Genomic DNA, 72,089 nt, shown 5'->3' on the forward strand with positions numbered 1-72,089 from the left:
GATGGTTTGGAAATTCTATTTATAATTTTTTTTAGAACCTTCATACTGTTTTTCATAGTAGCGGCACCAATTTATATTTCTATCAACAATGCACAAGAATTTCTTTTCTCCACATCTTCATTTCTTGTTGTCATTTGTTATTTCTTTTCTTTTTGATACCAGCCCTTCTGACTGGTGTGAGGTGAGATGTCATTGTGGTTTTGATTTACATTCCCCTGATGGGTAACGATGTTGAGCATCTTTTCATGTGACTGTTGGCCATCTGTATGTCTTCTTTAGAAAAATGTCCATTTAGGTCCTCTGACCATTTTTTAATCATATTGTTCGCTTTTTATAGTGTTGAATTTTATGAGTTCTTTATATATTTTTGATGTTAACCCCTTATTGGATATATCATTTATAAACATCTCCCATTCTGTAGATTGCCCTTTCATTTTCATTCAAAGGCAGTCATTGCCCTTGATGGTTTCCTTCACTTTGTGAAAGCTTTTTAGTTTGATGTAGTCCCAATAGTTTATTCTTGTTTTCATTTCCCTTGCCTGAGGAGACATATCTGGAAAAATATTGCTAAGACCAACATCCAAGAGTTTACTGCCTATGTATTCTTCAGGGGTTTTATGGTTTCAGGTCTTATATTTAAACATTTAATCCCTTTTGAGTTTATTTTTGTATGTGGTGCAAGAAAGTGTCCAGCCTCATTCTTTTCCATGTAGTTGTGAATCTAGGTTTTCTTGACAGTGGGTTTTCTCCAGTTTGGGGCTCTCTTCCCAAGGACTCATGCACTCCCTGTCTCCTGAGCGGAGCTGAAGCAGAGTGGGGTCTGGCTCTCCCCCATCTCCTGCTCTTGGGGTAGAAAAATCTTTCCTAAATCTGTGGCTATGATAGGGTCTGTGGACACTTTTGAGTTTTTAAAATGGGAGACCCAGGAAAAACGTGGCTCCGAACAGGTATTATTTCTCAAATTCTAAAGAAAGCATACTCCTTACATGACAGCCAGCTGAAACCATGGCTATAGAAGGAACCCCAGCCCCACTCAAGCATCTGTCCCTGGCTAAAACCAAATTTAAAAAGAAATTTGAGAGGATAAGTTTGGGGCCTGAGAAATGTTTAACTTCAGACTTTCAGCTCAAAAGAACAAGAAATTTTGATTTGGGATTTTAATTCCTTTGTACCTAATTATCTCTGGTTCATAAAATTTGCAAAAAGATTTTATCTTTAGACTTTAGTTTTTTTCTGGGAATTTGATAATGAGAGAAGATTTACATTCACATTTGATGAAATTCCATATTTTCAGTTTTTATTATTTAATTATTATATATTAATATATTCATTCAGTCTCATGTGGAACCTCTGATACACTCTGTTGGGCATGGTGACTGTACATAGTTTAGAATGGGAAGTGGGGGATTAGTTTTCAGCCTTTGAAATGCAGTATCTTTAGTATTAACTAATAAGTGAACTTTCTCACCCATTTTCTAGCCTTCTTGGGTCAAAATCTAAACTCCCACCAACAGTCCCAGAATGATGCCCAGAAGAGAAGTGGATGTTTTGGGAGGAGCAGTTTTATGAGGGGTACTAAACAGAACAGCCAGTGGTTGACCACAGGCTTAGTAGCTAAATAAATGGGTTAAAAGAACAAAGACCTGGGCAATGTAGGAATGGAACTCCTTTCTTCTTCTCCTGGCTTCCTTGAGGAAGGCTTTTTCCTAAGCACCCTCTCCCCTTTTTCCCCACTCCATCTCAAGAGGGTTGGGTGATTTATCTGTTTGGTAAATCTCTGAAGAATAACCACTAATGCAAATTCTTGCTCTGCTGTTCTTCCTCTTAGAAGCCAGCTGCCCTCTAGAAGCTCATATCCCCTGCTACTCCCCCAGTTCCTTTACCCCTCCTGGGTTAAATCTGTTTAATTGTGGGATGAGTATTAGTAAGAACACATGGCTACAGACCTAGGGCCATATTCTTCAACCTCATCTCTACCAATAATAAGATGTAATCATAATGCAGATTTCTATTTTTACTCTTTGTTTTATTTTCTCAGTTTGTCCGTAACTCAAGCAAGGAAGAGAGGTACTATTTATTGGGGGTCCTCTTGGGGACTCCAACAGAGGGTAATTAATATTTTTCCAAAGAGAAATGCTATTCATTGCAATTCCAGAAGAGTAAATAGCAAAACCTCTTTTTTATTTTATTTTAATTCCAGTATAGTTAAAATACACTGATATACTACTTACAAGTATACAGTTAAGTTATTCAACATTCTATACATTACTCAGTAGCTCATCATGATTAAGTGTACTCTTAAACAAAACCTTTTACAGACTCCTAAACACAGCAAATAGCTGAATCTTGAAGACATGTGATATCTCAATATTAAGAAGAATTATATCCTCCTTTTAGTAAACATGAGCATTCTGACAGCCATCTTTCCCTGAATCACTTATAGCCACATTCAATGGAATATAAATAGTAGAAACAGAAAAATACATACTATATGCTGAATTTACCAATTATTTCCATCAGAAAGAGAGTTCATTCCTTTGTTTTCTGCCTAACAGTAGTTAAAAGCAAACAAATAATTGAATGAGACATTTCCTGAACTCAGAAAGGGAAATCAGTTCAACTCCTTTTATTATAGCAGATAAAGAAAAAAAAAATCAGAGCATTAACAAAAATCCAGAGAAAGACCTCTTGAAATAGAACCTAATTAATTTTCTTTAATAACTGTAAAATGCTTTACTGAAGGACAAAATGTAGTCTTAGCAAAGTTTAATGCTCTCCTGAACCCATCCTGTGCTATGTGGCCAAATAGAAGTATCTAATGTGATGTGACAAAAATAAAATTTAAAAAGGATAAAACTATTGCTCTCAAGAGTAAGATTCTTATCATTCTTCTAGCTAGTGATCACCTTTGGGCTCTATTATTTTCAGGAACTGTTGATGCTATTCACAGCAGGACAGATACATCAAAAAAGAGGAAATAAGAGAAAGAATAGTGACAAAATAAATTTTGTAATATGCCATCAAAAATACTGGAAGAAAGGTGCCTGGCTGTCTTGGTCAGTGGAGCAAGTGACTCTTGATCTTGAAGTTGTAAGTTTGAGCCCCATGTTGCATATAGAGATGACTTAAAAATAAATATCTTTAAAAAAAAAATACTAGGAGGAATTGTGAATCATTTAGCAATTATTCCTGTTTTATTTTCTTTAAGATTTTTTAAATTGATTTCATTTTAGGGAGAGAGAGAAAGCCGGGGGAGGGGTAGAGGGAGAGGTAGAGAATCTCAAGCAAACTCCCCGCTCCATCCCACTCCTTCCCCACTGAGCACAGAGACTGACGCAAGACTCGATCTCACGACCCTGAGATCATGACCTGAGCCAAAACCAAGAGTCAGATGCTTAACTGACTACCCAGCTACACCCAAATCATTCCTGTTTTAAAGTGGCACATTCAGAGCAAGAATGAAGATAAAGGAGGAGAGTATTATAGACCTCAATTGCCATTACAGTGGTTCCAAAGTACTTCTGATCATTAGAAATCATTTATTTTTATTGAAGAATAAGAATTCTAACTGGCTTCTTTGCAGAAAATGACAAGCTAATTCAAAAATTCATGCGGACATATGGATCAAAAAAGAAATCTCAAGAAAATTTTTTAAATATTTTGAACTAAGTGAAAATATAAAATTTGTGGGATACAGCTAAAACAATGCTTAGAGGGAAATTTATAGCATTGAATGTATGTATTAGAAGAGAAAGATCTAAAATCATTAATTTAAGCTTCCACCTAAAACTGGAAAAAGAAGAGCAAATTAAATTCAAAGTAAGCAGAAGTAAAGAAATAAAAATTAGAGAAGAAATTAATAAATTGAAAACTTCTCCATTGAAAACTGAAAATCAATGAAATGAAAAGCTGATTCCCTGAAAAGATCACTAAAACCAAAAAAGCTTCTAGCCAAGCTATCCAAAAAAAGAGAGAAAACACAAGTTACAAATATCAGAAATGAAAGAGGGAACATCACTACAGACCCCATAAATATCAAAAGGATTATAAAGGAATACTATCTCTGAACAACTCTCTGCTCAAGAATTTGATAACCTAGATAGAATGGACCAATTTTTTCAAAGAGACGATCTGCCAAAACTCATACTAGAAGAAATAGACAATCTGAATAGGCCTACATATATTAAAGAAATGTAATTAATAAATAGCAACCTTCCAAAAGAAAAAGCACCAGGCTCAGATGGGTTTGCTGGTGAATTCTAAACATTTAAGGAAGAAATTTTTTCATACTCTGCAATCTCTTTCAGAAGACAGAAGCAGAGGGGATTCTTCCTAACTCATTCTGTGCCTCTCCTGCTGCTCATGCTCTCTCGTGCGCACACTCTCTCTCTCAAATAAATAAAATTAAAAAAAAAAAAGCTACAGTAATGAAGACAGTCTGGTATTGGCATAAGGATAAATATATAGATCAGTGGAATAGAACTGAGAGCCCAGAAACAAGTCATCACATTTATAGTTAGTTGATTTTTTAATGAGGGTGCCAAGACCATTAAATGGGAAAGCAAATGGTAGTGGGACAACTGAAGAGCCATAGTCAAAACAATGAAGTTGTCTAATCTCTTATGAGGAAGTTAGAAAGTGTTCATTTTGCCTGGCAGTTTCTCTTTATACAGTTCTCAGAATGGTCCCAAATGTACCATTTAGGGTCTCTTGGGATCTTCCGATATAATTTCAGAGAAAGAAATGCAAGAGGTGCTTGGAAGATTAGGCATGAGAGCTTTCCTTTTCTTTTTAAAGAGTGAGGCATAGGAATAGCTGCAGTATATAAGAGAAATAATTGAGAAGATTCTTTAAGCAACCAAAATGTTTTATACAAGAGGAGAGTCTGCTTCAGCTGACAAGAAAGGCTCAGTAGATTGGGAATTTGGGATGCTCTGAGTCGGCCAAATTGTCCAATATAGCTCATTCCAAGTATTCAGATACCATTCTTTGCTTATCGATATTCTAACTTCCTCATAAGAGATTAGACAAAGCTATGAATTAAAGTAATAAATTTTCGCAATCTTAAGAATCAAATGTTGTTTGGCTTACAACTGTTTCACTTCTTCAGCTGAAAGAGCTTACATCTTGAAAAAAAATCTCTCATAAATTTTTATAGCATAGTCGTAGACAACCCTTGGGTTTCAATTGATAACTTGAACTAATAATTTAGAAATCAGCTCAGGGTGCCTGGGTGGCTCAGTAGGTTGAGTGTCTGACTCTTGGTTTCAGTTTGGGTCATGATGTCGGGGTCATGGGATCAAGCCCCACTTCAGGCTCCCTGCTCAGTGGGGAGTCTGCTTGGAATTCTCTCTCTCTCTCTCTCTCTCTCTCTCTCTCCCTCTGCCCTTCCTCCCACCCCCACATGTGTGCTTTCTCTATAAAACTTTAAAAATAAAAAGAAAGAAATCTTAGCTTGTCAAAAAAAGGAGAAAAAGAAGAAATCTGACCTTGTCATTTTTTAAGTTGTTCAGCAATTAGAAGTAATCACAACACCTCCATGATCCTTGAGTTCTGCCTATCTTTCATACTGTCCTATGGCTGTAGCAGTGGGAAACCCAAAGCCTTTCCTTCAACTGGCATATCAGTACAAGTGAGCCATGGAATGACTTAATTAGCTACTTTGCTACTATTTACCATGGGCTATGAAAATACAGCTTCTTAATAGTCACTGGATTCTCAAACCAGGCCAAATAACTATCTCAGCTCCCCACCACTCCACCCCCCCTTCCCCTGAGAATCTATTGTCTATAACCATTCCTCGTAAAAATTTCTCCAGGTGTACATTTCTTGAAACAGTATTTAGTGGCTAGTCACAGATTAACTGGGAAAATAGGCAGGAATAAAGCAAAGCTATGCAGATAACACCACGCTCAAAAACAGACTGAGAGAGCTAGTCCAGCAGGGCACTGCTACCCGTCACTGAACACAGGAACCACAGCCAGCACCGTTAGCACCCCTGGCATTCGATACTGGATCCAACAACGGGCAACACAGGCACTCTTGTGCCTGCCAACTGGATGCTGCTGCCACTGACACCAGAAAAAAAGTCTCCACTGTCCTTGTTTCTTTGTGTCATTAGTTTCAAATTCAAAATCCCAGATGAGTGTATCTGATTGGCAGAGCCTAAATCAAGGGCCCACATCCCAGCTAGCAGAGGAGCTAGGATACTAGATGTCTGTTCATTTCAGTTTCTCTTTGGGGACGCAAGGAATCCCTCAAACGTGAAGAGCATTCAAATGCTGGACACCAATAATTACAAGTGTCCATTACACATATAATACTCTGAGCAAATGCTACTTAATAACCCTGCAGTGGCCTCCAAGTGTTGAAGTGAAAGGAAGAGTCACATGTCTCTTGCTTTAAATCAGAAGACAGAAATGATTGTTTGGTGAGGGAGGCATGTCAAAAGCCAAGACAGATTGACAGGTAGGCCTCTTGCACCAGTCAGCCAAGTTGTAAATGCAAAGGAAAAGTTCTTAAAGGAAATTGAAAGTGCTACTCTAGTGAATACACAAATGATAAAAAAAAAAAAGCAAAGAGCATTACCACTGATATGGGTAAGTTTTAATGGTCTGGAGAGATCAAACCAGCCACACGAATCCCGAAAGCCAAAGCTTAATCCAGAGCAAGGACCTAATTCTCTTCAATTCTATGAAGGCTGAGAGAAGTAAGGAGGGTCCAGAAGTTTAGAGCTAGCAGAGGTTGGTTCATGAGATTAAAGAAGGCTTCTCCATAACATAAAATTGCAAGGGGAAGAAGCAAGTGCTAATGTAGAAGCTGAAGCCAATTTTGCAGAAGGTCTAAGTGAAGATAATGAAGATGGCTACACCAAACAACAGATTTTCAACATAGACAAAGAGTCTTCTATTGGAAAAAGATGGTAAGACTTTCATAGCTAGAGAGGTCACTGCCTGGCTTCAAAGCCTCAAAAGATGGGCTGACTCTTATTAGGGGCTAATGCAGCTGGAAACTTGAATTTGAAGTCAATGCTCATTAACCATTTTGAAATGCCTAGGACCCTTAAGAATTATGCTAAATCTACTCTGCCTTTGCTTTATAAATGGGACAAAGCCTGAATGACAGCACATCTGTTTACAACATGTTTACAACAGTATTTACTGAATATTTTAAGCCTACTATTTAGATCTGCTTAGGGGGGAAAAAGGTCCTTTAAAAATATTACTGCTCATTGACAATGTACCTGGTCACCCAAGAGCTCTGAAGGAGATGTACAATGAGATTAATGTTGTTTTCATGCCTGCTAAGACAAGATCTATTCTGCAGTCCATGGATCAAGGAGTCATTCTGACTTTCATGTCTTACTCTTTAAGAAATACATTTCCTGGGGCACCTGGGTGGCTCAGCCAGTTAAGTGTCCAACTCTTGATTGCAGCTCAGGTCATGATCTCAGGGTCGTGAGATGGGGCCCCAAGTCAGGTTCCGTGCTGGGTGTGAAGCCTGCTTAGGATTCTCTCTCCCTCTCCCTCTGCACCCCCCCAGTGTGTGCACCCACTTTCTCTCTTTTTAAAATAAATCTCTGAAAAGACAAGACAAGGCAGAAAGACAGAAAGCCATTTCCTGAGGCTATAGCTGCCATAGAGAGGGTTCCTCTGATGGATCTGGGCAACATAAATTGGAAACTTTCTAGAAAGGATTCATCATTCCAGATACCCTAAGAACCTTCATGATTCATGGAAGAGGTCAAAATATCAACATCAACAGAAGTTTGGAAGAAGTTGAGGCACTTGGGTGGCTCAGTCGGTTAAACGTCTGAATTTGGCTCAGGTCAGGATCTCAGGGTCCTGAGATGCAGACTCATATCAAGCTCCCTGCTCAGTGGGGAGTCTCCTTGTCCCTCTGCCCCTCCTTCCCCCAGCTCGTGATCTCTTTCTAGTAAGTCAGTAAAATCGTAAAAAAAAAAAAGTTTGGAAGTTGACTCCAGCTTTCATGGATGACTACAAGGGGTTAAAGAGTTCAGTGGAATAAATAACTGCAGATGTGGTGGAAATAGCAAGAGAATTAGAATTAGAACTGGAGCCTGAGATGTGACCAAACTGCTGCAATCTCATAAAATTTTAATGGATAAGGAGTTGCTTCTTAAGGGTGAGCAAAGTGCTTTCTTGTGATAGAATCTGCTCCTGGTGAAGATGCTGTGAAGATTGTTGAAATGACAACAAAAGATTTAGAATATTACTTAGTCGATCAAACAGTGGCAGGGTTTGAGAAAATTGAATCCAATTTTGTTTTTTTGTTTTTTAAGATTTTATTTATTTGACAGAGAGACAATGAGAGAGGGAACACAAGCAGGGGGAGTGGGAGAGGGAGAAGCAGGCTCCCCACTGAGCAGGGATCCCCGATGCGGGGGATCTCAGAACCCTGGGATCATGACCTGAGCCAAAGGCAGACACTTAACCGACTGAGCCACCCAGGCACCCTTTGAATCCAATTTTGAACGAAGTTCTGCTGTGGGTCAAGTGCTGTCAGTGTTGTATGCCCCAGAGAAATCATTCATGAAATGATGAGTCCGTCAGTGAAACAAATTTCATTGCTGTCTTAAAGAAATTGCTACAGCAACCCCAACCTTATCAGTCAGCAGCCATCAACATCAAGGCAAGACCCTCTGTCAGCAAAGATCGTCTCCCTGGAAGCTCAGGAGATAGCATTTTTTTAGAAATAAGGTATTTTTAGGAGCGCCTGGGTGGCTCAGATGGTTAAGCGTCTGCCTTTGGCTCAGGTCGTGATCCCAGGGTCCTGGGATCGAGCCCCGCATTGGGCTCCCTGCTTGGCGGGGAACCTGCTTCTCCCTCTCCCTCTACTGTTCCCCCTGCTTGTGCTCTCTCGCTCTATCAAATAAATAAATAAAATCTTTAATAAAAAAATAGAAATAAAGTATTTTTTAAAGTACGTACATTGTTTTTTTATACATGATGTTATTGCATACTTAACAGACTATAGTATAAATATAATTTTTATATGCACTGGGCACCAAAAAATTCATCTGACTTAACTTTTTTGATATTCACTTTATTGTAGTGGTCTAGAAGAGAACCTGCAATGTCCCTAAGGTATGCCAGTATAGGCAAAAATCTCTTTACTAAATGATCCTGTATATCACAGAAAGCAATTCAAGAAGCAATTACTATGATCTGCTGGTGTTCTCAAATAGTTTGCTTTCCAGACTAATAAAAGGACTGATATACAAAGTTTGAATCAACTTTTGGCATACTTGCAGTACGTATTTGAGAACAGCTTAATCACTATTCTATTTAAGTAAAACCCATGCTATAAGAAAAGGGCTTTTTAAAATTTAATTACTTATTTTGTATGTCATAATGTGAATAGAAAAAAAAAAATTATCAGTACAATAAAGCACCATGAGTGCAGCAAGGAAGGAGCTTTAACTTGGAATAAAAGTTGCACCCACTGTTATTCACAGAAAGGAGTTGGTGGGCAACAACTGCCACAAGTTTGTTTAAGGCAGAAAGGTCAGAGACAAAACCAACAAGACAACTTAGCAGTTGTCTACCTGATTTATTAGCACTGGTTTGATGAAATCAATGGGAAAGATAATGTGCCTAAAGAAAGCAGACGCTACCCTCTTGTATGTAATACAAATGCTTCTCTCATTACAACATTCTCTATAGTGGCACAAGTCCTTCCCAAATTCCTCCCCAGACCTACCCCCATTGAAAAAAAAAAGGGTGCCTGGCTGGCTCAGTCAATGGAACATGTGACTCTTGATCTCAGGGTCATGAATTCAAGCCCCACCTTGGGCCTAGAGCTTACTTAAAAAAGTCACAGAAGTACATAAAACCATTAAGGGGAAAAAAATAATGATTTTTTTAAGTCCTCCTGGAGTGGGAAAGTCTTTTTAAAATATGAAATAAATTAAGAACTCGATAGATCAACTACAGAAATATTTTAAACACTATTAAAAAGTTAAAAAATGACAATTGGTGGGGGGGCGCCTGGGTGGCTCAGTTGGTTAAGCCTTCGGCTCAGGTCATGATCTCAGAGTCCTGGGATCCAGCCCCACATTGGGCTCCCTGCTCAGTGGGGAGCCTGCTTCTCCCTCTCCCTCTGCCTCCGACTCCTGCTGGCTCTCTCTCTCTCAAATAAATAAATAAAATCTTTTTAAAAAATGACAATTAGGAAAAAATTATTTTTAAGATCTAAATGGCCAATTTTCCTAATCCCCCCAAACAGGTATTTAAAAATCAATAACGTAATTTAAAATGTAGAAAAAAAAAGTTTTCAGTGTCAAACCTTACTCAAATGGTCTTTATAGAGATTAATAATGGAAGGAATCCATAAGCACAAAGAGAATCAAAGAGGAAGGTAAGGTAGACAAGAAGTATCAAGTTAGGTTTTGGAAAACAGTGCCTATGTGAAGGAAAGCCAAAAGGCAAAACTACTTGCCCTACAGTATCTCAGAAAGACTACGGTGCATGGCAAGACTAAAAAAGTTTGGTCAGTCTACGTAAGAACTCACACCATGTTATTCCCTCCCCAACTCCACATAGCCAGATTCAAGTACAACTTAAATATTTTTGCTAGTGTGCACATGCACATTTAAACAGTAAGTTTTCAATTTGGAAAGTTAATTCTAAGTAATATGATTATAATAAATATTCAGACAGAGTTTAGATGACAAAAGAAATACCAATGTGTGGCTTCATATGGTCATCAAAGATTCTGTGACAAATTGACTTTCATCCCTTGCAAATTACCCCAACAGTCCAGGGGAAGTAGAGGCTAGACAAAAACCATTCCTTCTAGACCAAAAAATTCATCTGACTTAACTTTTGTGATATTCCTTCTAAACCCAAAACTGTCACTTTCTGGATCAATCACATCACATACTCCTTTGTTCTTAAGAAATCAGAGAATTAGATTAGAAAATCTTCTCCTGGACTAATATTTTACCCTAAAAGGGTATTTCAAAGCTAAATTTGTGAAATCTTGTAATTTGTATTCAGAAACCAGTCACACCATTATAACAATGTACATGTATTTAGTCCTCCTTGGGGAGAAAAACCAAAAAACCTCCCAAATTATGAACTCTACCTTTATACGTTCCAACAAATATATATATATATTTTTTTTAATAAATCAAATACAGCAGTCAAAAAGACTGTAAACCATGCAACATTGTCTTTTATTATGTATGGGTTTTAAAAATTATTTCCTCAATCTCTCCATACACAGACAAAAGTAAGTATACTGTTTAACATACTGGAACTGGGAAATATTGACCATTGCCCAGAGAAGGTAAAATTATCCCTAAAATATGCTTAACCAGGAGGCCAATTCATCTGCCGACCTCCAAGAACATGGAGATGAACATGATAGACAGACTGTCCCCCATCTGAACCTTCATTCACCACCATTCGATAACCCTTCTTCAGGCCCAGATCAGCAGCACATTTCTTGCCAACAATCATTAAATGTCCAAGAAGCTGGAAAAGAAAAAAAAAAATTTCTTAAGCAACAGGCAATTTACAAATTCTTGTCATTAAATAACATACTACCAAGTTGAAATATTAAAAGACCACCAAGTTGAAACATATCCCTCTGGGCAAATATTTGGAAACTCTTAATACTAATACAACACAATTTACAATAAAAAGCCATTAAGGTTAGGTATTTACTCATGACTAATTCCAATAAACAAATTAGACATAAATCTGCTCAATTAAAACAATTTTAAAATCATTTTCCAAGTGGGAAATGTTCTTAATAGGACGCCTGGGTGGCTCAGTTGGTTAAGTGCCTGCCTTCAGTTCAGGTCATGATCCTGGAGTTGAGAACTGAGTCCCACATTGGGATCCCTGCTTAGCAGGGAGTCTGCTTCTCCCTCTAACCTTCCCCTCTCTCGTGCTCTCTCTCTCTCATTCTCTCTCTCTCAAATAAATAAATAAAATCTTAAAAAAAAAAGATTTACATGTTCTTAATAAAGCAAGATATATCTTGCTTTCTTATAACAGAAGAGTTCATCAATCAGGATAGCTTTGGTTAAGCTGTGGTAACAAGCCACCCCACATACTGGTTTACAACAAAGATAACACTTTTTGTGCTCACTATAGGCTCATCACAAGTTGACTAGGCTCTAAATTCTTCATCGTTTTCACTTTGAAACCCAGGCTGATGGAGAAGTTTCTGTTATGACCACAGTGGCAGAGGGAAGAGAGAACTTGACAAACCAGGTGCTAGTCTCTTATAGTTTCTATGCAAGACATACCACTTCTGCTTGCATTTCCTGGCCAAATCAAGTCACATGACCAGGACTGCCATCAATAAGGCAGGAAGTATTAAAGCACCCCTGAAGAAGAGCCAGTATTTATAAACAATTATACAATCTACCATAAGGAGCATTAGGAAAATATTTAACTGAGGCCTATACATCTGACAAAACCAAATAATGATTTTTCTTTCCTTTAACAGCATTAATAGAAAAAATTAATAGAAAAAATCGGGGTGCCTGGGTGGCTCAGTTGGTTAAGTGACTGCCTTTGGTTCAGGTCATGATCCAGGGTCCTGGGATCGAGCCCCACATTGGGCTCCCTGCTAAGCGGGAGTCTGTTTCTCCCTCTGCCTCTGCCCCTCTCCCCTGCTTGTGCTCTCTCCTTCTTTGTCAAATAAATTTAGAAAGAGAGAGAGAGAGAGAAAGAAAGGAAGGAAGGAAGAAGAAAAAGAAACATCATCCCCTGTATGATGTACTGTTTCTTTATTGAGAAAAAATGAGTCTCACCAACTATTCCTTGTTAGGAACCATTTTGTTTAAGAATTGGTGATGATGGATGTTAACTTGACTGACTGTGGTGATCAACTCGTAATATACATATGTCAAACCATTATGTTGTACACCTAAAACTAACATAATGTTATGTGTCAACTATATCTCAATTTTAAAAAATCAAACTATTTCTACATTGCACTCCCAAAGGATTGTTTGGTTTTTTTCCCTCAATAATACCCTCAGGAAAATGAAAATATGACATCACTTTCAGGTCAAAATTTAGTCTCCCAAATTAAAAAAAAAAAGGCGAGAAAATGAATTGTGTTGGTCAATTTACTTACACGTTCATCATCATCTTCTGCTACAGAAATCTGAGATATAGGTTTCTTGGGTACCACCAGAAAATGAGTTGGTGCTTGAGGGGAAATGTCATGGAAAGCAAGACACTAGAGAAAAGGGGGGGAAAAATCAGTTTTAGTATCATCTTATAGCCTAAATTTATTCTTTCACAACTAGCCCCATGGGAGGCATGTAGCAGATGCTAGGAAATCAGAAGTGTACACAATACCTGTGATCCCATGATTACTTTCATAGAACTTAGTCTAATGGGAAGGCTGACCCTAAACAAATAAAGGTATAAAAGAGTTAAGATCCTACCTACATGTTACAAAGGAAAAGTAAAGAGTGAAATAAATGATTATCACAGAAAAACCCAATTTTGACAGGGGGATCACAGACAAACCACTCTGAGGTAGGGACATTTAAAGTGAAATCCAAAAGTGAAGTAGAAATTAGGCAAGCTAATCCTTGTCTACCTTTTGAGTTTGATCTCATTCAACTCTTCCTGCTCAAATCACAGTGTCTTTCATCTCTCTCCACACTCCCAGGCTTTTTTCAAAGGCCCTTCCCTCTACTGCAATGGTCCTCTCTCCCCTCAACCCCAGCTTTTGTCTAACTTAACCTGATATTCATTCCTCAGCTCCCAGCATATATAAAATTTCTGAAAGAAATCAGATTTCTCTCCCCACCTTCCCTAGGTTAGGAGTCCTGATTGTGCAATTTCCTGTTTTTTTCCTTTACCCCAGTGATGAGCTTTGTAATTACGAATTTCTCTGATATTTTGACTAATACCTATTTCTTCCCACCTTACTCAACTATTTAAGTAATATACCTTTTGTCTTTTGTGGAAATGAAGATAAGCAGCATTTAGGCAAATTACATACCACATGAATATTTTTTTTATCTCTTGTTCTCTACTGAAGGTGGAAGCTGCTTATTAATAGAACCTTCCCTGCTCAACGGTCTTAGGACTAATTCTATTTAGTACTCCACACAAAATGCTGTATCATTTAGATTGCTTCATGCAGTTATACTGTTGGGTCTTACGTGGTTCAAAAATCAATTATTTCAATCATTTATAAAAAGCAAGTGAAAATATTTAAAAAGAAATATGCATTTTCTAGAACAAAAGCACTTCCCTACCAGTAACAAATAAAGGTATCTAAATAAAATTCACCTAGAAGAATCTAATCTAGGTAACATTTTGAATCTAAGAACGCTACTATGTGTAAAAAGAATGTTTCCCTTCTATTCCATATTTCCTGAAGTTAATTTGACAAAGTTAATTTCTATCTAAATCAGCCAACCTCCTGCCCAGCTTTATCTGAGATCCAAGCCCATAAATACAACTCGCCCAGTATTTTACACAAGATGTCACATCTACTTGGCCCTCCTAAAACAGAATTTCACCTACGATGAAGTCAACAAAAACTACGTGCTTAGTCCCCTGGCATAAAACTGCTTCCTGTAAAATAGGAAAGGAAACTTTGCTACCGCGCGGGGCCAAAGAAAAGCAAATCCCAAAAACCGACCCACTCCCGAGCGGGATGGGGGTGGGGTGGGGTTGACTAGCAGGCCCTGGGCGAGGCGGACCTTTGGCCCCCAGCGTCCGCACGCCCCCCGCCACCCCGAGGCCGCGGGCCCCCGGCCGTCTCACGCAACGTGGCGCGGACTGGCGCCCGGGAAAGCCCAGGCGGGCAGGCTGTGCGCGGGAGATCGCGGAGATTGGGCCCTAGGCAGGGCGCGATCGGATTTCTACCTGTCGGGCAGAGCGCTGGCGAGATTGTGAGATTCCTGACACGGGCGAGGTTCGAGGCAGTCGCGGAGCCGGCCGGCGCCCACACCGAGGAGCCAGCGCGTCCCCCACACGCGCCCAGACCCCGCGGTGCTGGCCCGGCGGGCGCCCGGCAGCCTGGCCCGCGCCCCGGGCTGATAACGCGTAACCGGAGCGTCGGCACGCGCCGGCAGGCGGCCTGCGAGCGGCCGCGGCCCTGCCCGCTGGCTGGGGGCCCGCGGCAGAGGCCCCGCGGGGCGGCCGAGTCCCTTCCCTTCGCGACGCTGCCCGACCCTTTCCCTTCCGTCCGCGGGAAACCCGCGTGTTCACCGGAGACTGCCCCGCCTCAGCCCTCCAGGGAGGCGACGCCCGGTGTCTACCTGGTCGTCCTCAAAAATGATTTTGGCTGGGATTTCCTTGCGAATGATCTTCCCGAAGATCGTGTCGCCACCAGGCCGTGCGGCCTGTGCTTTGGCGATCTCATCTGCCATCTCGGCCTCCCTCCCGCGCGGCCGCCCCGGAGAGAAGCTCGAGAGGAGGGAGGAGCCGGGGCAGCGGGCAGAGGGCGGGGGTGCACGGCCAAGCCTGCGCGGGGACCGCTGCTCGGGCGTCCGGGCTGGTCCTGCGCGTGCGCATTGGCGACCTGCACTGCGGGTGCAGAGAGCGCGCGGGAGCTTCCAAGAACCGCCCGACGAGACCCGGCGGAAGGGAGGTTCCTGATTCGAGACTCTAGGGAGCCACACCGAGGTCTTTTTTTTTTTTTTTTCCTTTCTTTAGTGTGTCTTGGGGAGTGGAGTTACTGTATACGCCCTTCTTCACTTGCTTAATGGACACTTGTAGGAAAAAATAGATACTGTACTGAAAAGATTTGATAATCCAAGCAATGCTGGTCGTGTTTGTTGTCTGAGACACCCTAACAATTATCAGCTGCAGAAGGTCTTGGTTCCAGTAAGTAAGCCTTCCTTGCACCAGTGTTTTTCTCCCTCTAGCAGTGGTTCTCACCGCACGTTAAAATCACTTCGGGAACTTTTGAAAAATCCTCTTGAACCTGGCCAAAATCTAGATCAATTAAATCAGACTCCGAGGTTGGGACCCAGGCATCAGGAGTTTGTAATCCTCCCTCCACTGTGCAACTAAGACTTCTTCCCAGAAGTAATCAGCGTAATGTAACATGCCCCACCTTAAAGGAAGAACACCTTCCTTAACTTGACATACCCCTTCATATCTTTGCTGCTTCTTAAAACTTTTCTTTATTGTGTCCCCTTTCTCATCTCTTTTTAACCCATTTCCCTCTTGCCAATGTTGTTAAGGACCTCCACTTACAAAATTCTATGAACATTTCCATTTCTTATCATACTAGACCTCCTGGCATTATTTCCTAATGTTGATCATTTCCTCTTTTCAGGAATAGTCTTCGCTCTCCTAGTCTTGTCTCCTATACCCCTCTGGATGCTGTTTCTCCTTCACAGTAAGCCTCCAGTTCCAGACTTCTCAATGGGTTCCATTCTTGGCTGTCTTCTCTAGCTAACATTTAATTTCCACATGCCCTTATTAAGAAAAACTAACTCTAGCTCCAAGACTACTCTATATAATAATATTTTACCAGTTTGTCTTGTCTTGTCCTCTGCCAATAAAAATTACTGATAGTGGATCCCTTGAATCTCCAAAGTGACTCATTTGCTACTATTGCTATCAAAGACATTACTAGGACAATTAGCAAAATCTAAATAATGCCTATAAATTAAATAGTAGCTTTGGAAAGTTGTGTTAATTTCCTCACATAACCATAGCAAAATTATCAAAATTAGTTGATTTGGGGTAGGGTCTTATAATGTGGGTTTCTAACATGTTTCCAAGTGATGCATTTGCTGCTTGCCCTGGAATCATACTTTGAGGCCCAGTGATGTAAGAGACTGTCTTTTTTTTTTTTTCGTAGGAATAAAAAATACTGAAGTATTTAGGAGTATAGGAGTATCATGTCTGCAGCTCACTTTCAAACAGTTAAAGAAATACCCCCCCCAAAAATGTTCATATATAGAGAGATAGAAAAGGATAAAGTGATTGTGGTCAAATGTTAACATTTGGGGAATCCGAGTGAGGGGTGTATGCAAATTCTGTTATTCTTGCAACTTTCCTGTAAGACTGAAACTGTCAAAATAGGAAGTTAAAAAGAAGAGATATATCATGAATCCAACCACTTTTCGCCTCTTCTACTACACCACCCTAATCCAAGCCACTGTCAGATTTTGCATGCAGTACTTTGAGAGCCTCCTAGCTAGGTTCTGCTTCCATTGTAGTCAATTTGCCATTCAGCACACAAAGTGATTTTTATAAAATATAAATCATGATCTCACTCTCCCGCTGGTAAGGCATTTCGTCACAAAATTAAATCCAAAATCCTACCTTGGATTATAGGGTTCTTACCTGATCAGGCCCATGGCTGCTTCTCCTGCTTCATTTCCTTCAATTTCAACCTTATTGCCCAGCTTTAACTAAACCGGGTATGGTAGGCAGAAGATGTCCATGTCCTAATCTCTGGAGCCTATGAATATGTTTCTTTACATGGTAAAGGGGATTTCCAGATGTCATTAAAGTAAGGATCTTGTGGTGGGTGAGATTCCTGGATTGTCCCGGTAGGCCCAATATAATCATGGGGGCTTTCATAAGTGAAAGAGGGGCAAAGGAGAGGGAGGAGATATGATGGAAGGAGAGGGGACAGTCAAAGATTGAAGATGCCCTCCTGTTGGCTTTCAAGATGGAAGGGGCCACAAACAGGTAACATTCTGGAAGTCAGAAGTCTGAGTTTCACTGGGCTAAAATCATTGTTAACAGGGCTGCATTCCTTCTAGAGGTTCTAGGGGAGAACATGTACCTTACTTTACCTTCTAGAAGCTACCTGCATTTCTTGGCTTGAAGCCCCTTCCTCTGTCTTCAGAACCAGCAGCAGGGCACCTTCAAACCTCTCCCTGACTCTGCTTCCTTTGCCCACTTATAAGGATCCTTGTGGTTACAGTGGGCCCACCAGACAATCCAGGAAAATTTTCCCATCTCAAAAGCCTTAATCACATCTGCAAAGTCCCTTTTGTCATATAAGGTAACATATTCAAAAGTTCCTAGGATTTAAACAGGGACATCTTTTGGAGGCCTTTATTCTGCCTACTTAGAGCTCCATGAACTTATGTGAGGAACAAATTGGAATTCTTGTTTAGTTCTGGTCTCACACTTTGAGATGTAAACCAGGACATAGTCCTAGAATAACAAAAATAGTTACCTCATTTGTGGAACAGCTGAAGGAACCATACAGAGTTATCTAAGAGAGGCTTCAGTAATGAACTGATTTTGACCCTATGAGATTTTTATTTTCAAGTATTGGCAGATATGGGGTTTTGGTCAGGACCCTAGTTAGCCAGAAATTGTAACAGTAAATTATGAATTTTCAGGAAATTGGGCAGTGATTCTAAACTGCAAATGAAAATAAGCATGTTTCAGTCATTCTTTAAAAATTTGAAGGCACCGTCATGCAATGTCACAAGATCATCTATTGTTTCCTATATAAAAGACAGTACTTGAGTATATTTGGTTAATTGCTTGGTTATGTTAAACACTCATCTGCAAATCTAATGAATTATAATTTAAAAGTCAACTGTTATCTTGCTATTTTAATGACTTCCAATATTCTTTAAAATGACATAAATCACAGAGAAAGAAAAAGGTCTTTAAGCTCTTTTGCTTCAAATCGTTCATTCCTACTAAAAAGTAGTTTTACCTGAAAGTCTGTGAGTAGGGAAGGCAAAAAACGATTATGCGATGAGGGAAAGCTTGAGATTTTTCTTGCGGTTTGCAAGGTCCTAAGTTAAAATGTACTTAAATAACATTTCTGACTGACCAGCATAACCAAAGAGTAGGGTAAGGTGAGTAAGCAGGATGTGTAGAGGGTAAGACTAGTCAGGCATAGGGATTTGTGTCCCGGACCTCCATTTACTAGCCCTATGGTTTTTGTTTTGTTTTAAGAAACTATTTCAGAGAGAGAGAGTATGCATGGGACCACCTGAGCAGGGGGAGGGGCAAAGGGAAAGGGAGAAAAGAAGCTACTCCCCGCTGAGGGTGGAGCCCAAGGGCGGGGCTCGATCGCACTACCCAGAGATCATGACCTAAGCTGAAATCAAGAGTTGTCAGCTTAACCGACTGAGTCACCCGGGCACGCCTCTAGCCTGTGGTCTTGAGCAAGTAACTCTACCTCACCTTTTCCGGGAATTGAGAAAATGTACAAATAGCGCTTTGGGAAGTCAGAATTCCAACTAACGGCAGCCATACTTGTTAGGGCTTGGCTCTTATGCACCTTCACAAGAAGACTGTCGCAACTGGTAAACATTAACGGAAAGGTTCTTTATTAGATAACCGCAACCCCCAAACAAGGGGTAATAACGTAGAGACGTCGAAGACATCCAATAACTATCAAGCCACGCCCGCCACCTGACTGCCTCGGAAAAGACCGGAAATGACTCTGCCCCTAACTAACATGGCGTCAGGTAATTTCCGTTCTCCTCTCTCCAGTATTTGGGCTCGGCAGCTTCTCGCGGTCTTACCAGACTGCAGCCGTTTAGCAAACTCGTCTCCGGTGTCTCTCTGTGGAAGGCGGGGCTACAAAAGGGAATCTGCGCGATGATTGGTTTCGGCACGTTAGGAACGTGACTTCGGGGAGTTGGATAGTCCACGCCGGGCAGTGATTGGTTGCCGAGAGGCGGGGCGGCTCGATCGCCGAAGTAGCCGCCGCGGTGAGGGGAGCCATGGGTCAGGCGGCCAAGGTGACAGGGCCCGGGGAGGGTTTGGGTTCTTTGCCGACGGGGAGGGAAAACGGGCGGCCTGGCGCAGGTTGTCTGGAATCTCAGTAGGTGTGGGTTCAGGGCCCTCCACGGAGCTTGTGAACGTTGCCGCTAAGGAGCCCGGTGACCACCTGCGAAGGGCGGGAGAAGGTTTGTGCTGGTGCGATGAGGGAGGGTGGCACCAGAGCTTCCCCACTCGTCGCCTGGGTACCGAAGTGTTTGTTTCTGCGTCATGCAAGTTCTGCCCCCGTTTCATCCCCACACCGAGTGTTTGAGGGACGTTTTTCCCGTCGTTGAGAGGTAGACGAGACGCCAAAGGCAGCCCTGCGCTGCAACCATCTACTGAGTGAAAGGTCGGATGAGGTGAAAAGTTTAGTCAGATAACCAGATAACCGGAAGGCACACCGAAGTGTGGCACCGAGGAAAGTGAATCCGGGCGGAATCACTTGCGAAACATCGACACCCACGGAGACAGAGCAGAGACCCGTGAGACCTGAGTGCTCGAAATGAGCTTGGGCAGTGATGTCCCCGCCAGGTGCTTCCCTGAGTACCTGGTGTCAGATTCATTTCTTGTCAAACTGATGCACGTTCCTGGCCGGCGCACACTTCTCAGGGACCAGCCATCCCTAACCTTGCGTATCAGCATGCCCAGTTTGGTCCTGTCTCTGTCACTGGCTGCAGTATAAGCATGGAAAGGGGGAAAAGGCCTGTTACCGTATAGTGAGGAAAAGCAGTGTTTATGGTTGGTCAATAATAAGCCACCACCGAGCGGTGCCTCCTGTACTACTGGCTTTGGTGTTCTCAGTATGTTTTAGTATATGTCACAGCACCAGTAGAAACAATTGTAAAGAGTTACTCAGATAATTTGAGTGTCCATAGTAGCTATCACTAATACCTTACAGCCAACATTTAGTCTACACCGTCTAGGCACAGTGGATGCAACGATAGACAGACCACCTTTGCCTTCATAAAGAAATTTAGCAGGGGGGCTCCTGGGTGGCTCGGTTGGTTGGGCGTCTGCTTTCGGCTCAGGTCATGGTCCCAGAGTCCTGGGATCGAGCCCTGCGTGGGGCTCCCTGCTCAGAGGAGAGCCTGCTTCTCCCTCCTTCTCTGCCTACTTGTGTTCTCTGTCTCTCTGTCAGATAAATAAATAAAATCTTTTTAAAAAATTTAGCGGGGAGGGAGATTTTGAATTGAAAATACAGTGTATTTTGTGAGCTTATAGTTGGGATTCAACCTCTCTAGAGGGATGAAAAAAAAAAAGGAATCTTTTGGGACGCCTGGGTCGCTGAGTCAGTTAAGCGTCCTACTCTTGATCTCAGCCTAGGTCTTGATCTCAGGATCTTGAGATGGAGCCTATTAAAAAAAAAAAAAAAAAGTCTTTCATAGAATAAAAGTTAAGACCTGAAGTTTGATTAGAAATTAGCTAGAAGAAGAGAGGAAAGAGTATTCCAGAAAGAGGAAGTAGTATATGGAAAGTCCTTGATGTGGGAAGTTGCTTGGAAAACTTGAATTCAAAAGACATTAAATAAGATTCATTCCAAAAACACTTTTGGGGAGGCCTACCATATATAGACGATACTTAGGGTAAGTGTAAAGGATACATAGCCTTTGAAGAAGTATGGGACCACAGCAAGTAAGCATTTGATTTCACATACTATGTAGTAAGTGCCCAGTGCTGTGGATGTACTCAGGAAGAGCATATAACCCAGAATTGGAAGAGATAGATAAGTAATAACTATCCAAAGTGAAACCTAGTTCAGAAATTTTCCCATATACCCCTAATATTAACCCATTATGTAAGAAAATTGAGACAAAAAGGCTGAGTAACTTGTCCAAGGTTACAATAAGTGGCAATGTCCTGTTCCAACTGATCTGTCTGTAGAGAATCCGCCTTCTGTATACATTACCTAAATTATCCAATTAGTATAAGTAAATGAGGAAGAGAAGATAATCTGTGACCTAGCTTTCTGCATTTAATAAAAATTTATTAACTCCAAGGTGATATTAGCTCTTAGAGTTCCAAGACAGTATTGATAACATTTTCTTATATTTGTTCTATTATTTTAAGTTTTTATTTAAATGCCAGTGAACCTACAGTGTAATGTTAGTTTCAGGTGTACACTACAGTGATTCAACACTTTCATACAACAAACACCTGGTTCCCAGCACAGCACATGCACTCCTTAATCCCCATCACCTATTTAATCCGCTCCCCCCCCATAACCATCAGTTTGTTCCCTATAGGTAAGAGTTTCTTTCTTGGTTTGCCTCTCCCTTTTTTTTTCCCCCTTTACTCATTTGTTTTGCTTCTTAAATCCCACATATGAGTGAAATCATGGTATTTGTCTTTCTCTGACTTACTTTGCTTAGCATAACACTTTCTAGCTCCATCCACATCATAGCAAATAGCAAGGTTTCATTCTTTTTTATGGCTGAGTAATATTCCATTGTATATTTATATGCCACTTCTTTATCCATTCATTAGTCGATGGACACTTGGGCTGTTTCCATAATTTTGCTATTGTAAGTAATGCTGCTATAAACATCAGGGTGCATATAACCCTTTGAATTAATATTTTTGTATTCCGTGGAACCTAGTATTGCAGTTGCTGGATCATAGGTTAGTTCTATCTTTAACTTTTTTTAGGAACCTCCACACTGTTTTCCAGAGTGGCTGTTCCACTTTGCATTCCCACCAGCAGTGCAGGAGGGTTCCTCTTCCTCCACATCCTCACCAATATCTGTTATTTCTTGTATTTTGAGTTTGGCCATTCTGACAGGTGTGAGGTGGTATCTCTTGTAGTTTTGATTTGCATTTCTCTGATGATGAGTGATGCTAAGCATCTTTTCATGTGTCTGTTGGCCATCTGTATGTCTTCTTTGGAAAGATGTCTATTCTTCTACCCCTTTTTTAACTAGATTATTCATTTTTTGGATGTTGGGTTTTATAAGTTCTTTGTATGTTTTGGGTACTAACCCTTTATCAGATATGTCATTTGCAAATATCTTCTCCCATTCCATAGGATGCCTTTTAGTTTTATTGGTTGTTTCCTTCACTGTGCAAAAAGCTTTTTATTGTGATGTACTCCCAGTTGTTTATTTTTGCTTTTGTTTCCCTTGCGTCAGGAGACATATCTAGAAAGAAGTTGCTACAGCTGATGTCAAAGAAGTTAATGCCTGTGTTCTCCTCTAGGATTTTCATGGTTTCATGTTAATCCATTTTGAATTTATTCTTGTGTGTACTAGTTCTTAAATTAGGGATGCTGGCTGTTCTATTAATGAAATTTCTTTTTTCCCTAAAAAACAAGTAAAATGATTAGATTTTTTAAATTTTTATTTATTTGACAGAGAGAGACACAGCGAGAGGGGAACACAAGCAGGGGGAGTGGGGGAGGGAGAAGCAGGCTTTCCACTGAGCAGGGAGCCTGACATGGGACTCGATCCCAGGACCCTGGGATCATGACCTGAGCCGAAGGCAGACACTTAACGACTGAGCCACCCAGGTACCCTAAAATGATTAGATTTACTTAACTTTCCACTTTAGTCTTAATCCTGTGCAACTTATCTTCTACCACTCTTGTAATATTAAACTGCCTGGGTTTCTATGATATTCTATTACCTTTAAAGTCTGTATTTCTAGGGGCGCCTGGGTGGCTCAGTTGGTTAAGCGACTGCCTTCGGCTCAGGTCATGATCCTGGAGTCCCGTGATCGAGTCCCACATTGGGCTCACTGATCAGCAGGGAGTCTGCTTTTCCCTCTGACCCTCTCATGCTCTCTATCTCATTCTCTCTCTCAAATAAATAAATAAAATCTTAAAATAGTCTGTATTTCTACAAACAATCTTTTCATGGCAGTCTCAGCTTTTACTGTCAAACACCTCAAAATTCTTTCAGTCTCTACATATCTCAGTTCCAAAGCCACTTCCATTTTTTAGGTACTCATTATAGCAGTACCCCACTTCCCAATACTAACATCTGTATTAGTTTCCTATGGCTGTTCTAACAAAGTACCACAAACTGGGTGGCTTAAAGCAATAGAATGGTATTGTCTCCACAGTCCTGGAGGCCAGAAGTCTGAAATGAAGGTGCCAGCAGAGCCATGCTTCCTCTGAAACTGGGTAGAATCTTTACTTCTTCCTAGCTTCTGATGGTGGCCATCAATCCCTGATGTTCATTGGCTTGTTGGCTTGCTGGCTCACTCTTGCTCCACTCTAATCTCTGCCTCCGTCTTTACATGGCAGTCTGTGTGTGTGTCTCTGTGTTCACATGGCATTCATTTGCTGCTTCTTTTAAGGATACCAGTTATATTGTATTAGAGCCCACTTTAATGACCTCATCTTAACTTAATTCATCTGCAAAGACCCTATTTCCAAGTAAATTCACATTTTACAGGTACCAGGAATTAGGACTTCAGTATGTCCTTTGGGGAAACACAATTTAAGCTATAACAGTTTGGAAATACCACATTTTATTTACCTGTTCATGAATTGATAGAAATTTGAGTTTCTACTTTTTGTCGTGAATAATGCTGCTATGATTGTTCAAGTCCAAGTTTTTGTGTAAACATATGTTTTCATTTCTCTTGGGTATATAAGTGTCGAATTGCTAGATCAGGTGATAACATTATGTTTAATTTTTTGAGCAACTGCCAAACTGTTTTCCAAACAGCTGCAACATTTTACATTCCCACCAACAATGTATAAGAGTTCCAATTTCCTACATTCTTGCCAATACTCGTTACTGATTTTCTTTTTCATTACAGCCATTCTGCTGGGCTTAAGTGTACTTCACTGAGAATTAGATTTGTATTTCCCAGATGCCAGATCATATTGAGTGTCTTTTCATGGCCTTGATGACCATTTGTCTATCTTTAGAGAAATGTCTATTGAAATCCTTTGTCTTTGTTTTTATTGTTGAGTTGTAAAAGTTCTTTAAATGTTCCAGATAATAGCCCCTTACCAGATATATGGTTTGCAGATATTTTCTTCTTGTCAGGGCTTGTCTTATCTCTTTTTTGATAATGTTCTTTCCCTTTCTCTTTCTAAAATACTTTTTTTTTAGTTTTTATAAAGTTGATAAATGTGTAAGGTTTAAGATATCAAAGTGTTACACAGAAACCAATAGGTGTATGCTTCCTTCTACATACTCTCAATTCCTGCTCCCCAGAGGTAAGTGCTTTTAATCATTTTAGCTATTCTCACATTTACCTCCATGTTTCTAAAGAACATAAACTGCTATTCATTGTGTTTTTTTTTTTCTTTTGGGAGATACTATTTATTGACTTTTAACAATAGAATTTGATGACTGAGCTCCCCTCTTAAACCTTAGTCCTCTCATTTACAAATTTTGGTGAATTAGTTTTCATTTTTTTAAGTTACTATGATTGTATAAAATTGTCCACAGCTGAGTCCTCTTACATTGCCTTTCTTTTCTAATTCTGTTTCTCTTGAAAATAATAACCTGGTTTTTATTATCATTGGTTAGTTTCCTACTTATCTCTTCCCAAAATCAGTATCAGTTTGATTTTTTCCTGGGAACATCTTTTCTGGAGCAGTTCAACCTTTCGCTATAGTCTGGACTTTGCTTTGTAGGCTGGCTGCGCAAATGGTGACCTGTATTTGTCCTTCACCATCTTCTCTGTGTTGGATCACCTGCCTCACTGGTTCCCATGTTTTTTCTTTTGTAGTTCATCCCCTTGTTGTGGGGTACATCTTCTACAGCTTTACAAGAAAGGATGTATGGCAGATAAGAGACTTCGTATTTTCAAAAATGTCTCTTTGCCTTTGCAGTTAAATGGTAATTTGGCTATGTATGGTATTCTAAGCTGGAAATCTTTTTTTTTCTTTTTTTTTTTTTTTGGTGGGCAGCAACGCAAAGTTTATTGAGTGTTAGTAAAGTGATAGTACAAAGCTCCCAAAGAGGGAGGGAGCCCGAGAAGGTTGCCCTGGGCATTTTTTTTTTTTTTTTAACTTGAAGATCTTACACCATTGTCTTCTCACAGTGATGCTATTTAGAAGTCGAGTGTCATTCTGATTTTCTATCCTTTCTATGTGAACAGTTTTTTATCTTCGAGATGTTTCTTTTTATTAGCATCGTACTGAACCTGTATCATGATGTACTATGGTATGGGTTTTGTGTTGGGCACTTGGAGCTTTTTCAATCAAGTAACTGATGCACCTTACTCGGTAACATTTTCTTAATTTTTCCCTTTTTAATTTCTTTTGTCTATTTTCTCTGTCCTTTTTTTTTAAGATTTGTTTATTTATTTGAGAGAGAGAGAGAATCTTAAGCAGACTCCACGCTGAGTGCAGAGCCTGACGCAGGGCTCCATCCCAGGACCCTGAGATCATGACCTAAGCCAAAATCAATAGTCGGACACTTAACTGACTAACCCACCCAGGCACCCCTCTGTTCTTTCTTGTTGGAAATCCTATTAATGTAATTGTTGGTCCATCTGGACTACTCCCTTAATTTTGTTTTCTCACCTCGATTTCTGAGTTTTTATTCTACTTCTCGGCTGTTTTCTACCCTTAATATTTGCTGTCATTCATTTGATATCTGAGAGCTTTGGGGCATTTTCTGAATGCTCCTTTTTCAGTTTACTATGGCTTCTTTTTGTTGTTATTCCATCTCTGCAGTCACTTATGTTTCTGAGGAAGTTCATTTTGGTTGTTTGGTTTTTGTTTGTTGTGTTTTTATGTTTTTTGCTTCATGTTTCCTGTTTCTCTTTTGGTGTCTGCCTTTGATGTTATAGGTTTTCTAATATATGTAAATACCTAAAACAATGCCTAGCACAGGGTATACTTAGTAAATAAATATTAGATATTTTATCTAGTGAATGGATTGGAGGGAAGAAGGGAATAGTGGCAGAGTGACAAATCTGTGTTAAGTAGTCTATGCAAGAGATGGGAGGGTCTGAACTTAAATAATTTTCAGGAATGGAGAATATTGAAAACATTAGAGAGACATTCCTAAAATTTCCACATGAAGAGTAATAGAGATTTAAAGAATTGTGTAGAAATTTCCAGCTTGAGAAACTCAGTGTCTTCTATTCTCTGAAATTGAAAAGACAGGAGAAAAAACAATATTGGGGGAACAATATTGAGTACGTTTTTAAACTTGAGAAGTGTGAGGTAGGCTTGGCCTAACACTAAAGCCTCTACACAATCTGTCTTCTACCAAAATGTCAGGCTCTTCTATTTTTTTAACAAAGTGTTAGAATATTCATAAGTCTCAGCATTCCACTTCTCTTTGGGAAATCACAATTACACTTTCCTAAATTATCTGAAACATCTTCCTTCTGGGCTCTTTTAAGATGTAATAAGTTCATGAGTTTGTGTATATGTGTGTAAAACTTTAAGAGCAGATGAAGGCCTCCATATGTTAAGAAAAGTGAGAACAAATACGTACCAGACTGACAAAGTTACTTTAGCAGACTGGTTTTGGCAGGGGGATTATTAACTTTTTAACCACCCTTGTTTTTTTTTCCAAAGAACTTGGTATTATTTTTGTAAATCTAATTTTTTTTTAATTTAAAGATAAATAACGAAGGGAAAATTGTTTTGGCAAACCCTGGTTTTACCAGCTATTTTGAAAAATAGTCCAAGTAACTAAAGAGAAAAATACTTTCTAATCCTTGTAATTATATAAAATGTAAAATTTTTTTCTTTTGAGGTCTGAATTCTAATTTTTTTTCATAGGTTTTACAGCTCTTTAAAACATTACACAGGACCAGACAACGGGTTTTTAAAAATGATACCAGAGCATTAGAAGGTAGGTTTATTTTTCATCACGTTGGAGTAAGTCACTTCTTCACATGGCTGCTAATATATCCAAGAGAACTTGTATGGTCAAGACCCATCTTAGAGAGTGATCTTCATATCTCTCCCCTAATTTTCTTATGTTTTATGAAGATTAGTTTACATTACACTACTTTGAGGAGTATCTACTTAAAGAAAATTTTTAAAGATCTAGTTTTTATAAAGAATCAGAAAAGATCAGAATTTTAGCATGCTCCATTGCTTGTCAAGCCGTTAAACTTATTTCTCTCTATTATATAATCACATTTTCACACTCTCTAGGACCAGATACTTCCATATTATTAATTCCTTGTGTCATTCCAGAAATGAAAGCAGCTGTGAAAAAGAATCTATCCCAAATATTTACAAATTTAGTATTTCACTGTTTTAAGTGGCTTTTATCATATCTAAAAGTCAGAGTTCTAAAGCTTAGGTTATGTGTTGGTCATGTGCAGTATCTATCTTCGTGTATTTCGTTTTCTTTTTTTTTTTTTTTAAGATTTTATTTATTTGAAAGAGAGAGAGCACAAGCTAGGAGGACAGGCAGAGGGGGAGGGAGAAACAGGCTCCCTGCTGAGCAGGGAGCTCAATGCGGGGTTCGATCCAGGAACCCTGTGATCGTGACCTGAGCTGAAGGTAGACGCTTAACCAACCAAGCCACCCAGGCGCCCCATCTATCTTCATATATTTCTAAAACTCTTTAAGTGGGTACCTAGGTAGTATCCCCACTGTCCCTAGGAATTCAAGTTTTTGTAATTCACCAAGACCAATTTCTTGAATATTAAAGTATATGCTTCATATTGTATATGCTTTACCAAATTCATTTAGTTCTTCATATATCCCTGTGGGGTAGTTACTACTATAATTTGTTTTTTTCCAATGAGAAAACTGACAAAATGTGAAAGGATTTGTCCCACATCATACTTGTGAGAGGTAGAGCTAGGATTTAGCCTAAGCAGTTTGGCTCCAAATCCCAAATTTTCAGCACCTAATATTGAAATATATAAAGCATAGAAGGAGGGTTTCTGGCTATTCTCCATCAACAGCACTTCAAGTGTTATTAAGTGACATAAGAAAAGCTAACATTGCATAGTTACTAAGCACTTTACATGGGTTGTTCCATTAAATGCTCACAGCAACAATAAGGCACTTGTCAGATTAGACTAAATTATGCTGTAATGATGCCAAAGTATCAGTGGTTTACATGAACAAAGGTTTATTTATCACTCACTTTACATGCCAGTCAAACCACTTTTATATATATTTTGGTGCTATGTCTTTATTTTATTTGTGTGTGTGTGTGTGTGTGTGTGTGTGTGTGGTTTAACATGTTTGTATGTATTGAGTTTTGCCATCTTAAAGCATTTTAATTTTTTAGATTCATGGAAAGAAATTATTAAATGGGATTCATTAGAATCTGATAGCTAGAGGTATATAAATGAAATTGGAAGTAAAAAGCAGGAAACGAAAGTATTTGTATATTAGGTTTAATTAAAAATTTACCAGCCTGTCAAAAGCTTTCTAGGACAGTTTTTTTTAAAAAAAAAAGTCTTATTTTTATAATTAGTTTCACATGGGGCAAAACTTTAGACTACTAGAGAAGTAGTTATAATGAATAAGGTATAAATTCTTGGGACAGGAATTATAAATTAGAAGAGAAATAATTATATTTTTTTCTTTCTCTAGCAGCCAGAATAAAGATAAATGAAGAATTCAAAAATAATAAAAGTGAAACTTCTCCCAAGAAAATAGAAGAGGTATAGTAATTGAGTCTTTCAATTATGATAAAGCCCTTATAAATTTTCTTAGAAAATGATGAAAATAGAGGGGTTATATGAAATAAAGATTATTACTTGGTAGTTATATCACAACTATAGATAACCTCCACTTGTTTGGTATGGCTCACCTCTTTAGGGCCATCTGCTACACCCTTAAGACAGCAAGTTGCCAGTGTACAAAACATGGATGTAGCTATGGTCAAATCAAGAGCAGCTCAACCAACCCAGAAACCCACAGAAATTCTATCTTTACCTAAGGCAAGTGACTAAAACTAAGGAGCATGCGTATTAGAACTACAGAAGGAATTTCTGTCCATTTAGCTCAGCTAGACAGACTTTTTTTTAATTCCTAACTATGCAGTGAGAGTTAATCAGCCAGAATTCATGAACTAGTCCTGCTTTGCCGTTTGGTCACTTGCTCTAGTTGAAGACAGTCTACTGACACTGATCAGTGAGCTTCTTAATACGCCCAGTACATGTTCATTTAAAAAATGCACAATGATTCCTTTTTTGTGTAAAATCATACTGCATATACATACATATTGTCTCTATTTTGAGCTTCCTAAATGTTTCTGTACAATTTACTTATACTTTGTATAAATGTAGGAAAAGGACAGGTAGGAGGAAAACAAAAAATGGAAAATTATTTGCAGGGGCAGTCATAATTCCAAGAATTGGTTTGATAAAGAGGGAGGTACAAATTAGAATCTTCCATGTTTAATAAAATTTCTACATGTTAAAATTTTTTTAGAAAAAAATGCATTTCTTTTTGGTAGAGAAAAATGCTGTTTTTAGAATAGTAAATATCTGTAATAATCAAGTTAATGAGTCAAAATGAGATAGCCTAATTGTTTCTATCCCTCCTATATAAAGAAGAAAGGGAAAGATTTCATTTAACCATCTGATAGGGCAAACAGGGACTGTGTAATTTTTATTCATGGCAGAAGTTAAGATGACATCATAATCAAGTCATAACTTGAAGTTAAAAGATGTATACAAAAGTTTGTATTTGCTATTCAGTAGGCTGATTAATAACAATATGGTAATTATTTTTAAATTTTGAAATCATAAATTTTTAAATTGACATGTCTTTCTATCAACTATAAATGCCTTTTACTTGTAAAGCACTAATTTAACATAAAGCAGTCTAGAAATGACCTTTTTGTTATATACAAATGTGTATTTTATATAATTCTGCATAGATTAAATATTTAGTAGTTTTTAGTAAATTGCATTGTTATTGTTATGTATTGGAAGGTTCATGAAGTCTTGGCACCACAAAGAATCTTAGGTATCTTTTATACCAGCAGTTCTTAAACTGTTTGGTCACAAGACCCTTTTTACCTTCTTAAAAGTTGAGGACCCCAAAAAGTAAGTTTCATGTGGTATGCCTTTCGATTTTTATCTTAGTAGAAATTAAAACTGAGAGATTTTTGAAATACGTATTTTTTGTCTAAAAATAATAAGCTCATTACGTGGTAACAAATATACTCTTTATGGAAAATAACTATATTTTCAAAACATTTAGTGAGAAGAGTGGGCACTGTTTTACCATTTTGCAAATCTCTTTAAAGTCTGGCTTAATTCTCTCTCTGTCTCTCAAATAATAATAATTCAATAATAAATAAAATCTTTAAAAACAAACAAACAAACAAACATCTGCCTTTGGCTCGGGTCATGATCCTGGAATCCCAGGATCGAGCCCGGCATCGGGCTCCCTGCTCAGCAGGGAGTGTGCTTCTCCCTCTACCACTCCCCCTGCTCATGTTTTCTCTCTCTCTCTTTTCTCTCTCTCTCTCACTCTCTCTCTCAAATAATAAAAAATAAAATCTTTAAAGTCTGTCTTAATAGAAGGCAGCTCAATTCTCATATCTGCTTCCTCATTCAATCTGGTGCAATGTTTTTTAGGTTGAAATATATGAAGAAAATTCAGCCTCACACAGATAAAGTTGGAAAAGAGTTAGGAGTATAAATAGCCTTTCAAATAAATTGTGAATATTCTTTGATACTACACCTCAACAAATAGTAAACTTCCTTAAAGGTTAGTTGCATTGTGGAACTCTGTTCGCTGTTAGACCAGTGAGTGGAGAGAGGTAGATAGGTAGGTAAGCAGATAGATAGATTCTTTTTTTTTTTTTTGCTCCAGGATTCATACAGACCACCTCCTGCTCATCCTTTCTGATTTCCCCTTATCCCTTATTCCTCAACAAGCCTTGTTTCCTGCCTTAGACCTATGAGTAGACTCGGTTTATGCACCTTCAGTGGATGAGGAGGCCCATTTTTATTCTTTCTCTCTCCTGCTAAGTCCCTTCTCAGATGTGTTGGGAGTTGAGGCTTTGCTTTTCCACACCTTCTCCATGTTAATTAATGGCTGCTCCCACCTTTTAATGCTCAGACCAAAGAACTTGGTGTTCTCTTTCTTGATTGCCCTCTTTCTCTCACACTTAATATCCAACCTGTCAGCCAATTTTCTTGACTTCAAAATATATCCAGAATTCGACCACTTCTCATCCTACCCATCATTATCTCCTAGTTCAAGCCACTATCCTCTTTCACTGGATTGTTACAACAGCCTCCTAGTGGGTCTCCCTGCTTCCTCCCTAACACCCTGGAGCCTATTCTCAGTACTTTTAAAGGCAGATTGAGCCTTTTAAATAAAAAGGCATATCCCATCACTCCTGTACTCACAACCCCCAAAGCTTCTCATCCCAAAGTAAAATCTAAGGTGCTTACCATGACCTATAAGATCATATCATCCAGGGGCGCCTGGGTGGCTCAGTCGTTAAACGTCTGCCTTCGGCTCAGGTCATGATCCCAGGGTCCTGGGATCGAGCCCCGCATTGGGCTCCCTGCTCAGCTGGGAGCCTGCTTCTCCCTCTCCCACTCCCCCTGCTTGTGTTTCCTCTCTAGCTGTCTCTCTCTGTCAAATAAATAAATAAAATCTTAAAAAAAAAAACTATATCATTTGACCTCTATTAACTACCCACCTTAGCCCCCTCCATCCCTGTTACTCTTACAGTCTCAGTGCATTGAGGGTACTTGAATTTACCAAGAACTTTCCTGTCTCAGGGCATTTATGCTGTTGCTTATTCCTAGGATGTTCTTCTCCACATGCCCTTAAGTCTTCATTAGTAGACCAATAGATTTAATCTGTCTTTCTCTTTATTTATTTATTTATTTATTTATTTATTTATTTATTTGAGAGAGAGAGAATGAGAGAGAGCACAAGAGGGAAGAGGGTCAGAGGGAGAAGCAGACTCCCCGCTGAGCAGGGAGCCCGATATGGGACTTGATCCCGGGACTCCAGGATCATGACCTGAGCCGAAGGCAGCCGCTTAACCAACTGAGCCACCCAGGCGTCCTGTCTTTCTCTTTGAATGGACCTTTTACCATGCATGATTTTGTAACGTCTTGCACCATTGATTTGGAGAATACAGGTTCACCAACGAATGCCTATCTTCCAAATGTTAACATAATTCAGTATGTAATATTTTAAAATTATATTCATTAATATTAATATCTATCTCATCAGAAAAATCCATAAGCATTGAAAAACTATCAAGCTCATGGTGGCAGATATAGTTTCCCTAGAATTCTAATTTTTTCTTGAAAACTTGAATTTTACCATTGTCAGCAAATACAATTAGTTGTTTTCTTGAAATAACAGAGTCAGCTCATTCATTTTCAAGAAAATGTTCAAGATGTTACAAAATAATGCATGGTAAAAATCTGTTGGTCTACTAATGAAGACTTAAGGGCATGTGGAGAAGAATATCCTAGGAATAAGCAACAGCATAAATGCCCTGAGACAGGAAAGTTCTTGGTAAATTCAAGTCCCTCAGGGGTCCACAGCTTTGAGAATCTTTGTTCTAGTCCACTTCATCATTTTGCATATGATAATTTCTGAAACTTAAAGAGAACTTAAAGGCCTTATACTTAATGATAGAGCTATGGAATCCAAGTATTCCGACTCCTAGTTCAGTATTATTTCTCGTGTTTAGAACATCCAGCTCTATAAAAGAAAGATTCAACCCTCTCCCAAAGAAAACAGCATTTTGAACATATAAAATATATATTCCAACAAAAAAAACACTCTGAATCTATTTTGGAACAAAATATGGAACGGATGTATAAAAGTTAAAAGTACACATATGTCTGAGTTTCTGTATGCTTGGAATGGTTAGAAAAAGTTAAAGGCAGTATTACTTAAAAAGAATTAACAGTAAATTTACAGTTTTCAAAAACAGTGCATTCATAAGGACCACTGAAAAAATACCCAAAGGATTTATTCTGTTTGGTTTTCTTAACAGCTAATAAAAATAGGTTCCGATGTTGAATTGTTACTCAGAACATCTGTTATACAAGGTATTCACACAGACTACAATACACTGAGTAAGTAAAATTAAACAATAATATTTTCTGACTTCATTGTATTTTTAAAATACTCAGCAGTTGCCTCACTTCTAATGCTGATTAGTAAAACAGCTTGATTTTGCTAGACAATGTGCTATATCTTTATACATTTGTAAGACTACCATTTTTAAATGCTAGATTATAAAACTTTGTTTTCCTAGATTTTTTTTCTTTTTCTTTTTTAAATTTATTTTTTCTTCTTAATCTTAACCACTGGTTACATTACAGAACTGTAGTTAAAAGACAATATGACCAGTTTTTCATCATATTTATTTGGGGTTCTTAACTATTATGTTATCATTTATCACCTACTTAAACTGTTACCATTTATCACCTACTTATCACTTACTAACTATTCTTTACCTTTTATTCTATGATTAAAGTTATTTTAAAAATGATTATAGGAAATAGAAATATAGTTGAGGATCCTCCATTATACCTCCAGACTCCTTGTAGGACTTCAGCAGAATTTTCTTTTTTTTTTTTTTTAAAGATTTTATTTATGTATTTGACAGAGAAAGACACAGCGAGAGAGGGAACACAAGCAGGGGGAGCGGGAGAGGGAGAAGCAGGCTTTCCCACTGAGCAGGGAGCCCAATGCGGGGCTCGATCCCAAGGGCCTGGGATCATGACCTGAGCCGAAGGCAGACACTTAACGACTGAGCCACCCAGGCGCCCCTCAGCAGAATGTTCATGTCACATTATATTTTGTTTTCATTGCCTGAAGTATCTTTGGGGACAACAACAACAAAAAAAATGATATTCAAATTTTTGAAAAGTTTCTTTTTTTTTTTAAAGTGAACTATCAAAGTATAACATACAAACAGAAAAGTGCACAATTTATAACTATACAGCCAGTGAATTTTCACAAAGTGAAATATCCATGTAACCAACATCTACAGTAAGCTGTTTACCAGTATCTCCAAAACCCCTCATGTCCTCATGTCTTTTCCAGATACTCCCTTCCAACAAGCTAACCACTATCCTATTAATATTATAGATTTTTAACTTAATATAATAAAACGTTTGAACTTCATATAAATGGAATCATATAGGATTACTGTTTTGTCTAGTTTCTTTTAGCATTGTGTTTGTGAGATTCATCTGTATCATTGTGTATAGCAACATTTCTGTGACTATTCTTTGAATATACCACAATTTATCCTTCGTTTTCATTTGGGTTGCTCCTAGTTCTGGACTATAATGAATATTGATTCTTTGAACATTATTGAATGTGCCTTTTAGATTAAAATTTATACATATATGAAAATTAAAATGTACACATATTTACACAAACATGCACATACGTGTATACATATATATACAAACATATATATATATACAGTTGACCCTTAAACTGTGCAAGGGCTAGGGTTGCTGACCTCCTGCACATTAGAAAATTCATATATAGGGGCGCCTGGGTGGCTCAACTGGTTAAGCGTCCAACTATTGATGTCGGCTCAAGTCATGATCTCAGGGTCCTGGGATAGAGCCCCATGTCAGGCTCCGCCCTGGGCCTGGAGCCTGCTTAAAATTCTCTCTCTCCCTCTCCCTCTGCCACTGCCCACTGCTTGATCTCTCTCTCTCTATTTAAAAAAAAAAAAAATTCATGTATAACTTTTGCCTACCCAGAAACTTAACTACTGATAGCCAGCTGTTATGAAAAGCCTTACTGATAACATAAACAGTACATTAACACATGTTTTATATGTTATATGTATTATATATTATAGTCTTAAAATAAAGTAAACTGGAAAAAGAATTATTAAAATCATAAGGAAGAGAAAAGACATTTATAGTACTTCACTGTATTTATCAAAAAAATTAATATATGATACTGCTAACCAGTTTTCCAAAGTGGTTAGACTAATTTACACTTCCAGCATCAGTGTCTGGCTCCAGTTGCTTGACGTCCTCACCAACACTTGGTACTCTGCATCTTTAATTTTAGCCTTTCTGGTAGTTGTATAATGGTATTGCGTTGTGATTTTAATTTATATTGCTTTGGTAACTAATGAAGTACTAGCAACTTTTCAGTTGTTAAATGGCCGTTTGGATATTCTCCTTTATGAAGTGTCTGTTCAAGTCTTTTTCCCATTTTTCCGAGGGGTTATCTGCCTTTTTATTATTGATTTGAAGAAATTCTTCGTATGTTCTGAATATGTATTCTTTGTTGGATATGTGTTTTATAGGAATCTTCTACTTAATGGCTTGCTTTTTGTTTTGGTAATGTTGTCTTTTGATAAGAAGTTCTTAATTTTAATGTGATCCAGTTTGTCTGTTTTTTCATTTATGATTGGTACTTTTGAGTCTTGTTTAAGAAATCTTTGCCTATCTCAAGCAAGGTCATAAAGAGATTCTCCTATGCTTTCTTCCCAAAGCTTTATTGTTTGATCTTTTCCATTTGGTGGTTTCTATCAACTAGAGTTGATTTTTGTATATGGTGTGAGATAGAAGTGAAGATTTTCTTTTTTTAATTGAAGTATAGTTGACACCATGTTATGTTAGTTTCTGGTGCACAACATAGTGGTATGACAACACTGTACATGCTGTGCTAATCCCAGGTGTAGCTACCATTTGTCACCACACAGCACTATTACACTACCATTGACAGTATTCCCTATCCATACCTTTTATCCCTGTGACTTACTTATTTCATAACTGGAAGCCTGTACCTCCCACTCCCCTTCACCCCCTTTTTTGCCCATTCCCCCACCACTATCCCCTCTGGCAACCACCAGTTCTCTATATTTATAGGTCTCTTTCTGCTTTTTTTATTCATTGTTGTTGTTGTTTGGTTCCACATAGAAGTGAAATCATAAGCTTTTTGTCAAAAATTATTTTTTTACATGTGAATGTCCATTTAATCCAGCATCATTTATTGAGAAGACACTTTCTCCCCACTGCACTGCAGGATCACCTTTGTTGTAAAATCAGATAACTATATATGCATATATCTGTTTCTGAACTTTATAATCTATATAACTAGTTTTTGTATCCATGCATCATATGCCATAATGTCTTAATTATTATAGCCTCATAATAAATCTTGATATTTAGTAGTATACGTTCTATAGAGCTTTAAAGTTATTTTTAGTTCATGAGAATTTATCAGAAGTTATTAGATCTGAGTTGTATTTATAAAAGTGGTAAACATAGTTAATCTAAATTGCAAATTTTAGTCATCATCTTTAATCTTAATAATGATTGTTAGAGCTTTTGCATAATATAGCCAACATTTTATGCAAGTAGTCACAGCTAAATGTTATTTTTATCATTTTAAAAAAAAGTATTTTTATTTATATGAATAAAAATTGAGGTTATTTCAACTAACTAAATTTGATATCTATACTTCTCATGCCTTGTTTTAGATATGACAATATTGGTTTAAATTTCTTTTTATCTATTGGTTTTTGTATAATTTAATTTTCCCACAAGATTGAAAATTTTGACTCTTTCATGGTAATTAGTATAGAATGCTGTATTACCTTAATAATGGCCTCATTCTTTCTATTAAGAGATATATGGGTCTCTTTTTCTTAATTTATTCCTGTGGGTCCAAGATATAACAAATTTGATTTTTAATCTGTTTTACAATCACTTTAAGCAAATCTCTCCACAAATTTTAGCAATGTCTATACTGGTACACAGAAATGAATTCTGCTACTTGGCTAAAAAGTAGAGTTGTGATAGTGTGTTTCTAAAAAATAATCAGATAATGTCCCAACGTGAAAAATAATAGCAATTGAAAATAATTAAATTAAACTTCATTTGCAAGAATAATCACCAAGTTCAGTAACAGCTACATGAATTTTATTTTATTTTTTTAAGATTTTATTTATTTATTTGACAGAGAGACAGGAACACAAGCGGGGGAGTGGGAGAGGGAGAAGCAGGCTTCCCGCGGAGCAGGGAGCCCAATGTGGGACTCGATCCCAGGACCCTGGGACCATGACCTGAGCCGAAGGCAGACGCTTAACGACTGAGCCACCCAGGCGCCCTGCATGAATTTTAAATCCATGTCTCTTTTTCCTTCCCTTTCAAATAATAACTACAGTGGAAATAAAATAAAATACCTACTAAGAACTCTTTATACTAAATAACTTCTCATTTTTTCCTTTTTTTTTTTATTTTATTTATTTATTTGATAGAGAGGGAGATAGCCAGAGCAGGAACACAAGCAGGGAGAGTGGGAGAGGGAGAAGCAGGCTTCCCGCGAAGTGGAGAGCCCGATGCGGGACCCGATCCCAGGACCCCGGGATCACGACCTGAGCCGAAGGCAGACGCTTAACGACTGAGCCATCCAGGCGCCCCTCATTTTTTCCTTTATTTTTTTTTTTTAAGTAAGCACCATGCCCAGTGGGCTTGAACTCATGACCTTGAGATCAGGAGTCACATGCTCTACTGACTGAGCCAACCAGGAGCCCCTCTCATTTTTTCCTTTTTTAAAAAAAAATCACATCGCTATCCTTGCAGATAATTACAAGTTTCTTATTACAGACCAAATAATTTCATCATTTGAGAAAAACTCATTTTTTAAAACTTTAAAAAATTAAAAATAAAATGCTGATACTTTACAATCTCAATTCCGATATAGTTAACATACAGTATTATATTAGTTTCAGGCATACAAAATAGTGATTCAACAATTCTATACATTACTCAGTTCTCATGATAAGTATACTTTTAATCTCCTTCACCTATTTTACCCTTCCCCCTGCCCACCTCCCCTCTGGTAATCATCAATTTATTCTCTAGAGTTAAAGGTTTGTTTCTTGGGTTATCTCTTTTTTCTCTGTTCATTTGTTTCTTAAATTCCACACATGAGTGAAATTATATGCTATTTCTCTTTCTCTGACTTATTTGATTTAGCATTATACTCTCTAGAACCATCCATATTGTTGGAAATTGCAAGATTTCATTCTTTTTGGTGCTGAGTAATATTCCATCTTATACATGTACACCAATATTCCATCTTATACATGTACACCACATCTTCTTTATCCATTCATCTATCAGTGGATACTCGGGCTGCTTCCATAATTTGACTATGGTAAATAATGCTACAGTAAACATAGGGGTGCGTGTAGCTTTTCCAATTAGTGTTTTCTTATTCTTTGAGTAAATACCCACTAGTGGAATTACTGGCTTATAGAGTGGTTGTATTTTTTAATTTTTTGAGGAATCCCCATACTGTTTTCCTCAGTGGCTGCACCAGTTTGCATTCCCACCAGTAGTGCATGAAGGTTCCTTATTCTCCACATCCTCGCCAGCACTAGTTGTTTCCTGTCTTTTTTATTTTAGCCCTTCTGACAAGTGTGAGGTGATATCTCATTGTGGTTTTGATTTGCATTTTCACGATGATCTGTGATGTTGAGCATTTTTTTCATGTTTCCGTTGGCCATCTGTATATCTTCTCTGCAGAAATGTCTGTTCATATCTTCTGCCCATTTTTAATTGGATTATTTGGGGTTTTGGTGTTGAGTAGTATCAGTTCTTTATATATTTTGGATACTAACCCTTTATCAGATATGTCATTTGCAAATATCTTCACCCATTCCATAGGTTGTCTTTTAATTTTGTTGATTCATTATTTTTTAAAATCTTTTCAAATATTGGGGAAACTGGGGCAGGATGAGGAAAAAAAAATATTAGGGAAACTGTTTTTCTTTCCATGTATCCCTACTTTTTTCTGTGTGTGTCTAGTTTGTTTTTTTGGTATCTCAGCTACATGAATTTGGATTAATCATAATCTTTGATTCATACCATTTTCATCATTAGTCTAGCCTAGCCTTTCTAGATAGTGTATAGAAAAATAATTATGACTTAGAAAAATACTGAAATTATCCCATTGTTCTACACTTTTTCATTGATTATTGACATTTGTCAAAGCCCTCTTTCTCATATGAACATTGACAGCTGGTTTCATTGTTGGCCTTTATCAAACATATTTCATAGACAGTCACCAAATTTGTGAATAAGAAAAAACTATGAATAAGAAATGTATGATGAACAAATTGTGAACAAGAAAACTCAGGGCTTCACATAGCTATATATTAATCATACTTTGTTTCTAAACAGTATTATCCATATTTTTTTAATTTCTTCTCTGGACTATATGTGAAAGACAAACAAAGTACATGCGTGTTATATTAAAATAAAAAAGTTCCAGGAAACTATTCTTTATTTCAGGTGCATTTTTAAACTTCTTTGTTTTTTTTATATTTGTCTTCGCCTAAAACTATTATATGGTTTTTTATTCTGAGGCAAGTTCATGTGATCCAACAAACGTTTATTGACTACATACTGTGCAAGGCACTGAGAATAGAAAATGAGCAAGATAGTTGACTGTCCTGGGGCGCCTGGGTGGCTCAGACAGTTAAGCATCTGCCTTTGGCTCAGGTCATAATCCCAGGGTCCTGGGATCGAGCCCCACATCAGGCTCCCTGCTCAGCAGGGAGCTTCTCCCTCTCCCTCTGCCTGCTGCTTCCCCTGCTTGTACACTCTCTCTCTCTCTGTCAAAAATAAATAAAATCTTAAAAAAAAAAAAAAGACAGTTCCTGTCCTAATGGAACTTAGAGTGCTATGTGGAAAACAAACAGTTAAGTATTACAATCCTTTGGGTGCCATGATAAGAGAGGCAGAGGTGTTGTTGAGGCACATAGGCAGAGTTCCAAATCCAACACTTCGTGGGTCAGGAGAGGTTCTTAGAAAAAAGCAGTTTTTCTTCAAGTTCTTTAATTTGAGCTCGTATATTTGTGTGCTTAATATGTTTAGAGACATTTCTAGAACTGTGGAGCTAAATATTCTAAATATTTTAATGTCCTATAATTTATTTATATCCTAAACAACTCTCTGATTACCAAACTGTTATAAACCATGCCATTGATAGATTTTTTAATTGAAATACAATTAACATGGATTACAAGTTTTTAGTTAACTTTGATGACCACACATAGTTACACATTTTTTTCTTATGAGAATTTTAAGATTTACTCTCCTTTTTTTAAAGATTTTTTTTTAATTACTTTTATTTATTTTTTTAAGTAAGCTCTACACGTGATGTAGGGCTTGAACTCACAACCTTGAGATGAAGAGTCGCATGTTCGCCAACTGAACCAGGCAGGCACCCCTAAGATTTACTCTCTTAACATCTTTCAAATATACAGTACAGTATTGTTAACTATAGTCACCATGCTGTACATTACATCCCCAGAGTTTATTTATCTTAAGGCTGGAAATGTGTACTGTTTGACCCCTTTCACCCATTTCATCCAGTCCCCATACTCTCCACCTCTGAATCACTAATCTGTTCTCTGTATCTGTGAGTTCAGTATTTTGTTATGTATTTGTTTTAGATTCTCCATGTAAGTAAGATCATACAGTGTTTGTTCTTGTCTGACTTATTTCACTTAGCATAATGCCTTCAAAGCCCATCATGTTTTCACAAATGGCAAGATTTCCTTCCTTTGTTATGGCTGAATTATATTCCATCGTGTGTGTGTATATATATATATATATATATATATATATATATATATATCACATTTTTTCTTTTTTTTTTAAGATTTTATTTATTTATTTGAGAGAGAGAGAATGAGAGATAGAGAGCACGAGAGGGAAGAGGGTCAGAGGGAGAAGCAGGCTCCCTGCGATGTGGGACTTGATCCCGGGACTCCAGGATCATGACCTGAGCCGAAGGCAGTCGCTTAACCAACTGAGCCACCCAGGCGCCCTACACCACGTTTTCTTTATCCATTCATCTGTCAATGGACACTTAGATTGTTTCAGTGTGTTGGCTATTATAGATAATGCTGCAGTGAACACATGGTACAGATATATTTTCAAGATAGTGATTTCATTTTCTTTGGATAAATACCCAGAAGCAGAATTGCTGGATCATATGGTAGTTTTATTTTAATTTTTTTGAGGAAATTACATACTGTTATCTGTAGTGGCTGCACCAGTATACATTTTCAGCAGTAGCGCACAAAGATTCCCTTTTCTCCACATCCTTGCCACCACTTCTTACTTGTCTTTTGGATAATAACCATTCTGACAGGCATGAGGTGCTATCTTATTGTGGTTTTGCATTTCATTTCCCTGATGATTAGTGATGATGAGCACCTTTTCATGTATTTTTTTAATTTTTTTTTAAAGATTTTGTTTATTTATTTGAGAGAGAGAATGAGAGAGAAGAGTACATGAGAGGGGGGAAGGTCAGAGGGAGAAGCAGACTCCCCGCTGAGCAGGGAGCCCGATGCGGGACTCGATCCTGGGACTCCAGGATCATGACCTGAGCCGAAGGCAGTCGCTTAACCAACTGAGCCACCCAGGTGCCCCCTTTTCATGTATTTATTAGCCATTTATAGGTCTTTGGAAAAACATCTTTTCAGATCCTCAGTGCCTTTTTAATTTTTTAATTTAATTTTTAATTATATGTTTGGTTTTTTGCTATTAACTTATATGAGTTCTTTATATATTTTAAATATATATTTTAGATAGTAGCTTCTTATCAGATATATGATTTGCAAATACTTTCTCACATCCCATTGGTTGCCTTTTCATTTTGTTGATGATTTCCTTTGCTGTACAAGAAGCTTTTGTTTGATTTAGTCCTACTTATTTGTTTTCTTTTATTGCCTTTGTTTTCAATGTCTAATCCAAAAAAATCGCCAAGGCCAATGTCAAGAAGCTTATTCCCCTATGTTTCCTTCTAGGAGTTTTATGGTTTCAGGTCTTATGTTCAGACCTTTAATCCATTTGAGTTCATTTTTGTGTATGGTGTAAGATAAAGGTCCACTTTCATTTTCTGCATGTGGATGTCCAGTTTACCAGAATTATTTATTGAAAAGACTATCTTTTCCCATTGTATCCTTTCCCATTTCCTTTGTTGTTAATTAATTGACAGTATGTGCATGAGTTTGTTGCTGGGCCCTCTGTTTTATTCCATTGATCTATGTGTTTATTCTTATGTTTTTACACAAATACCATATTGTTTTGATTACTGTAGCTTTGTAGTATAGTTTGAAATCAAGAAGTGTGATGTCTCTAACTTTGTTCTTTCTCAAGGTTGCTCTGGCTTTTCAAAGTTTTTTGGGGTTCTCTAAATTTTAGGATTATTTGTTCTATTTCTGTGAAAAATGCTATTGGAATTTTGATAGAGATTGCATTGAATATGTAGATTCCTTAGGGTATTAGGGACATTTTAACAGTGTTAAGTCTTCCAAATCATTAGCATGGAATAATTTTCCATTTATTTGTATTGTCTTTTATTTCTTTCATCACTATCTTATAGTTTTGAGTATACAGGTCTTTCACCTCCTTGGTTAAATTTATTCCTAAGTATTTTATTATTTTTGACACAATCATAAATGGGATCTTCTTAAATTTCTTTTCCTGATAGTTTGTTATTAGTATATAGGCATGCAACTGATTGTTTGTATATTGATTTTTTATCCTGCAAATTTACAGAATTTGTTTATTCTAGCAGTTTTGGTAGTCTTTAGGGTTTTCTATATATAATGTCATATTATCTGCAAATAGAGACCATTCTTCTGTTCTTATTTAGATGCCTTTTATTTCTTCTTCTTCTTGCCTAGTTCTGGGTAGGGCTTTCAATACTGTGTTGAATAGAAGTGATGAGAAAGGGCATCCTTGTTCATGATCTTAGAGGATGAACTTTCTGTTTTTTATCATTGAGTATGGTGTTACTTGTTGGCCTGTCATATATGACTTTCATTATGTTGAGGTATGTTCCCATGATACCCATTTTGCTGAGAGTTTTTATCATGAGTGTATACTGAATTCTGTTAAATGCTTTCTCTATGTCTTTTGAGTTGATTCTATGATTTTTTTTTTCTCCTTCATTTTGTTAATGGGGTGTATCACATTGATTTGCAGATGTTGATTTGCATCCCTGGTATAAATCCCACTTGATCTTGATGTGTGATCCTTTTCACATATTGTTGAATTTGGTTTGCTAATATTTTGTTGAGCATTTTTACATCTATGTTCATCAGGGTTATTGGCCTCTATTTTTCTTTCCTTATGGTGTCCTTTGGTATCAGAGTAATGCTGGCCTCATGAAATGAGTTTGGAAATATTACTTCCTCTTTTGTTTTATTTATTTATTTATCTTTAATCTTGACCTAAATTTTGATTAAAGCCTTTTCATTTTAAGAAATTACTTTTTAAGTGATACATTTCATATGACCAAAACAGATAAGGTTTTTTAGGGGCCTAAAGTACAGGAAATAAATCATGATCTCAGTATAGTTCTTTTTCAAGATCTGACAACTTCAGTAAACTTATGCTGTTATGGTACATTGACATCTAATATAAAGAGCAAAGTCAGGGATTTTATAATCAATAAAGCAACATTACAGTGAAAAATAGTATACAGCATATAAATATACCTGTGATATATTTGGCCTGTGAAAGTGCTAGCAGTTAATTTAGAAAAATTCAATTGTAGGGCACTTTTTGATTCCAGAGATTACCTAATAAGGTGAATTGGGTGAAGGGATGGAATAGTGAATATTTGACAGCTTTTCTGGTTATTTACCACTCTTTGAGTTGATAATTTTGTTTCAGGGATTTCCATCTCCTTAAGTTCTAAATTCCCATCATAGAATCTAGAAAATTCAGTTCCTCAGTTTTCTTTACAGCTTAGCATAGAATTTGACATAGGTGAAGTATATTCACTCATATTCAGAAATGAACTTGAGAAAAGACAGTTGGCACAGAATCTCTTTTGCAGGCAAGAGTAGCATCAGTGGTTGCAGAGTCAAGTTCCTGATGTAGAAGCGCACTGGTGTGGTGGCAGGAGCAAATGTAGTAAAATTGAGTTTCCAGCAGCATCTCAAAGTGTAGCGTCTTGTTTCCGTGGTGGTAGAATTGGTGGCAATTTCTTCTCTTGCCCAATAGGCAGCAGTAGTTTTCATCATCAGGCCAGTTTTGTGGTATGGCTTTGTACATTGTTGCTGGAAGCTTAGCCTTAAGCCTGCCTGATTCTTAAGCCCTCACAATAATTGCATGAATTAGACTAATAACCTTTTTAATAAATGACTTTTCTGCTTAATCATCCAGAGTCAGCTTCTGTTACTTTTAACCAAGAACAACAGAAGTTGTTACCAGAAGTGAGATACTGAAAATTACACAGCCTAAAATGTGAAATTAGTTGAATGGAAGGCAAGGACAGAGGGGGATAGGACTGTTGCGGACCTGACCTTTACAGTCTTTAGGCTGGTGGTCCTCGTTATGTAGTGATGAAACATGAGGTCAGTGCCTCATTGTGTTTCTTGAGGCACAGACCAAGTACCAGCTGAGGCTACAGCAATAAGAGAAATAACCAAAATGTCAAGGTGTTCTGGTTATTTCTTCAGGCTTTCAGCAAAATTCTGAAAAAGAGGATGAATGCAGATTAAGCTAGTTGGTGCAAAGCAAATATGGAAGGAAGTACTATTTTGCTAAGGGCACTTTTCTGTCTACATCCTGATTGAGAGTCTTATACTTGAGATTTAGAGTCTGGCAGTGTTGAAAATGAGAATTGCTCTTATTCACTAACCCTATAGCCAATACAAGCAGGGGGCTTTTGAGTTCTGACATGAAATAAAATCAGTGCCTCAAGCCGTTCCCACTTTCTAGACAAGGATCAGATATACAATGCATTTACTCAGTGGGGCCTACAGTTTTTCATACTTTAAGGAGTATCCATTAATCTTAGGGTTGGGGAATGGGCAGAACATAGAGGCCCTTACCAAAGGATGAAAATCTCCATGCTTAAAATTTTTCAGGGTGTTTGCCTGTGGCTACTTGTACATAGAAATGACTAGAAAAAGATAATTTTGAATGGAGTATATTGCCAAGAAACCCCAAGCCTGGCTAGCTCACTTCAACTCCTAAGGCCATCCCTGGGCCCCTGAACTCATATCAATAGAAAATGAAAGCTTCAGAGCCTCAAAGAAGGGCATCTCTCCCAGTATCCTCACCTCTGGGAAGCATTTCCCCAGCATACAGAACCAGGAGCCTTGAAGAACAATGGACAAGAGAGGGTCTTTGAGTCTCCCAGAAAACAGGATATATGCTACCAGATTGACTGACTAAAGAATTTATTGCTTTGCCAAAAGCAAGGGGTCCTTGTTCTTCCTCTCCAGCAGCATTTAGGATTTACTGTGGAACAGTGACTGCATATGTTTCCTGTTCCAGGTTTTCATTGCTGTATCTATTTATTCTTTACGGTAGTCCCATAGGTAACTACCGTATGGGCTCTGGCTAGACCTAATGGAAAGGCTAGCACATCAGCCAGAAGTACTCAGTTTGAATCTGGATAGGACCTTGGGGGTCAAGTAGTAAATGGATATATTCCGTATATGAAACAAAGGGTATATATTCATGTTCTATTCACGTAGCCAAGAGGGTGTACTGCTTGTTACCGCAATATCCATTCCCTCTTACCAGCTGAAAAATTTTGTTGGGGTGCAGTGTGCCAAGCCAAAAAGTAAAAGTTCTTTCTCAGACTACATGACACCTTTCTGACCACCTAAGCAGTTGTGTACTGGATATTGTTGTAAGAAGGGTATTGTTTTCCTGTTAAAAAGGCATGAGTCAACCTAGCAGTCTTCTTTTGCCCTTTTCCCTTCTCCCTGCCTGGAGTACAGATGGTGATGTCACAGCAGCAGTAAAGACAAAAATCATACATGAAGGATAGCAGAGCAGGAATTTAAAAAGAGCCTGGCTTCTTAGTGGTAGTAAAGACCTGCAGTAGCCCAGGATGCTTTAATCTGTATCGCTTGATATGTGAGAAAATTAAATCTCTTATTTTAAACTGTTGTTTGTTGGACTTTTGGTTAATCTTTCTTTTCCACCAGATTGTAAACCCCTTGAAGTTAAATAGACGTTTTTTGTTGTTGTTGTTGTTTTTAGATTATTTATTTATTTATTTGAGAGAGAGCATGAGAGGGGAGAGGGTCAGAGGGAGAAGCAGACTCCCTGCTGAGCAGGGAGCCCGTTGCGGGACTCCATCCCGGGACTCCAGGATCATGACCTGAGCCGAAGGCAGTCGCCTAACCAACTGAGCCACCCAGGCGCCCAATAGACGTTTTTTTTTAATTGAGGTATAATTGACATAAAATATATTAGTTTCATTTGTACAACATGATACCATATTTGTATAAACTGCAAAATGATTACCACAATAAGTCTAGTTAATGTCTGTCTGCTTACATAGTTACAAATTGTTTTTCTTGGGATGGGGACTTTTAAGATCCACTCTTTTAGCAGCTTTCAGATATGCAATACAGTATTATTAACTACAGTCACTATGCTATACTGAAGAGACTATTCTGTATTCATTTCTGCATTTTCATTTTGTGATATAATGTTCAGCATAAAATGGCACATATATGTTTGATAAGTGAAACAATTTACTGCCATTGCTAATATGTTAAAACCTAAACTATAATTTGCTCTCTGGTGGTATCTCCAAAGATTGGTAGAAGCAGATGAGATATAAACAGTGGTTAAATAATAATTACTTAGCTGATTTTCATTTTGGTAAACCACATTTATCATCTGGCTCATAAGAACATTATTTTAGTTAGATCAGGTATTTTTCCTTTTCAATTGAATTTGTTTTAATGATACCTTTTTAAAAATTTTTTTAATAATTCAGATTTACAGAAAAGATGTAAGAGATGTTGAAGGGTATGGAAATTTCCTTTACCCAGATTCCACAAATGCTAACATTTACCACATTTGCTTTATTATCCATCCCTCATTTTTTTCCTGAATGTTCTGAGGGTAAATTGTAAACATAATGCCTCTTTACACCCAAATGGTCATTTTTAAAATCATGACAGCCCACTAGGATTAGATTTGGAGAAAGAGTGTATTTCTTAAAAATACTTTCATATATGTTTGTTAAAGTTGCAAAGATATTCTCTTATAAAACCACAGTGTAAATATCAAAACCAGAATATTAACATTGATACAACTCTACCATTCATATGTTTTCATTTGTCCTAACTTGTCTTGTCTAGCAGAAGAAAAATATTCCCTCTGGTCTAGGATCCAATTGAGGATCACACAAATAGCATTTAGTCACTATTTTTTTAGTCTTCCTTAATCTGGAGCAATTCCTCAATCTTTCTTTGTCTTTCCTGACCATGATGTTTTTGAAGAGTATATCCAAGTTATTTCATAGAATGTGATATGAGCATTTTGATCCTGATACCTGAATTCACCTCTCCTGGAAAAAAAAAAAAAAAAAAAAACGAAAAATCATTGATCTTTACAAAATTTTTTATCTTAAGAGCTCTCACTTGACCTCCAGTAGGATGTCTTACCGAAGACTTAATATTTTTTGTTGTTGTTGTTTGACTGAGTTTCTTAGTGGGGCACTGTTGACATTTTGAACAGCATAGTTCTTTACTGCACCAGATTGTCCCATACATCTCTGGCTCCTGCTCTCTAAATTCCAGTAGCATTCTCACTTGGTGTGACAATCCAAAACACCCCCATTTGAGAACCACTATTCTGTAAAATTCATTGAGAGTCTTTAAGTTAGGAAAATGGTCTTGCTTTTTATATAGTAGGCAGTTTAACAAATTTTCAAGTTGATTGTTTAAATTATCAGTAATCTCTCATCAGATAGGTGATAATGTACATTAGCCGAATTCTGTTCAGGTAATTAGGTATATTTAATAAATCATAAAAGGTTAAGATGATCATAGATGTTTTAATATAATTTGAAATGAGAATCCTGTTAACAGTTTTCCATTTAAAATCAAGGACTTCACTTTTGAAGTTATCTGAAATGAAATATTTCTGGAAGATTTACCTTAAAATTCAGTATTTTACTGTTAAAAATTCTAGGGGGAAATGAGAATGTTCATTTTATTTTAATTTTAATGATATCAATTGTTCTTTTTGTTTTTCTTTCAGAATTGGTCCCTAGGAAAGAGCTCCTTATAGAAAATGTGCCATATTGTGATACACCAACTCAGAAGCAATGAGTTTTCTAGGATAAAATCAAGTCTTTTAGTTTTTAATCTTGAGTACATAACTCTGGCAAAAGTTTTGGAAATGCAAGTATTTCAGAACCAGCCTATTGAAAATGAATGAATTAAAGTATCACTTCATAATTAAATTTCACATTAAAAGGACATTGCTGAAAACTGCAGAACATAGTTAAATATTCCTAGACAGCATTAAATAAGACATGTAATTTGCTTTAAAAATCAAACTTTATAAACTAAAATAAATGCTCAGGAGGTATATCATACTCATTTCTCTTTGACCTTGATGAGTATTTTGGTCTTTTTTTTTTTTAAGATTTTATTTATTTATCTGATAGAGAGACAGGGAGAGCGGGAGCACAAGCAGGAGGAATGGGAGAAGGAGAAGCAGCCTTACCACGGAGCAGGGAGCCTGATGCGGGGCTCAATCCCAGGACCCTGGGATCATGACCTGAGCCGAAGGCAGACGCTTAACGACTGAGCCACCTAGGTGCCCCAGCACTGAAATTACTTCTGTAGCTAACAAGTAATTACTCAGTTTCCTTTCAAAGATAGAGTACCTCTCTGTTCCTGTAAAGACATTTTTCTAATAAGTCTTCTGAAGATAGATGAATAAAATATCAAAATCACCTAGGATCGCTGTGGAATAAAGAAATCCTAATTTTTTTAGCAAATAATGACCCTTAATCAAACTATGGAATACACCCTTAGTAGAAATAGTGTACTTAGGCCACAGCTAGACTTTATTGTGAAAATGTGATATGTGGCTACCTTCTTTCCATTTTAATCAAAAAAAGTTAAATGGCTTTTCTTCCACATATCCCATCCATCCCTGACGTGAGTGGCAGTATCACAAAACAGTGTGTCGTTCTACCATCTAATGGTGGGAACTAAAAAATTGCATTTAATATTCTTCTTGTTTCTCTTTTATCTGTGTATCTTTACCATTCTCTTCTTAGTGAACAGTGTGTTCTGTCCCATTCACTGAGCAATTCTCCCATTCAGTAATGATACAGGGTTTTCCATTTTTATAGGATTCTTAATGCAAGCTTTGTTGGCAAAACATGGGTATATCCATAGTGGATATAAAATGTCATATTTTAAAATAATTTAAAAAATAATAATTTAAAGAGATCAAAGATTTTGCTAAATTCCTGACATATTACACTTAACATTAAGCCATTAACTATCCTTAATGCCTTCTAATACTTGTTAGAAGAGTGTTTAGTAGTCTGTGAAATGGTTTATACATGTCAAACGATTTGCAACATTAATTTTTCATCTCCCATGTGTAGTTATTATTTATGTGGAAATTATACCTAATTGTTTCATATTTGAAATTTGCTCTTATAAAAGAATGTTGAAAGTTGTCACAGTACAATCACTGATAAATTCCCTGACTTCGTATTGTTTCATTAAGTATCTGTATTATATATTTGGAGGAAAGTTGGTTGACCTAGGTTAACTTAATATATTTTAATTATTTCAGTAATATTGAACATTTTTAGTAGTTCCTAGCTTTTTTCTTTTTTTAAAGGATTTATTTATTTATTGATTTGACACAGAGAGAGCATGAGCAGGGGGGAAGGAACAAGGGGAGAGAGAGAAGCAGGCTCCCCGCTGAGCAGGGATTCCCATTGCAGGACTCGATCTCAGGACCTTGGGATCATGACCTGAGCTGAAGGCAGATGCTTAACCAACTGAGCCACCTAGGCGCTCCCCCTAGCTTTTTTTTTTTTCTTTAATCTTAATTCCTGTGTTCCATTCTTCATTCACATTAATTTAAATATCTCAACAGATTTTTTTTTTATAAACTTACCATTAGGAACAATAGAGATTAATAATTCACATGCATATTTTATTAAAGCCAGTGGCTTTGAGATTTTCTTCAAGATACATATCTTGTATATATATAAGAAAAAAGATCGTGTTTATTTTAGCAGACAAAACTATAAAATAGTAATAGACTTTTTAAAACCTGTGTAACTTAAAAATGAAAGACATACTATGTTTCTAGATGGGACAATTGAAAATTATGGACATGAACAGTTTAAATGTTATCTATCAAAATCCCAAAAGGTTCAAGATATATCTATGTAAAAATATGTAACTTCTATACTCTGTAAAAGCTACTATAAAAAAAGTTTAGAGAAAATATTTGCTGCCAACACAATGATTAAAATAGTTTTAAGATATAAGTGCTCCTATGACTCAGTAAAAGATAACTCAGTGAAAAATGGACAAATGATATAAATAAAAAGTTCACAAAAGAAGAAATATTAAGCCTCTCTAGTGATTAGAGAAATGTAAATTAAAACAATATGAAACTTTTTTTGTTCATCAAATTTGCAAAAGTTAAACTGATCATATCCATTATTTGTAAAAGTAACATGGGTGTGAGGAAATGAGCAATCTCAAATATTTCTGGAAGGGATGTGAGTGATAGAGCCTTTTTGAAAGGAAAATTGACATCAAAATTTAAAATAAATGTATTGGGGCGGGCGCCTGGGTGGCTCAGATGGTTGGGCGTCTGCCTTCGGCTCAGGTCATGATCCCGGGGTCCTGGGATCGAGTCCCGCATCGGGCTCCCCGCTCAGCGGGAAGCCTGCTTCTCCCTAGGCCTCTCTCTCTCTCTCTGTCTCTCATGAATAAATAAATAATCTTTAAAAAAAATAAATAAATAAAATAAACGTATTGGGGCACCTGGGTGGCTCAGTCGGGTAAGCATCTGCCTTCGGCTCAGGTCATGATCCCAGAGTGCTGGGATCGAGCCCCACGTCAGACTCCTTGCTTAGCGGGGATCCTGTTTCTCCCTCTCAGTCTGCCTGCTGCTCCCCCGCTTGTGCTCTCTCTCTCTCTCTCTCTCAAATAAAAATCTTTAAAAAATAATAAAATAAACATATTAATCTTTTATCTCCATAGCACACAAGAATACTAATAAATGAACACTCAAATATAGGTATAGGAATTTCTGTAACATTGTTTATAACTGTAAAAAATTGAAAACGGCCTAAATTTCCAAATTTAAGGCAACAATTATAGGAAATGTAGCTTTAGGATATTATGCAGGTGTTGGAAAGATTGATGCAAAATATATATACCGTCAAGTGAAAGAAGCAAGTCACAGAATATATGTTATCTATGAATCCATTTACATACAAAAGTATTTGTGCATATATACATATATATATATACACACACACAAATGAATAGAAATCTACATACTTTAAAAAAAATAAACATGCTTAATGTTAGTACAGTTGACCTTTGAATAAGGGCTTAAACTGCATGGGTCCACTTATACGTGGACCTTTTTTTTTTTTTTGATAGAGTACAGTACTGTAAATATATTTTCTTGTCCTTATGATTTTCTTAATATTTTCTTTTCTCTAGCTTACTTTATTCTAAGAATATAGTATATAATATACATAACATACAAAATATGTGTTAATCAACTATGTTATCAGTAAGGCCAACAAGTAAGCTATTAGTAGTTAGGTTTTGGAGCAATTAAAAGTTATATGTTGAGGGGCACCTGGGTGGCTCAGTTGTTAAGCGGCTGCCTTCGGCTCAGGTCATGATCCCAGGGTCCTGGGATCAAGCCCCGCGTCGGGCTCCGTGCTCCGCAGGAAGCCTGCTTCTCCCTCTCCCACTACCCCCTGCTTGTGTTCCCTCTCTTGCTGTGTCTCTCTCTGTCAAATAAATAAATAAAATCTTTAAGAAAAAATAAGTTATATGTCCATTTTCAACTGAGTGGGAGTTCAGTGCCCCTAACCCCCCAGGTTGTTCAGGGATCAATTGTAGTCAGGTAGGAGAATGAGATTTGGTGAAAGGACTGGTAAATTGGGGATTTTTATTATGGTAATTCCTTAATGCTTAAATATTTTTTACAGTGTGTAGATCAATGTATAATTTTTAAAGGACAGTACTTAAGCTACTAGTGATTTATTTAAAACTTAATTATGAAATAGTAAAAATATTAGCATCTAGTGTATCAGACACTCGTGAACCTCATTCCAACATTTGACAGAGCTTACATTTTGCCGTATTTGTTTAAAGATGTCCTTCCTTATAAGTCACAAAATCTTATAAAGTTAAAGTCCCACTTCCTTTTCTTTCTCTTGTCTCTTTTCAGGTATAATTACTGTTTTACAGCTGGTGGATATCATTCCCATACTTGTTTTTATACTTTTACCAAATGTATGTGTATTCAAAACAATGTATTGTTTTGAGGTTTTAAAATGAAAATAAATGGTGTTATGCTCCATGTGTTCTGTAACTTATTTTCATCATACTTAAGTTTTAAAGATCTGTTCTTTTTTTATTTTTTCACATGGGATTAATCTATTTTGTTGCATAAATATCTGGGTCTTTTATGTCTTATTCCATTGTAAGAATGAACTAGTTTATCCATGTCTCTTGATGAACAATAGTATTGTCTTGTTTTTTGATATTGCAAACAAATTTACCAAAAACTCCACATGGATTCTTGTACCCAAAGTTTATCTGAATTCATATGAGGAGGCAGAACCATTGAGGCATGGGGTATGTACATATTCAATCCTTCCATTTTAAATTGTTCTTTAAAGTAGTTGTACCAGGGCACCTGGGTGGCTCAGACAGATGGGCGTCTGCCTTCGGCTCGGGTCATGATCCCAGGGTCCTGGGATCGAGCCCCACATCAGGCTCCCTGCTGAGCGGGGAGCCTGCTTCTCCCTCTCCCGCCTGCCGTTCCCCCTGCTTGTACTCAGATAAAAAATAGGTTTTGTACCAGTTTATATTCTAGTCAGCACTGTGTGAGAGGTCCCATTTTTCCATATCCTCACTATTGTTGTATATAACTTCTCTCATTTTTTTCCCAAATTGATGGATATGAAATGGTATCACGTTTTAATTTGCATTTCTGGATTACAGATGAAGTAATCTTGTGTTTATTGGTCATTACAGTTTTCCTTTATGAATGTGTGTTCATATCCTTTGTTCACTTTTTTCTCTTGGATTGTCTGGCTTTTTTCTTACTGATCCCTTTTTATATATATTTGGTACTGATTCCTGAGTCTGTTACCTGTGATGTAAATGTCTTCTTCCATAATGTGTCTTGTCTTTTAACACTGTTTATATAAACCTGTAGTATGGGAGTTTATTTTAGTGTATCCATTTTAAATTTCTTTTGCTTTTGTACCTTTTTAAGTAATTCTTTTCTATTCCATAGTCAGAGGTGTTCTAATACATTTTCCTTTAAACATTTAAGTTTTGCTTTTTATGTTTGGTCCTTTATGCCATCTAGAATTTATTTTTGTTTATAATATGAGGGAGAGGTTTAATTTTATCCTTTTTTATGAGAAAAGTTTGCCTCAGCATCATTTATTGGATAGCCTATCCTTTTCCTGATTACGTGTAAAACAATGTGATCATATCCCAAGTTACTATATATTGGAATCATTTAAGGACTTTGTTCCTACTATTATCCCTCTCCTCCACTAAATCTTTATTTACCCCTCTCTCCCCTGGATTGTTTTCAACAGCATTCAACATTCTGAAATATTTCCCATCTTAAAAAAAAAAAAAACTTTATTGAACCCACCTCCGTCCTTGAGCTTCAACGCTATTTTTCTGCACTTTTTTACTACGAGGCTTCTGTGCTTACTGTGCCACTTTTCTCCCAACTCTGTCTTATAGAGATCCCAATCACGACTTAAACTCTGCCACTCCAATCAAACCTTTGTTGTCCCAGTTACTGGTGACCTCCATTTGGAAGTCCAAAGGTCAATTTTTAGTCCTCATTTTATTCATTCTCTCAGTAGCAGTTGGCATAATCAATCATCCCTCTTTTTTGAACAGAGAGACCTAGACACTTTTATTGTAAACCTATTGTGAGTATGATACAGACATGAATGCAAATAAGAAAAATGCCTGCCTTATCTTGTTTGTCATTTTAGATCCACTTTCAGGCTTTTTTGACCCTGCTTGCAAACTTCTCTGGGAGGACTGACCTGTATGAACCAGCTCAAGTGGCTTCTGTACCCTCTGACTTTTAGCTGGTTCTCTAATGAGGGATGCTGGCAGGAGATCAGAAGGAGGGAGGAGAGTGAAGGCAGGTATTTATCTTTCTGACTATCCCTGAGAAGTTGTCTCAGGCTGCACTATCCCTCAAAGCTTCTCTCAAGGTGAGTTCTGTACAGTTCTCTCCTTCCGGTTTGGGTAAGAGCTTCCCTTTCCTCTGCAGGCCTGGGGTTGCAACAGCTCATCTGCTACTATCCATGTGGGTTCCCCTACACTCATAGTTTTGTAAATAGTCCCTTTACAAGTAAATCATTCTCAAACTGCCGTATTTTAAGTGTACCATCTATTTCCTATTGGGACTCACTAATTCACTGCCCTGGGGGAATTTACTTCTGGAGGTGATAGACAATAAACAAAATTAATAAGTAAATTAGAAGGAAAGGGAGATAGGGAAGCTGGGAACAGTAGGGCGTTACAATTTTAAATGTGATCAGGGAAGTTCTCACGAAGAAAGTGATAGTTGAGTAAAGACAAGTGATAGTTGAGTAAAGACAAGTGATAGTCGAGTAAAGGTGAGGATGTGAGGGATCTAGCCATGCATATATCTAAGGGGAGAGCTTTCCAAACAGCAAACTGCTAGTGCAGTGTTCCTAAGACTTGTTCATGCCTGCTATCTTTGAAGAGAACTCAGTGACAGGAGCGAAGTGGTTAATGGGGTGAGTAGTAAGAGATGAAATCGTAGAAATGACGTGGTAGAAGGAGGTGGGGAGTGGATGCCAGTTTATGCGGGCTATTAAAAGGACTATGGTTTTCACTCTTAATAAAATGCAGAGCCGTTAGATGGTTTTGAAAAGAGAAGTCATATAAGATTTTAAGTTTTAAAGAGATGACTTTGGCTATTATGCTGAGAAGAGACTATGGGGCAAGGTTGAATACATGAATATCAATTAGAAATCTGTTGCATAAATTAGGTTAAGAGGTGATAATGGCTTAGACCAGAGTGGCAGCAATGATGGTGATAAGTGGCCAAGATTCTGGATATATTTTGATAGAGCTCATGGTTTAACTGATGGATTAAATGTGAGGTAAGACAAAAAGAAAGGGGTCAGGGATGATTCCCAAGGGTTTTGGCCTGAGCAACTGGAAATATATTGTTGCCATCAATTGTTATGGTGAAAACAGACTAGGTTTGTGAACAAAGATCAGGAGTTTAGTTTTGGACATGTATTGGTTGAAATGCCTATTAGATATCCAAGTGGAGATACTAATTGGACATCAAATGTAATAGCTGGAGTTCAGGAAGTTGTCTGGGCGGACATACGTATTTGGCAGCCATTAATATAGATAAACTACTTAAAATCATAATATTGGATGAAATCACCAAGAAATTGATTATACCTAAAGAAGGAAAGTTGAGTCCTGGATTACTCCAGTGTTAAAAGGTTAAGGAAATAAGGAACAATAAGCACAAGAGACAGAGAAGTTTCCAGTAGGTGGAATGAAAACAAAAAGAATGTAGAACAGAGGTTGGCAGGCTGTGGCTCAGAGAGACTAAATCTGACCCACTGCCTTTTTTTGTAAATAAAATTTTATTGGAATACTACCACATTTGTTCATTTATATATTTTCCCCGTAGCAGCTTTCATACTGTAATGGCATAGTTGAGTAACTGCAACAGAAACTGTTTGATCCACAAACTCTAAAATTACTATCTGGTCCCCATATAGAAAGTTTGTTGAACCCTGGGGTAGAGTCATAGAACCCAAGTGAAAAAAGTGTTTCATTGGAGAGGGAGTGTTGCAGGGTAATCGCAATTAAAATTCCAGTAGGATTTAGACACATGGAGGTGGTTTTGATGACTATGGCAAGAGAATTTCAGTGATGTAATTGGGGAAATTTATGCTCATGTTGATTCTATCCATATTGACCTTTAAATTCATTGTAATCACAGTTAAAATTGCACTAGGGCTTTTTGAGGAACTACTAAAATTTACTCAGAAATTTATGAGAAATAACAAAGGTCCATAAATAGCTAAGTCAGCTATGACAAAAGAGTAAAATTAGATATCCATATGCAAAAAATGGAACTTTGATCCATACCTCAAACTATACATATAAAATTAGTTCAAAATCAATCATAGACTTAAATGTAAAGCCTAAAACTGTCAAACTTCTTGAAATAACAGGAGAGAATCTTTGTGACTTTGGGTTAGGCATAGATTTCTTAGATAAGGCACAAAATGCACCATACATTAAAGAAAAATTTAAGAAGCTGGACTTTATCAAAATGTAAAACCTTTGCTCTGTAAAAGGTAACTGTAAAGAGAATGAAAAGACAAGCACAGACTGGGAGTAAATATTCACAAATAATAAACTGATAAAGAACTTGTATCCAGGGGCACCTGGGTGGCTCATTCATTAGGTGTCTGCCTTTGGCTCAGGTCATGGTCCCAGGGTCCTGGGATCTAGCCCCGCATAGGGCTCCCTGCTCAGCGGGGAACCTGCTTCTCCCTCTCCAAATCCCCCCTGCTTGTGTTCCCTCTCGCTCTGTCAAATAAATAAATAAAATCTAAAAAAAAGAAAGAACTTGTATCCCAAATATACAAAGAACTTTTAAAATAAGGGGACAACCTAATTTTTAAAACAGATCAATATTTGAAAAAATTATCAAGTTATCAAATTATCAAAAAGATATACAAGTGGAAAATAGGCACATGAAAAGATGTTCAATATCATTAGTCTTTAGAAATTAAAATCACAATTGAATACTGCTACATACCTTTTCTGGTAGCTAAAATTAGAATGAGTGACCATACCAAGGGTTGGCAAGGATCTAGAGGAACTGAAATTCCCACACATTGCTGAATGCAATGCAAAATGGCAGAACAAATTTGAAAAGCTATTAAGAAGTTAAACATATACTCCCCATATAATCCAAACTTTCCACTCCTTGGTATTTAAGAGAAATGAAAGCATTTATCCATGCAAAGACTTACTGATATTTCACAGCAAAGGAAACCATCAACCAGATGAAAAGGCAACCTATGGAATTGTAGAAAATATTTGCAGATCATATCTGATAAGGGACTAATATCCAAAATATATAAAGAACGGGCGCCTGGGTGGCTCAGTTGGTTAAGCGACTGCCTTCGGCTCAGGTCATGATCCTGGAGTCCCAGGATCGAGTCCCGCATCGGGCTCCCTGCTCAGCGGGGAGTCTGCTTCTCCCTCTGACCCTCTTCCCTCTTGTGCTCTCTATCTCTCATTCTCTCTCTCTCAAATAAATAAATAAAATCTTAAAAAATATATATATATATAAAGAACTTATACAACTCAATAGCAAAAAACAAACAATCCAGTTTAATAAATGGACAAAAGATCTGAATAGACATTTTTCCGAAGAGGACGTACAAATGGACAACAACTACATGAAAAGATGCTCAACATCACTATTCATCAGCGAAATGCAAATCAAAACCACAATGAAATATCACCTCATATCTGTTAGAATGACTCTTATCAAAAAGACGAGATAAGTTTTGGTGTGAATATGGACAAAAAGGGAATCTTTGTACACTGTGGATAGAATGTAAACTGGTGCAGGCATGATGGAAAAACAGTATGGAAGTTTCTCAAAAAATCCAAAATAAAACTACCATTTGATCCAGCACTTCACTTCTTATCCAAAGAAAATGAAAACACTAACTGGAAAAGATAGATGCACCCCCATGTTCACTGCAGCATATTTACAGTAGCCAAGACATGGAAGTAACCTGTCCATTGATGGATGAATGGATAAATAAAATGTGATATGTGTGTATAATATATATATAGGAATATTATTCAGCTATAAAAAAGAATAAAATCTTGCCCTTTGCAACAAATTGGATGGACCTTAAGGACATTATGCTAAGTGAAATAAGACAAAGACAAATATATGATCTCACTTATTTGTGGACTCTGAAAACAAAAGGCTAAACTCATACAGAGAACAGATTGGTAGCTTCCAGAGACAGGGAGTGAGGGGTGGGCAAAAAGGGTGATCAAAGGTGGTCAAAAGGTACAAACTTCCAATTGTAAAAAAAATAAATCATGGGGATGTAATGTACAGCATGGTGACTGTAGTTAATAATATTGTATATTTGAAAGATGGGAAGAGTAAATTTTAAAAGTTCTCATCACAAGAAAAGATACTACAACTATGTGTGGTGATGAATTTTAACTAGACATTGTTATTTTACTTATTGTGATTATTTCATAATACATACAAACACTGAATCATTACATTGTACACTGAAACTAGTATAATATTATATGTCAATTATATCTCAATAAAAAAGACTTATTTCTAGCAACTTTATTTGTAATGGCCCACAACTGGAAACAACCCAGATGTCCATCAGCAGATGAGTGAATAAACAAATTTTGTTTATCATATCCATACAAAGGAATACTTCTCTGGAATAAAAAGAAATGAACTATTGTTACATGCAACAACATAAATGAATCTCAAAATACTTTATCCTGAGTGAAAGAAACAGATAAAAACAAGTACATATTTTCTGATTCTGTTTCTATAAAACTCTAGAAACTGCAAACTAATTCATAATGATAGAAAGCAGATCAATAGTTTCCAGGGGATGAGGGCATGGGGAGGGATGGAGGGTGAGATTAAAAAGGTACCTGAGGAAATTTTGGAGGGTAATGTATATGTTCATTACCTTGATTGTGGTACTGTATTCATGTGTATATGCACATGTCAAAAAATGTACAAAATGCATGTGTACATTTTAAATATGTATAATTTATATAAACTATAATACAATAAAGCTGTTAAAAAATACTACAAAGTTACAGTGATTTTTTTTAAAGATTTTTATTTATTTATCTGACAGAGAGAGACACAGCGAGAGAGGGAACACAAGCAGGGGGAGTGGGAGAGGGAGAAGCAGGCTTCCCACTGAGCAGGGAGCTGGATGCAGGGCTCGATCCCAGGACCCTGGGATCATGACCTGAACAGAAAGCAGAGGCTTAACGACTGAGCCACCCAGGCGCCCCTATAGTGATTTTCTTTTTAAGTGTAGTATTGGTCAAAGAACTGAAAATAGTAGCAGTTGACCATTCTATACATTCTTAATATTTCTTTCAATAATTATCTGCGTCTGTAAATCCTTATTTTCACCCTTTTTTTTGAATAATAGTTTAGTAAGGTACAGAATTCTATGTTGGCTTTTTTTGCCCTTAGCACCTCACAGATACTTTGTATTGTCTTTTAACCTCATTTTACTGCGGACATGTTTATTAGCAGTTTAATTCCAGTCCCTTTTACCTTATTTGCCCTTTCTTTATGACTGCTTTTAAGATTTTTGTTTTCTTCGGTATTCTAGATAGGGATTTTATTTTTGTTTATCTTACTCAAACTTGGTGTATTTGATTTTTCGGAGGATTCATGCCATGCTTCAATTTTGGAAATTTCTCATCCACTATATTTTCAATATCTCACAAATATTCTCTACAGTTTTTTCCTAGTGGAGCTTCTCTTAGGCATCTCTCATTGTGCTTCATTCTGGTACTTTGCTCAATTTTACTAGTTTAGTATCTGCTCTAATTCATTACTACTTTCTTCATCTGTGGCTGATCATTTTATTCACACCATGCATTTCTCTTGTAATTTCAGTGACTTTATTTTTCACTTCTTGTCATTATGTTTGGTTTTTTAATCAAATACACTGTTCCTTTCGCACAGTGATTTGATCTCTAATCATACTTTATATGTTTCATCATTGAAAGATACTAATTTTAGGGGTGCCTGGGTGGCTTAGTCATTTAAGTGTCTGACTCTTGATTTCGGCTCAGGTCACGATCTCAGGGTCATGGGATCAAGTCCCATGTTGGGCTCCATGCTGGGCACAGAGCCTGCCCCTCCCCTGACCCTACTCACATGTACTCTCTCTAAAAAAAAAAAAATACTAATTTTATAGTATCTCTCAGAATATTCTATTTTATCAACTGTCTAGATTTTCAATACTCCTTTGTTCATGACAGTCTTTACTCATGTGTCCTTTAATTTTTTGATTATGTGTATATCTTGAATGGCAATTGTTATTTCTCTGAAGATCTAACGTGGAATTGTAGATCATGGGAGTGTTCCTCCAAAGAGATTTTATACATGCCTTTGTCAGGTATGCCAAGAGTACCTGGGAGATGTCCTTACCACTCAGGTAATTTAAAACTGATACTGAATCACTGAATGGTGTGGTGATTTTCTTCTCTCACCAATAGTTTTTTTCCTCTACCCAGAGTCCCTGGATCTTTGCTCTCTCTCCGGCTTTATGAACAGTTTTTCAGTCCCCTTTCATGGTACTTGCAGCTCTTTGAAAGAGACTTGCTTTACACAGGGTCTCACTTCTATCCATGCTACACCCCAGTCCAGGGGCTCATCACCTGTTGATATGCAGGAACTAAAATCTAAGCCCCTCGCTATCAAGGCCCAGGTGCAGATCCCCTCACAGCCTCCCAGGTTACCTCAGTGTCAGTTTACAATTACAATCTGCTTTGGCTTTCAGTTATCTTTCCTTTCTAGCAAATACGAATTTCCTTTCTTATGAGTTTAGCCGTGTAATATGAGCCAGAATGCAAAGAAATACTAAAAGACTAATGTTGTAATGTTAAAAGGACACAGAAGCCAGACTGAAAGAATCTTCAGTCAAATTTGGGACAATTTATGGATCAAAAATAATAATTAGACTATCATGGACTAATACATTAAATAAAAAATAAAATAACCCATTAGTTCATAAAGACATTCAAGGAGAGAAAGAAAAAAAAAGTAAGGTTTTTTATTTGTATATAGACTTTGACATTTTCTTTAGCTTTGAAATTTTTCAAAATAAAAGTTGGAGGAAATTAAAAATTGAATCTCATTCAGCATTTTGTTGGGGGGGAATGTTCTACATTAGCTTAGTTCACATGTTGCCAAACTCTGAATTCCAGATACTGATTCTTTTAGAAACAAATCTCTAAAATGTCTTTCTGACAATCCATTGTTAATATCTCAAGGGTTCTGAGTATAAGAAATCTTATTCAGGGGCACCTGGGTGGCTCAGTAGGCCCAGGGTCCTGGTATCAAGCTTTGTGTCCCAGGTCCCTGCTCAGCGGGGAGTCTGCTTCCCCCTCTCTCTCTACCACTACCCCCACCATGTTCACTCTCGCTCTCTCAAATAAATGAATAAAATCTTTTTTTTTAAGATTTTATTTATTTATTTGAGAGAGAGAGAATGAGAGATAGAGAGCACGAGAGGGAAGAGGGTCAGAGGGAGAAGCAGACTCCCCGCTGAGCGGGGAGCCCGATGCGGGACTCGATCCCAGGACTCCAGGATCATGACCTGAGCCGAAGGCAGTCGCTTAACCAACTGAGCCACCCAGGCGCCCAAATGAATAAAATCTTTAAAAATAAAGTAAAAATTGTTTAAATTTTTAAAAAGAAATCTTATTTAATGAAATGTGATTCAGGCGTCCCGTTTAGGAATTTTTTTCTGCTGTAATCTTTTTCAAAATTTCAACTGAATACAATCTATTTATTCAATCAACATTAACTGAATTGCTCAAGGGCAGTCTGAAAGATAGGTGCTAGAGATTCAAAGTTAAGACCAGCAAAGGAGGCAGTTGTAGTATAATTACTGCTATACATGGATTAAATAGAGTTTTAAGAATATAAAAGTAGGGACGCCTGGGTGGCTTAGTCGGTTAAGCGTCTGCCTTCGGCTCAGGTCAGGATCCTGTGGTCCTGGGATCGAGTCCCACATCAGGCTCCCTGCTCAGTGGGGAGCCTGCTTCTCCCTCTGCCTGCTGCTCCCCCTGCTTGTGTGTTCTCTCTCTCTCTCTCTCCCCCTTTCTGATGAATAAATAAATAAAATCTTTTAAAAAAAGGAATATAAAAGTAGTTTATTAGAAAGTGGTTGATAAAATACAATAAATATACAAGATGATGTACTTTTAATCTCTTAAAGAAGTAAACAGTTATAAAATAACTCACAGCTAACAGTATTTTAAAATACCAATGAGAATGAAAAAATGGAGCTTTGTGAGCCAGGAGAAGTTTGGGGAATCTTAAGATACAAACTGCTTTATGTAGCTTTTTTGCTCCTCTTATCTTTTACTCTGGTAACAGAGTGAAAGTTCTACTGTGTTAGATAAGATTCCCAGAGAAACAGATTTTGTGCATGCAAGAGATTTAAGGAGTGTGCTCAGGAATAACCCCTGGAGGGAGTAAGGGAGATTGGGCAGAGGGAGTTTTTGAACTGCCACACAGCTGCAAAGGAAGCCTGGAGATGAAATGGCCTTCAGAATTGTACATAGTTGAGGCAAGGGGACCAGACTTTTGTTTGGACCCCAGGGAAGAGGCATAGCCTCACTAGGCAATTCCCTGCAGTGGTATAACCAGAAAGAGCAACATTTGTGAACCTTCAGCAGCCAACACTTCCAGGAGCTAGGGAAATGAATGCCTCCTTCTGAAGGGGACATCTGGGCTGTGCACAGAATCTGCTATACCAAATAAGGCCTTTCCATAATTAGCTCAAACTGAGCAGGAGAAGCACAACTCTAAAGCTGAGCGTTTTCCCTTCTGGAAAGTAAGTACCCCAGAGACAGTTTGTCACCTATTCAGACCAAAAGAAGAGAGCAAACCCGTTAGAAAAAGCTAATTACAAGCTGAGATTCAAGGTGAATTCATTCATGGGGTCATTCATTCAATAAATGTCTATCTAACATCACCTAGAGAAAAACCTGGCAAAAAGGGAGGAGACTGGGTTCTAGTCACGACTCTGTCGCTGAAAATGGGGTCTTTGAGCAAATCATTTATCATCCCTGGACTTGTGTTTCTTTTCCTGTACAATGGAAGGTATGGACTAGATGATGTATTAGTTAGAAATATTTTAGGTTGTTACTAACAGAAACCCCCTTTACCTAGCTAGAGAGAGAAAGAGAGAGAGAGAGAAAGAGGAGGGAATTGGTTTAAAGAATAAATGTGCATCTCACAGAAGCTGGGTTGAAACTGAGCTTCAGAAACACACTGGAGTGCTACAGGCTATCCAGAGACACCCTCCACCCCAACCTCTGCGCTTGCTTCATTCTTCACCATTGCTGCAGTCCAGCTCATTCTGATTTTCAGTTCACATGAGGAAAATAACACAAACAGCCACTCTTGAGTTTTCATTTCCTATATTCAAGACAGCAGCCACACCCAGACTAAAATCCCTGGGTCTCAGTTCCAGATTGTCTGAGAACAGTGCTTGTTGGCCATATATGTATGAAGAGAACAACCTCTGATTCAAACTGCGCTTAGGTGAGGAGAACCTAGCGGGGAGAGAAGTTTCCAGAAAACATTTAGGACAATGCTATGCTATGCTATGTGGCAGCTAACTTGTCCACTGCTGCTATCTCTAAAATCCTATGATTTAATTAAGCAGCTTACCCAAGTAAAATTTGATTCACTTTTCACTGATTCTTAAATGATGCTTTAAACTATCATTTAAAAATTATAGTGGTTAATTAAAATACATAAAGTGTGAATGGAAATTTGACAATTAAATGAGGGAGGTTGAAGTTTAAATCCCTCAGCAAAATGCATTGACAGCTTCACTCTTCTATTTAGGCCCATACAAAACTGGTAATGAACCCATATTAACCTGGTAGTAAAATATCAAGAAGTACAAAATGTTTTCAAAAGGGGAAAATGTAAATGTTTAAACCACTTGGACTAAAGATTTTCCTTGATTTGTGATTGGTGTGTGGCTTAAACCAATTTCTGATACTCACTTACAATGAAGTTTATTTTCTATAACCAGGAGTGTAGCTATCATAAGAGTTTTTGAAGTGATTGACGGAAACAAGCTATCGACACAGGGTGAGGATACAGTCTTTAATTTAGGTAGAAGACACAGTTCATTTGCACTAAAACAGGGAACACAGCAGTGTTTCCAGTACTGGGTACAAACTTCCCTGATCCACAGGTCCTCAAAGAGATATCAAGCTGCCAATGAAATGACCTGACTTGGGAGAATGATCCAATCAGGTCCTCAAGAATTCCATTCCCTCTCCTGTCAGGAAACTTTATACCACATTAATCCTTCCTTCCAAACCATTCTAAAAACTCTCACCAAATGACTGCCTAGGGATGATTTACTGGAGAAGTTTATATTGATTCACTCAGTCTTACCTTAAATACTTGAAACAGCTAAAGTAGCTTAGACTGGATGAATCAGTATCAACTCCTATGAGCAATTCCTAAGCAGGATCAGACCATCTGTCTGCCAAAGGCCTATTTCTATATCTGGGTTTCACTGATACAAAGAAATAGAGAAACACATAATTATCTGGTAATTTTTTTTACAATCTAGAGCAGGAGTTGGCAAACCATGGCCATCAGCCCAAATCCAGCCTTCTACCTGGTTTCGTAAATAAATTTTGATTGGAGTACTACCATGCTCATTTATTTACATGTTGTCTGTAGCTCTTCTTTTTGCTAGTAGCACACTGTCAGAACACTGAGTAGTTAGGACAGAAATTATATGACCCACAAAGCCTAAGATATTTACTATCTCATTCTTTCTTTGTTTGTTTGAGTAATCTCTACACCCAACATGGGGCTTGAACTCATGACCCCAAGATCAAGAGTTGATACTGAACTGACTGAGCCAGCCAGGTGCCCCTACTATCTCCTTCTTTACATAAAAAGTTTGCCAACTCTAGTCTAAAGATAAATTTCTTACATCTGTATTGGCAGTCTAGAGCATTCCAAATTAGTCACATGATTATATACAGTTCTGCTTTTAAAGACCTATGTTTTCTGAATGTGCCTTCTCATATAGGCTTGTCTCAAAAGCATGATTTAGAAAATATGTTCTTTTCAATAAATGGTAATGGGTGAATAGGATATTAATATGAAAAAAAGATATTGGACCATATCTCACACCATACTAAGAAATCCATTCTGAATGTTGTGTAGACTTTAAATACGAAAGAGAAAACAAAACTTTTAAAGGAAAAATAGAATATCTTTGTGACTTTGGGGGAAGCAAAAATTTCTTGAACACAAAAAAATAATTAACCTTAAAGAAAAAAAAATCAGTTGGGCTACATTTAACTTAAGAAGCTCTTTGCTAAAGACACATTAAGAAAATGAATAGGCAGGGACACCTGGGTGGCTCAGTCAGTTAAGCATCTGCCTTTTGGGTAAGTGTCAGCCTTTGGCTCAGGTCATGATCCCAGGGTCCTGGGATCTAGTCCCACATTGGGCTCCTTGCTCAGCAGGGAGCCTGTTTCTCCCTCTGCCTGCTCTGCCTGCCACTCTCCCTACTTATGCACTCTCTCTCTCTGACAAATAAATAAATAAAATCTTGAAAAAGAAAAAAAATGAATAGGCAGACTACAGAGTGGAAGAAGGTATTTGTAATACATGTATCTGATTCATATCCAAAATATGTAAAGAATTCTTCCAAATCAGTATACAAAAGACTAACATTAGAAAAATGGGCATAAGACCTGAGTAGATATCTCCAAAAGGGGATTTTTTTTTTTAGTTGATGAACCTGTGAAAAAGGTATTTGACGATAGTGCTTATCATGGAAATGGAAAATGTAAGTGGAAGGCAGTATCACTACATGCCTACTAGAATGACTAAAATGTAAATGACAGATAATAACAAGAGTTGACAAGGATATGGAGCATCTGGAGCTTTCATATGTTGCTGATAGGAATGCAAATTGGTCCAACTTTGGAATCCTGTTTGGCTGTATTTACTAAAGCTGGACATAAGCATATTCTGTGACCCAGCATTTGCCTTCTGAGTTATGGAACTATGTTTACCAAAGACGTACAAAAATGGTCAGTAATATATTAGCCCAAACTGGAAACAAATTATTAGAGTATTACTAAGGCTCTGTATTTTGATTGAAGTGGGAATTGCAGAGGGTTCACTTTGTGAAAATTCACTGAGCTTACACACTTATAATTTGTGTGCCTTTCTTTATATATGTATATTATGCCAACAGTGAAGATTTTGATTTAAAAAGAAAGTTAAAAAAAAAAAGTGCAGTTTACATTAGATTGTTAGCTCCTGTCTGTGATCTTGGCATGGTGACTTGAACACAACACATATTTGAAAAATAAAAAAACATTTTTGGGACTTATAATGGTATAAATTAAACTAGTAAGTGAAGTTCACAATTCTGTTATATTTTAAGATTCAAAAATTATCAGTTACCTTTTAATTACATCTGGCACTAGGAAGCTCCCTAATAGCAGTTTATATATAAGCCCACATTTGTTGCTTATTGTGAATATACCTCGATTCTGACTGTTTACACTAAAAATAAAGTCTGGCCATTTTTTCCAGGAACTGTAGCACTTTATTACTTCCCTCCACAATACTGAACAAGTAAGACTAAAAATACTGTTTATTGAGATGGGTCATTAACTCTTGTCCTTGGAGCCTGGGCTGCTAAAACATCATTTGCCAAAACATCATGTGGCTTGATATACAATGCAGGAAAAGAAAAGTTGTGGGTTGCCACAGTAACTGTAATGTAGGTATCTATTTGAATAAGGTTTTGATTATGTCTGCTTATGATCACTCTAATTCCTCTATATTTTATATCTATATGGCTGAGTAATGGTTGATACAGGAAATACTTAGAAGTATTGAATTTCTCTAAGTGAAATAATGCTCTGCTCATACACTTGCATTTAATTATGTCATTTGTTTTAGGAATAACCCTATTTTAAAAATACTTTTTACTTGTTTCTCAGAAAATATTTCCAAGCAGGCAGCACATAACAGCTAATTCCATCTGCAACAACACATTTAGCTTAATGTGCTTTTGTGGCACCTTGATAGAATATCCTATTATAGATGTAGAAAATGAGGTAGAATGACAGAAGGTAATAAATTATTTAAGATCACAAAGCAAATCAGGCCAGAACTATTACTGGGATTTTGCTCAGGATGAGCCATTTGTCAAGTGGTATTTTTGTGAAGCATGTGCTATGGCCGAATTACTAGGGCACAGTTCTACATTATTGGTGCCTATGTATATTTGACTCTCATCTCCCAAGTTAAACACACTTGTTTGTGTATCTCCAAGGCCAAAATGTTTCCAAGAGTATCTCACCTGAGACTAAATGTCTGCTCATTCATTCTATCACCCTGTGTATTGCTTAGGGTTTTCCAGAGAAAAAGAACCAATATATATAAATATTTATATTTATTATAAGAATTGTTTCACACTGTTATGGAGGCCAACCACCATCTGCCATCTCCAAACTGGAGAATCAGAAAGGCCACCAGTGGAATTCAGCCCAATCCAAAGACCTGGGAAGAGGGGTTGCGGTTGGGGAGCCCAGTGGAGTCAGTTCTGATCTGAGTCTGAAATCCCAAGGACCAGCAGTACCACTGTCTGAGGACAGGTGAAGGTGGATGACTCGAATCAAACAGAAAGAATAAATTTGCCCATCCTCAATTTTTTTGGTCTGTTCAGGCCCTCAATAGATTAGATGATGCCTAACCACATTGGTAAGGGAGATCTTTTCTAGTCTACTGTTTAAATCCTAATCTTCCAGAGACATCCTTACAGATACATCCAGAAATAATGTTTTACAAGCTGAGATTTACTAGCTCTCCAGAAATAATGCTTTACCAACATCCTTTAGCCTAGTGAAGTTGACGCATAAAATTAACCATCGGGCGCCTGGGTGGCTCAGTTGGCTAAGCGACTGCCTTCAGCTCAGGTCATGATCCTGGAGTCCCAGGATTGAGTCCCACGTCGGGCTCCCTGCTCAACAGGGAGTCTGCTTCTCCCTCTGACCCTCCCCCGTCTCATGTGCTCTCTCTCTCTCTCATTCTCTCTCTTTCAAATAAATAAATAAATAAATCTTTAAAAAAAATTAACCATCACACTCAGCTAAATCAATATTTAACACCCTCCACTAAGCAAACCATAGCACTAGATAGTAGCCAAAATACAAAAGAAATTTGACTCCACCCTCAGAGTTTAAAATGTAATAGTATTCTCCTGTGTGAGCACACTATCATTGAGAAAAAAAAAAGAGGGGGGGGAATAAAGCAAGCCACCCCAGAATACCCACTCTGTCTTTCCAGAGGATGGAGTAGAGCTCTCATGGACTTCTTTTATTACAGAATGGAGAATCTTTTTTTTTTAATTAATTTTATTATGTTATGTTAGTCACCATACATTACATCGTTAGTTTTTGATGTAGTGTTCCATGATTCATTGTTTGTGTATAATACCCAGTGCTCCATGCAATATGTGCCCTCCTTAATAACCCATCACTGGGCACCCATCCTCCCACCCCCCCTCCCCTCTAAAACCTTCAATTTGTTTCTCAGAGTCCATAGTCTCTCATGCATGGTTCATCTCCCCCTCTGAATCCCTCCCTTCGTTTTCCCCTTCCTACTATCTTCTTCTTTTTTTTTTTTTAACATATAATGTATTATTTGTTTCAGAGGTACAGGTCTATGATTCATCAGTCTTACACAATTCACAGTGCTCACCATAGCACATACCCTCCCCAATGTCCATCACCCAGCCCCCCATCCCTCCCAGCACCCCACCACTCCAGCAACCTTCAGTTTGTTTCCTGAGATTAAGAGTCTCTTATGGTTTGTCTCCCTCTCTGGTTTCATCTTGTTTCATTTTTCCCTCCCTTCCCCTATGATCCTCTGTCTTGTTTCTCAAATTCCCCATATTAGTGAAATCATATGATACTTGTCTTTCTCTGATTGACTTATTTAGCTTAGCATAATACCCTCTAGTTCCATACACATTGTTGCAAATGGCAAGATTTCGTTTCTTTGATGGCTGCATAATATCCCATTGTATATATACACCACATCTTCTTTATCCATTCATCTGTTGATGAACATCTTGGCTCTTTCCATAGTTTGGCTATTGTGGACATTGCTGCTATAAACATTGGGGTGCATGTGCCCCTTCGGATCACTACATTTGTATCCTCGGGGTAAAAACCCAATAGTGCAATTGCTGGGTCATAGGGTAGCTCTATTTTCAACTTTCTGAGGAACCTTCATACTGTTTTCCAGAGTGGCTGCACCAGCTTGCATTCCCACCAACAGTGTAGGAGGGTTCCCCTTTCTCCGCATCCTCACCAACATCTGTCATTTCCTGACTTGTTAATTTTAGCCATTCTGACTGGTGTGAGGTGGTATCTCATTAAGGTTTTGATTTGTATTTCCCTGATGTGGAATGATGTTGAACACCTTTTCATGTATCTGTTGGCCATTTTGGTGTCTCCTTTGCAGAAATATCTGTTCATGTCTTCTGCCCATTTCTTGATTGGATTATTTGTTCTTTGGGTGTTGAGTTTGATAAGTTCTTTATAGATTTTGGATACTAGCCCTTTATCTGATAATGTCATTTGCAAATTATCTTCTCCCATTCTCTGGTTGTCTTTTGGTTTTGTGGACTGTTTCCTTTGCTGTGCAAAAGCTTTTTATCTTGATGAAGTCCCAATAGTTCATTTTTGCCCTTGCTTCCCTTGCCTTTGGCAATGTGTCTAGGAGGAAGTTGCTGCAGCTGAGGTCGAAGAGGTTGCTGCCTGTGTTCTCCTCTAGGATTTTGATGGATTCCTGTCTCACATTTAGGTCTTTCATCCATTTTGAGTCTATTTTTGTGTGTGGTGTAAGAAAATGGTCCAGTTTCACAGAATGGAGAATCTTTATGCCTAACAGAATATATTCTGATTTGTTTCATTTTTCCTCCTCTACAATTTCTAAAGAGGAAAATGGTTCTGCTAACTTACACAAATAATTTTTTCTTTCACACCTTTTTTCTCTATTTGCAGCCCTCTTTTTTCATACTTCCCATGAGCTCTTTTCCGTAGGTGAATTGTGTAAATTTAATATTTTATTAATTGTTAAATATTGGTACTGAAAAGAACATGGCAAGTTATCATTGATTCATATGTATACATAAAGTTAGAAATCATTTAAATAACTAAACTCTACCTGAAGAACATTCACAATAAACACTGTGTAAAGTTATAATTTTAGTGATAAGGAAATTAGCAATATGAATAATATATCACTCCCCAAACCTTTCAGACAGCTCTGATTTATCATTACATAATGCTCACATGGATGAATGCTCCCAGAAATTGTTTGCTTTCAAAGGAAGAGTAGCTAAGGTTTTCTACTTTAATATCTCTGTGAAGACCATAAAGTTCTGCTCAGTTTTCTTTTTATTAATTCTTTTTTTTTTAAGATTTTATTTATTTATGAGAGAGAGAGCGGGGGCTGGGGAGGAACAGAGGGAGAGGGACAAGCTGACTCCATGCCAAGCATGGAACCCAACACAGTGAGGCTCCGTCCCAGGACCCCGACCCCAAGATCACCAACCAAGGCAAAACCAAGGGTTGAACGCTTAACCAACTGAGCCACCCAGGCACCCCTTATTCTTTTTTTTTTTATTCTTTTTTAGAAAAGATTTATCCATTTTTTACAAAGAGAAAGTGAGCAAGGGTGAGTGGGGGCAGAGGGAGAGAGAGAATCTCAAGCAGACTCCCCACTAAGCATGGAGCCTGACCCAGGGCTTGATCCCACGACCCATAAGCTCAGCTGAAACCAAGAGTCTGACACCCAACCGAGCCACCCAGGCACCCCTCATTTTTCAATATTGGGATAGAATCTCATAATTCAAAGATAAAACAGATTTTTCACAAACACACACAAATACAATAAAAAGTGCTTAGCCAGCCAAAAGTCCTGAGATGGAGTATTCCAGAGTAGGCAAGAAAACAAGCTTTGCCATTAGTTTTGTGTGAAGGTTCAGGTTATCTAACCTCTCTTGTGTCTCAGTTTCCTCATCTGTAAAGGGAAAATAATAGTCCCTTCTTGAGAAGAATTAATAAATTTTTTAAAGCTTTTTTTAAAGATTTATTTATTTATTTATTTTGAGAGAGTGAGAATGAAAGAGAGAGAGAGAGTACATGAGAGGGGAGAGGGTTAGAGGGAGAAGCAGGCTCCTCGCTGAGCAGGGAGCCCGATGCGGGACTCGATCCCGGGACTCCAGGATCATGACCTGAGCCGAAGGCAGTTGCTTAACCAACTGAGCCACCCAGGCACCCAAGAATTAATAAATTTTAACTACTTCGAACAGAGTGTGGCACATGTAAATTCTTAATATGTCACCTATTATTTGCATTGTTTGATAATGACACTGAATCAAAAGAAACCAGAGCTATTGCTAAATGAAACATAAAAAAAATGAACGGAAATGACCCACACATCACTGAACTTGCCTTTGCGTTTCTACTGTGTGTT

General features: G+C 37.6%; 2 protein-coding genes across 8 annotated transcripts; one reads left to right on the top strand and one right to left on the bottom strand.

The window, feature by feature from the left end:
* Positions 1-11,174: 11,174 nt before the first annotated feature.
* HINT1 (histidine triad nucleotide binding protein 1) lies at positions 11,175-15,585 on the bottom strand. Its single transcript, XM_027605005.1, has 3 exons — positions 15,275-15,585; positions 13,123-13,227; positions 11,175-11,501 (listed from the first exon to the last, which is right to left on the bottom strand). Exons 1-3 carry the CDS (start codon positions 15,383-15,385, stop codon positions 11,337-11,339), a joined length of 381 nt encoding a protein of 126 aa, XP_027460806.1. The 5' UTR covers positions 15,386-15,585; the 3' UTR covers positions 11,175-11,336.
* Positions 15,586-19,429: 3,844 nt separating this feature from the next.
* LYRM7 (LYR motif containing 7) lies at positions 19,430-52,997 on the top strand. 7 transcript variants are annotated; one of them, XR_003521981.2, is made up of 6 exons: positions 19,465-19,699; positions 27,421-27,493; positions 29,206-29,276; positions 33,608-33,689; positions 48,657-48,799; positions 52,866-52,997. XR_003521981.2 is itself a non-coding variant. In XM_035727599.1 (5 exons), the coding sequence occupies exons 1-5, from the start codon at positions 19,682-19,684 to the stop codon at positions 52,973-52,975; spliced, it is 303 nt and encodes a 100-aa protein (XP_035583492.1). In that variant the 5' UTR covers positions 19,430-19,681; the 3' UTR covers positions 52,976-52,997. The 7 variants fall into 7 exon arrangements, 5 of the variants coding, with proteins under 5 accessions (XP_035583492.1, XP_027460809.1, XP_027460811.1 ...); XR_003521982.2 differs by lacking the exon at positions 52,866-52,997 and adding an exon at positions 49,069-49,123; XM_035727599.1 differs by lacking the exons at positions 33,608-33,689; positions 48,657-48,799 and adding an exon at positions 30,555-30,588 and having other exon boundaries at positions 19,430-19,699; positions 29,209-29,276.
* Positions 52,998-72,089: the final 19,092 nt, after the last annotated feature.

This window comes from Zalophus californianus, chromosome 5 (genome assembly GCF_009762305.2).
Source record: "Zalophus californianus isolate mZalCal1 chromosome 5, mZalCal1.pri.v2, whole genome shotgun sequence".
Classification (NCBI taxonomy): domain Eukaryota; kingdom Metazoa; phylum Chordata; class Mammalia; order Carnivora; family Otariidae; genus Zalophus; species Zalophus californianus.

Bases quoted from the DNA above. Each gene is read 5' to 3' on its own strand.
- HINT1 (XM_027605005.1), bottom strand. From the start codon at position 15,385: ATGGCAGATGAGATCGCCAAAGCACAGGCCGCACGGCCTGGTGGCGAC. The intron at 13,228-15,274 runs GTAGACACCGGG...CCTTTTCTCTAG, and splicing joins TCATTTTTGAGGACGACCAG to TGTCTTGCTTTCCATGACAT. The intron at 11,502-13,122 runs GTAAGTAAATTG...TTTCTTTTCCAG, and splicing joins CAGAAGATGATGATGAACGT to CTTCTTGGACATTTAATGAT.
- LYRM7 (XM_027605007.2), top strand. The intron at 29,277-33,607 runs GTATAGTAATTG...TTTTCTTAACAG, and splicing joins CTCCCAAGAAAATAGAAGAG to CTAATAAAAATAGGTTCCGA. The intron at 33,690-52,865 runs GTAAGTAAAATT...GTCTCTTTTCAG, and splicing joins CACAGACTACAATACACTGA to GTATAATTACTGTTTTACAG.